This window comes from Sus scrofa, chromosome 6 (genome assembly GCF_000003025.6).
Source record: "Sus scrofa isolate TJ Tabasco breed Duroc chromosome 6, Sscrofa11.1, whole genome shotgun sequence".
In the NCBI taxonomy this organism is placed as follows: domain Eukaryota; kingdom Metazoa; phylum Chordata; class Mammalia; order Artiodactyla; family Suidae; genus Sus; species Sus scrofa.
Genome location: NC_010448.4, coordinates 53,524,963 through 53,595,296, shown reverse-complemented (window position 1 = coordinate 53,595,296; position 70,334 = coordinate 53,524,963). Strand labels below are relative to the sequence as shown.

Here is a 70,334-nt window from a genome sequence, read left to right as displayed (position 1 = left end):
ATACACAGTAGTGTGTATCTGTTAATCCCCAGTTCCTAACTTACTCCCCTTTGGTAGCCATAAATTTGTTTTCTATGTCTGTGAATCTGTTTCTGTTTGTAAATAAGTTCATTTGTAAAATTTTGTTAGATTCCACATATAAGTGATATCATGTGATATTTGTCTTTGACTCCCTTCACTTAGTATGATAATCTCTAGTTGCCTCCATGTTGCTACAAATGCCATTATTTCATTCTTTTTCATGGCTGAGTAATATTCCATTGAATATGCAGGCCACATCTTCTTTATCGATTCGTCTATCAATGGATATATAGGTTGCCACCATGTCCTGGAGAGCGCCATTTTTACTACTGTTATCCTTCACACTAGTATCCATATTAACATGCCATGTTTGGCCTTCCAGAGCCTTGTCTGTGCACACACATATATACTATAACTTCTCTGCCAAAAATACACTCATGTTATCCACATTCATGTGTTCTCTTCTATAACCCATCATCTTAAGAAACCCACCAATGGGACAACATGGACCACTTGCCTTCTATCAAGCAGTACTTCCACTGTCCATCATAAACAGCTCTGGTCGCACACCAAGGGGAGAGGCTGTTGGTTCTGGTGCAAGAGAAATAAGTAAAACCCTTGTAGTTGAAGGGAAAGACACAGGAATCTTTAGTATCTGAGGGACAGAAGGAACAAAACAGGGGATTAGTCCGAAAGCATGAGCCAAGGATGAGACCCAGTCTAGTTTACACGGAGGTCTCAAGTCTACACGTGTAGTCTTTGCATCCAACTTTCTAATGACCTGCCAGGGTGTGTCCTGTTTGTGTTTGGACCAAGAGTATTGAGGATGAGTTTCATACAGTGAAGACAACTGAGATCCATTGTGTCTCCAGACCAGGACTTTGCCACTAATGTCACACAAGATGCACTTAGTGAATCACGAGATCCCACTAGGTCACGTAGAGATGCACATTAAAAAATGTAGAAACGTGGACTGCAAAACTCTGTCCTTTTCCAATGCTCTTTCAATTCTCCTGATTACACAAAAGAGAAAGCTCCAATTTAATGCTAGTGTTTCTCTACCATGCCTCTCATACCTAATAATTCCCCTTTTTAACAATGAAAAAAGAAAGGGCAGGACTTGGACTCAAAACCTTATGTGGACAACAGCATCTAGTAGAATGTAATAATAGGATTTTTTATAGTTTTTTTTTTTTTTTTGGCGGGGTGCTATGTGGAAATTCCAAGACCAGGGATGGAACCCACACCACAACAGCAACTTGAGCCACAGCAGCGATCCTTAACCCACTGAGCCACTAGGGAACTCCTATAGCATTTACTTTCTTTTGTACTTCTTCTTTTTTTTTTTTTTTTTTTTGGTCTTTTTGCCTTTTCTAGGGCCACACCCACAGCATGTGGAGCTTCCCAGGCTAGGGGTCTAATCGGAGCTCTAGCCACCGGCCTATGCCAGAGCCACAGCAACGCCAGATCCGAGCCGCATCTGTGACCTACACCACAGCTCACATCAATGCTGGATCCTTAACCCACTGAGTGAGGCCAGGGGTCAAATCTGCAACCTCATGGTTCCTAGTTGGATTCGTTAACCACTGAGCCATGGCAGGAACTCCTATTTGTATTTCTTTATGGCAAGTAGTAGTGCTTTTATAGATTACAGAGCTCTTCTTTGAAAAAAAAAAATGTATTAGGCGTTCCCATGGTGGCTCAGGGGAAATGAATATGACTATTATCCAGGAGGATGCAGATTCGATCCCTGGCCTAGCTCAGTGGGTTAGGGATCCAGCGTTGCCGTGAACTGTGGTGTAGGTTGCAGACATGGCTGGGGTTTGGCGTTGCTGTGGCTGTGGCGTAGGCCGGCGGCTACAGCTCTGATTCGACCGCTAGCCTGAGAACCTCCATATGCTGGGGGCATGGCCCTAAAAAGACCAAAAAATAAATGTCTTAAAGTGAAGAAAAGTGGACACATTTAACGAAAAATGCTGAGTGCATCATATTTCTGGTGGCATGCAGATGTGGCGAGTATGGAGGAGGGGACACTTAGATGATAAAAGTTTAGGAAACACTGCTCTTGACCTTTCTATTCTTCTGGACCAGGACATGGGCCTATGGGTTGATGCATTAGGGGCTCTTAAGTTACATTGCATTTTCCCCCTCTGGGGCTCAGAACTGTTTGGTCTTGGTTTGATAAAGTTGAAACCAGTTGATATTTGGAAAGTGCTTTGAAGGGTCCCTGGGCATGAGAGCTACCCCCCAAAAGTTAGCTATTACTACCATCACCATCATCACCATCACCACCGTCATTACCACCATCATCACCATCATCGTTATCATCACCACCATCACTGTCATCACCACCATCACCACCATCACCACCACCACCATCATCACCGCCATCACCATTATCACCACCACTATCATCATCATCATCATTACCATCACTGTCATTACCACCCTCATCACCACCACCATCATTATCATCATCCATGACTTTCTTCAACCAGGAGCACCACTGAGTATATGGGATGCTGGTGGTGAAGGGCAGGGCAGGCAGGTACCCCCTGAACATAGAATTAAGTTTATCCTTGGGAGTCGTTAGTAAAAATCAACACATAATAGATCCTGTTAGCCATCTGCAGAGTAAACCAGCAGATGGTCTAATCTTCTTAACTGGGTTAAAATCCTCCATAAGCCAGGCCCTGCTGACCTTCCTGTTCTCACCCCCGACTGACATTTCCTTGACCTTCCTCCATGGTCTCGCTTGTCTCTGGAGTTTTGCTCTTGCCCTTCCTCCTGCTCAGAATGACCTTCCTCTCTTGCCAGCCTTACTCCCCACTGTTCATGCATGAGGACTTGGTCCAGCCTGAAGTAATACTCTTCCTCACTCTTCTAATACTCTGAGCCAATCTCTAGAAATGCACGTAAATATCATGTAAATATCTGTTTATGTATCTATCACTCCTATTCACTGTGAACTCCCAGTGCAGGGCATGACTTTTATTTATTCCTGTGTTTCTGGCCCATAGCACAGAGCCTGGGATTGAGGAATCACTCAATAAATGTGTGTTGAATAAACTAGTCCCAAAATCCAAAATCTGTGCAGAGGGACTTGGGGAAACTGAGTTTCAGCACAGGCATATGGGCGGGGGTCTCAGGAAAGTGTTACAGAAATGAGATGATAGCTAGAAAAACTGACGCATGGAGTTCCCATTTGTGGCTCTGTGGGTTAAGAACCCAGCATAGTGAGGATGCGGATTCCATCCCTGGCCTCCATCAATGGGTTAAGAATCCAGTGTTTCGGTAGTTGTGGCACAGACTGCAGCTGCAGCTCCGATTCAACCCCTAGCCCTGGAATTTCCATATGCCGCAGCTGCGACCATAAAAAGAAATAGAGAAAGAAAAGCTGAGACTCAGTTAAGTACATTATCTGAACAAATCATGGGTTCTTAATCTCCTAGAGACTTAGTTCTTTTAGACCCCAGCCCTTCTCTCTAGGAAAATGTTTGTATTTTCCTGTGGTAGAGATGGCTGTGTTCACCAAAATCAGCTTTTTTTCCCTCCTGAATGCACAGCTAAACTATATTTCCCAGACTCCTTTGCATGTAAGCCCCCTGTGAGTTCTGGGGGGAAGTGAGCTATGTCGATTCCCGGCCTGGTCAAAAAGCTCTCCTCCAAGATCCTCCACTCTCTGGATCCCTGTCTATCAACTAAAATCAAAGAATCTACAGAGTCCTCTGACGCCCTAGGGGTGTGGAGCCCCAGCTAGAAGGAGCTTGGATCCCTGCTGCCCAGGCACACAGTTACAAAGCATTTTATTAACTATGAATAAAATAAAATTATTATTGTACACTTAAAAATGGTTAGGATGGAGTTCCCATCGTGGTGCAGTGGGAACGAATCCGACTAGGAACCATGAGGTTGTGGGTTCGATCCCTGGCCTCACTCAGTGGGTTGAGAATCCGGCGTTGCCATGAGCTGTGGTGTAGGTCACCTGCAGATGTGGCTGGGATCTGGCATTGCTGTGGCTGTGGTGTAGACCGGCAGCTGTAGCTCCGATTCGACCCCTGGCCTGGGAACCTCCATATGCCACACTTGCAGCCCTGAAAAGCAAAAAAAAAAAGGTTAGGATGGTACATTTTATGTTCTGTGTGTTTTACCACAACTTAAAAAAATATAGTGAGTATAGAGGAAGTGTCTGAGTTGTGGGGGGTGGGGTCCTGAGGTTTCGGTCCATAGCCCCCCCCTTTTTTTTGTCCTTTTGCCATTTCTTGGGCCGCTCCCGCAGCATATGGAGGTTCCCAGGCTAGGGGTCAAATCCGAGCTGTAGCTGCCAGCCTTTGCCAGAGCCACAGCAACGCGGGATCCAAGCCACGTCCTCGACCTACACCACAGCTCACGGCAACACTAGATCCTTAATCCACTGAGCAAGGCCAGGGATCGAACCCGCAACCTCATGGTTCCCAGTCGGATTCATTAACCACTGAGCCATGACAGGAACTCCGCCCCTCTTTTTTTTTTTAATTAAAAATTTTTTGGGGGGTGCACCTGCAGCAGGCAGAAGTTCCAGGGCCAGGGACTGAACCTGTACCACAGCAGCGACCCAAGCCACAGCAGTGACAATGCTGGATCCTTAACCCCCTGAGCCACCAGGGAACTCCTAAAGCCCCTTTTTTAAATGACCATATTTGCATTCCCCCTCTCATGTGCTGAGTACTGTGAAAGGGGCTCGTGGCTGTTATTTAACCTCCAAAATATCTCCATGAAGTAAATGTCATTATTTCTCTCTTAAGGTTGAGAACTGATTTCAGAGAGGTTACACGGCGTGACCAAGGTCACACAGAGAAAAAGTTGCAGATCCAGGGTTCAACCCTATGTCTGAGATTTCGACTAAGCCTTCTCCTCCCTACTTGGATCCAGGAATCTTTACTTGGGTCCGTTCATTCTTTCCAGTTTCCAAATCCTCCCCTTCATTTCCCACTATACTCACCTCCACTTGTTTCGTAGGAGTAGAGGATGAAGGCCGTGCATCCCAACAGGTAACTGGACCATCTGTTCATCTCGACTGGACTTTTCTTTCTGGATTGAGGCAAGACAAACATTTTGCTCCAAGGGTTTCCTCTTCCACTAACACCCAAGTTTGATGTCATGGACGCCCTTTTCTTTCTTTCTTTTTTTTAAAACTGAGAGTGGCCACGTTTATTTCAGGTTCTCGCTTTGTTTGTTTGTTTATTTCTTTTTTGCCATGCAGGCAGTATGTGGGAATTCCCGGGCCAGGGATCGAACCTACACCACACAGTAGCAACCAGAGCCACAGCAGTGAGAACGCGGGAGCCTCAACCCGTTGGCCATCAGAGAACTCCCTGCCGTTTTCTTTCTTATTCCTAGAGGATAATAAAGAATAACTTATTCCTACAGAAAAAAGTATATATATACTGTCATTACATAGATGGGGGAGAAGAGGTGTGGCATTTGTTTCTCTATTCCAGGTCAGATGCTCAACACACATTATGCTGCTTGGTTCTCACACATTGTGTGACAGATATTTTTAATCCCCATTTTACAGATGAGAAAATAGGCTCCAGAAGCCAAGTCATCTCCCTGAGTTGGTTACCCAGCAAGGCGATAGCAGGATTCCAACCAACATAAATGGATCCGAAGCCTCAAGCCATTCTGGGAGCCTTAACAAGAGTCTTTAACCTTCCTTATGCATCGCACCCATCTCCTAGGTTGGATATGAAAGTATGTTAACCTGGGAGTTCCTGTTGTGGCTCAGCAGTAACAAACCCGACTAGTCTCCATGAAGATGCAGCTTCAATCCCTGGCCTCACTCAGTTGATGAAAGGATCCAGCGTTGTGGTGAGATGTGTGGTATATGTAGGTTGCGGACGTGGCTCAGATCCAGCGTTGCTGGGGCTGTGGTGTAGGCCGGCAGCCGCAGCTCCAATTCGACCCCTAGCCTGGGACCTTCCATATGCTGCAGGTGCAGCCCTGCAAAGACAAGGAGGGAAGGAAGGGAGAACAGCAGTTGGGCAGGAGAATCAGTAACGATTCAAACCACAGATCAGCCCTAGAGCAGAGTCATGAGACCTTTCGTTCCTCCCTGAAGGACCAAGACAGATGACAATGCCTGACACTCATTCCTAAACTGTTTTTACAGAAACCAAACTCCCACCAGATGGAAACTGCTGACCACAAGCACTAAATCCCAGATGGATTGGAACCGGAAGGTCAGGGATGGAGATTCCCAAGATGTCACCCTGTTACCTCACCACCAACCAATCAGAGAACTGTGCACTAGGAACCAGCCAGGAACCATGAGGTTTCGGGTTCAATCCCTGGCCTCGCTCAGTGGGTTGAGGATCCAGCATTGCCGTGGGCTGTGGTGTAGTTCGCAGACGTGGCTTGGATCTGGCGTTGCTGTGGCTGTGGTGTAGGCCGGCGGCTGTAGCTCCAATTAGACCTCTAGCCTGGGAACATCCGTATGCTGCTAATGAAGCCCTAAAACAGCAAACATAAAAAAAAAAAAAACAAAACAAAAAACCAAAACAAAACATAAAAACACTTGCCTGAAAGCCATCAGGGAGTTCGGGTCTTTTGAGCCTAGGCTGCCCATGCTCCCTACCTGGCACCCTGCAATAATTGCTGTACTTTCTTTCACCACAGCCTCGTATCAGTAGATGGCTTTGCTGCACGTCGTCGGGTGAGTGAACACCAGTTTGATTCAGTATCAATAGGATCTCTCTCTCTCTCTCTCTCTTTTTTTTTTTTTTTTTTTTTTTTAGTGCCGCACCCATGGCATATGGAGGTTCCCAGGCTAGGGGTCCAATAGGAGCTGTAGCCAACTGACTACACCACAGCCACAGCCACACCAGATCCTTAACCCACCGAGCAAGGCCAGGGATCAAACCCACATCCTCATGGATGCTAGTTGGGTTCGTTAACCGCTGAGCCATGATGGGAACTCCCAGGATCTCTCTTGATGCATGCTTTTAGGCACAGACTCAAGACCAAATATTTATTGGGCCCTTACAATGGGTGGGGTGCAGGGCTAGTTGATGGGGTACAGCAGTGTGGGAAACAGGCGTGGTCCTTGCTTTCGTGGGACCGACAGTCTATGAAGGAGAAAGACAAGAAATGAATCAACCCGAGACAAACATATACAATTGATGCTTGAACATCATTGGTTTGAAAAGCAAGGGTCCGCTTATCTGGGATTTGATTTCAGTGGCAGGCGTGACAGTACTATACCATTCGGGGTTGATTGGCTCTGACGATGCAGAGTTAGGACCCTCAGACGTGGAGGAGCCATGGATACGGAGGGCTGACTGTACACTATTCCAGATGTTTCACTTGTGCAGTCAGTGCCCCTGCTCCCCACGTGGCTCAGTGGTCTCCTGCACCTCTTCCTTTGTGCTCCTTCCTTGTTGAGAAGGAGGAGAACAGAGGCTGCAATAAACATGAACCAGGACATCCAGGAAGTCTCCTCTGAGAAACGGACATGTAAACAGAGCAGGAGGAAGAGAAGGATGGGTAGGGATGAGGGCAGCCGGGGTGTGTGTCTAGGGGTCATTGAGGCAGAGACAAAGGATCGGTTCGAGGAGCCAGTCCAACCAGTGTCCAGGGCCCCGAGTAGTGCTTGGCGAGGTGGAGGGAGCCGAACCCTGCAGAGCCTGCCTGATGCTCTAAATGCAACTGGACGCCAGTGGAGGGATTAACGTCGGGGAGAAGTGGCTTACGCATTAATTCGGAAATCTCCACCACACGTGTAAGAACAGCCACAGTCCACACCGAGGGCCTCCTCCTCAAAGCTCATAGCTCATCACTCTTTCCCTCCTTGTCGTCTCAGCTACACTAGGTTTTTTTTTTTTTTTTTTTTTTTTCTTTTTTTGTCTTTTTAGGGCCATGCCCTCAGCATCTGGAGGTTCCCAGGCTAAGGGTGAAATTGGAGCTGCAGCTGCCAATCTACGCCACAGCCACAGCCACACCAGATCCGAGCCACGTCTTCAGCCTACCTCGCAGCTCATGGCAAGACTGGCTCCTTAATCTACTTCTCGGGGCTCAGTCCTCATGGATACGAGTTGGGTTCCTTATTGCTGAGCCACAGCGGGAACTCCTACGGTAGTCTTTTGACTGTTTCCTACAGAAGCCTGCCAAGCCTCCTGGTACCTCAGGGTGTAGCCCTTCTCTCCCCTGGAAGGCTTCCCGCCCACCACACCTCCAGACATTTGCCTGGCTTGCTTCTGTGTGCCATAAGGGATTTTGTGCAGACTTGGGAGTTGCTATGGACTGACATTCTGGAAGGTTAATGCTTCTGCTTGGATCAGATCATGGATATTAATAGAAATATGTTGGGGGTGGCTCCATGTCTGGAACATTCAGCTCAGGACCAAGTTATTCCTCAAGCACCAGCGTGTTCAAACCCTTTGGAAGACACGGTGTCCTGAGCCATAGGGTAGTTGGAGCTGGCATCTTGCCAGTGTCCCCATATTGTTGGCTGATAGAAAAGAGAGGTGCTATGGCTTTGGGGTCAACCCACGGTCAGACGCGGGTGCAGGCTTCCCAATCATCGGGTGAAGGGGAATAAAACCCATCACAAGAATTTATCACGAGTGCAATAGAGGCTGGAACATACTTTGCAAATGGTGCCCCTAGCCTGGGAACTTCCATACGCCCCGAGTGTGGCCCTGAAAAAAAAGACAAAAAAAAAAAAGAGAAGTGCCTCCCTCAACTGGCATGACTTTGTCTACTCAGTTCAAAGTTTGACTTCAAAGCTAATATCTCTGGAGTTACCATCATGGCTCAGGGGTTAAAGAACCCAGCTATTATCCATGAGGATGCAGGTTCGATCCCTGGTTGGCTCGGTGAGTTAAGGATCCGGCATTGCCGTGAGCTGTGGTGTGGGTCGCAGACACAGCTCAGATCCCGAGTGGCTGTGACTGTGGTGGAGGCCGGTCACTGCAGCTCCAATTGGACCCCTAGCCTGGGAACCTCCATGTGCCGCAGGTGCGGCCCTAAAAAGACAAAAGAGGAAAACAAAAAACACAAACAAACAAAGCTAATATCTCAATCATGGGCTCAACCATCTGCAATTAATCCTCGCCACAATTCCTCGAACCTCCTTGGATCACGGCCATGCCGCGGGTGCAGCCCTAAAAATAAATGAATCTGTGGGTTCGTCACTGGCCAAAGGGAGAGTAACAGTAAGCACGGTACTTAACAGCTTACCCATCTGTAAAATGGGCATGTTGAAAATTCTGCTTCACAGAGTTGTCAGGAAGATTGAATTAGAGAAAAGATATAAAATACTAAGCACAGCATCCGGTATACAGGAAGTTCCCAATAAATGCCAGCCGTTGAGGACAATGTGGTGCCGAGGCGGGTGGTGGTAATAACATCTCTTTGCCTGGCTAGGCCTGCGGTGGTTAATTAATTAAGAAAACTTATTTGGGGAATGTTCTATGATTTTCTTTTCTCTTTTCCTTTTTGTTTTTTACTAGGAAAAGCTTTCCCTGCTGAATGGCATTTCTTTTTTTTTTTTTTTTTTTTTTTTTTTGGCTTTTTAGGGCAACGCCCATCGTAGCATATGAAGTTTCCCAGGCCAGGGGTTGAATCAGAGCCACAGATGCCAGCTTATGCCACAGCCACAGCAACTCCAGATCCGAGCCGCGTCTGCGACCTACGCCAGAGCTCACGACAACACCAGATCCTTAACCCACTGAGCGAGGCCAGGGATCGAACCCGCAACCTCATGGTTCCTAGTTGATTCGTTTCTGCTGTGCCATGACGGGAACTCCTGAATGACATTCTTTATTGTTAATATCTATCTGTCCTCCCAAGTATCTCTCTATCCATTCATCTTTCAATCTATCCTTTGATCAATCCACCTATCCATCCATCCATCCATCTATCTTTCCTTCATTCCTTCAATTCTTCCGTCATCCATCCTTTTCTCTACCCATCCAGTAAGTATTCTAGAACCCTACCACCTCTATGAACTGTGGCAACTACCAAAAGAACTGAACACAATTTCTGACCTCAATAGTCAGATATGAGACATGGGCACCCATACCTATCCCTCAACGTGGACAATGAGAAGAGTCACAGCAGGTGGTAGTGAAGTGCTGAGTGGGCGACCAGCCTGCAGCCTCTGCTGTCTGGATTTTTTAAGCCAAAAGTGTCACAGTGGAGCAGGGAGCAAAGAATAAACTCAGGCAACTAGGGTTTAAAGTCCACCTCTTCCATTATCTCCTGGGTCATCTTGGAAAGGCTATCTTCACCTCTCTGACCTCCAGTTTTCACAGCTCTTAATCTGTTGAGTGGAAATAATAACCCAGCTGGGGAAACTGTTGTAAGGATTACGGGAGCTTGTGGGCATAAGGCCACTGGACAATAGAGTGTCCTCAAAATACTGAGTCCTTCTGCTCCTCAACTGCCAAGAACCCCATGTCTGAACCAAACCCTCTCTGTAAGACTCCCTGCAAACACACGCACATCCCTCTTCTCTTATGCACTTAGGCTGCCTTTGGAGGGAGAAGCAATAGAACCTCAAGATGTTCTTTTTCAATCTCCGGTTCCTCCTTCCTCCACCAGGAGAGTGAGCCTTATCTTAGCAGGATGGTGCAAAAATTCCTGGAACCATGAAGTTATTTGTTCACAACCAGAAACTCAACAGGCAATTTGTCCAGGCTGGTTTCCATCTTTTTTCCCCCCAAGCCAGGATAGAGACAGCCTTCCTTAGCCTACCATGGCTCACAGGATGGAGCTTCACCCACCCCTCTGAGTTTCTTTACAGAGAAAGCAACCTGCCCCCAAGGCTCCCTGCCCCCTTTCTCTGCCTTTCCGTCTCCCGAGCTGTGCTGGCCAGTGGAGTGGCCGCCGCCCCCTTGGCTCTTTAGCTCTTGAAATGTGGTGAGTTCTCATCCGCATAGGTTGGGGTGACATACTGGGCTCTGAAGAGGAAGCATGAAAAGATGCGAAATACCTCATTCACATCATCCTCCGTGGATGACATGTTAAGAGGAGATCATGGTTCTACAGAATATATTAGGAAAATAAATTGCACCTGCTTCTTGTTACTTTTTATCCACGTGGCCCCCGTGATATAGGCAGCTCACGTCCTATTTCCTCCGGCAGACGTCTCGGCTCTGCGCCCCACCTCCTTGCTGCGGGGGTGGGGGGGGCGCCCCCCAGGTCCCGCTTCTCACACCCTCCCAGGTTTCCAGGTTGCAGGGTACCTTCGCAAGGGTTCTTTCTTCTTGGCCCTAGGTGTCTCCTCGCTCCCTCTTTCAGGTTCTACTCCCAAGGTCTCTGGCTTCTCTGATGGTTTGGGCCCTAAGCTTGTCTGTAAAGTGAGACAGCAGCTCCCCAAAGAAGGGTTTTCCATGGATGGTTACAATCAGGGGACGCTGGGGTGGAAGAGCCCCACAGTTAATGATATCCCAGGGTGACCTCATGCGTATCTACGAGGTCCCTAAAACTCAATCATGGATATATTAATGGGGTCTTGCAGGGCCTGGGGTCATGGACGAGACTATTAACCAGCAGAGGAGACGGTGCTCCGGGCTGTTCAGCAGCGAGGAAGTGGGTGGGTTTCAGCTGAGTCATGAAAAGCCCAAGGGCCTGAGGATCGTCTCGCGTGAAGGGAAGCGTGGGAGAATCGAAAGTAGCTCTCTGGAACCCAGCGTCGGATGGTTCCTAAGTTGGAAATTATGGTCCCCCATTCTGGAATTTTCAGATGTCCAAAAAATCCCTCTCCTGGAGTTCCCGTCGTGGCCCAGTGGTTAACGAATCCGACTAGGAACCATGAGGTTGCGTGTTCGATCCCTGCCCTTGGTCAGTGGGTTAAAGATCCGGGGTTGCCATGAGCTGTGATGTAGGTCGCAGACGAGGCTCGGACGTCCTACGTCGCTGTGGCTGTGGCATAGGCCAGCGTTTACAGCTCTGATTCGACCCCTAGCCTGGGCACCTCCATATGCCACAGGAGCGGCCCAAGAAATGGCAAAAAAACAAAACAAAACCCCCAAAACCCTCTCCTGATGCCCTTTAGCACAGACACCATAGACACTTTTCAAGTGATTCAGTTGATGCCCAAACAGGACGCCTGGGTGTTTCAAATGTGAAACTGAGGCACAGATGATGTGTTTCAGGACTTACCAAGTTGGTGGGGAGGGTGGCACCAGAACCTGTGCAAATGGGGGGCTCATTGTATGATCTCTTTGGGGCCATGTCCTCATGTCACAGGCGTGGGTGTTTTCAGAATAACCTTCAGGGGCTTTCAAAACGAAAACTTGCCGTTTTCTCACTCGGCAGCCACCCCCCCACCCCCACCCCGCCCCGTCTTCTCCAAATCCGTCTCTGTCCCCGCCTTTACTTCTTGCTCTGCTGCATCTCGGGGTCTCACTCTCTCTCTGTCCGTCTCTCTTGCACCATCTTCCTCCCCCTTCCTTTCCCTCCCCCGCCCAGATCTCCTTTTCCGGCCCCTTTCCTCTGTCTCTGGGTTTTTCAGCCTCTTCTCTGTCTCATTCTGACTTGAATATGTATATACACTCACTCCTTATTTTAAAATAGGAATGTACTTTAAAATACGTTTGGAATGGCCACAGAGCTTTAAAAAAATGCAGATGCTCAGATTCCAACCGAGACCTACTGACACTGTACTTCTCTCTCTTTTTTTTTTTTTTTTTTTTTTTTTTTTCCTGCTTTTTAGGCTATACCCTAAAAAAGGCATACGGAGGTTCCCAGGCTAGGGGTCGAATCAGAGCGACAGCTGCTAGCCTACACCACAGCCACAGCAATGCATGATCCAAGCTCGGGATCCACAGCTCTCGGCAACACCGAATCCTTCACCCACTGAGCGAGGCCAAGGATCGAACCTGCGTCCTCATGGATGCTAGTTGGATTCATTTCTGCTGCTCCATGATGGGACCTCCTAGTTAACTGTCATAAGAACATTATATCCTTTTAGGGTAAAAAATAAGTATGATTTAAATGATAAACAAGGCAGACTAGCAGAGTTCAAGTGTTTCTGTATAGCTGCATCTGCATAAGTGTTTGGTAACCAAATTCATGACATTAAACAAAATCTTCAGGAATCATATTTATTCCACTTAGGTCATGGATCTTCAAAGAGTCCTAGTTTAGAATTCTTCCAATAGGATGAGCACAAATTGAAAGCATAATGACAGTTTTGCAGCTCTTCAAGATAACTATGGGAAGGTATCTTTTTTTTTTTTTTTTTTTGGTGTCCATGGCCTGCAGAAGTTCCCAGGTCAGGGATCAAACCCAAGCCTCAGCTGCAGCTAGAGCCACAGTAGTGACAATACTAAATCCTTAACCCACTGAGCCACCAGGGAACTCCCTGACCTATTTTTTTCCCCTAGATATCATAAAGAATATGAAGAGCCTAAGAAAAAGGAGAACGTGGCAGAGGAAAATCAGATACCCTACTACATTTCACTCTCACCAGTCAAACCTCAGAACCCCAGACTTTACACAATTATTTTGAGAAAAACATTCCTCCCAGTCTATAGAGGCTAAAAATTTAAATAATTTTTAAAAAATTATTGCTATACATGGCCAATACATTTTTATTTTATTTTATTTTATTTGTCTTTTTAGAGCCGCACCCATGGCATACGGAGGTTCCCAGGCTAGGGGTCGAATCAGAGCTGTAGCTGCCAGCCTACACCACAGCCACAGCCACAGCCACGCCAGATCTGAGCCACATCTGCGACCTACACCGCAGCTCACGGCAATGCTGGATCCTTAACCCACTGAGGGAGGCCAGGGATCGAACCTGCAACCTCATGGTTCCTAGTCAGATTCGTTAACCATTGAGCCATGACAGGAACTCCCATGTTTTACTGGTTGAAGATATTTGAGATTTGCTCAAGCAGATCCTAGACACAATTTAGAAAATATGTGACTCAAAACGTTTCCCTGAATTAAATTCTGCTGTTCCTTAGGTTTCTTGTGGCGCAGTTGCAGCTGCTGGTCTACACCACAGCTCATGGCAATGCCAGATCCTTAACCCACTGATCGAGGCCAGGGATCAAACCCCCATCTTCATGGATACTAGTTGGGCTCATTACCACCAAGCCACTACGGGAACTCCTTATTTAATTATCCTGCTCTAGCCCTGTCAAAATTATCAATTATAACAGCAAAAAGATAGTGAGCTGAAGACCAACTATTATGTTGTAGAATAAATTCTAGAACTGCCTTATCATAGGTTGCTGGAAAATGTTCAAACAGGATGGGAGAGCAGCTATTCCTGTTACCTAGCCCAAGTTAGTACTGCTGACAGGCCAATAAATCGAGAGACGAGTTTTGGGGACAAGGATTAGCAACTTTATTTGGAAAGCCCAGAGCCTAAGAAGATGGTGAGCTACTGTCCCAGAGAAAACCGTCTTTTTCTCCCGAGTCAGCATTCAGGCTTCTTTTATACTAAAGACGGAGGAGGCATGGGTGGTTGTTGCACATTTCTTGGTATCAGAATCCTGTGTTCTTGGAGTTCCATGGTGGTGCCGCAGGTTAAGGATCTGGTGTTGTCACTGCTGTGGCAGGGGTTCGATCCCTAGCCCAGGAACTCCCACAAGCCCTGGACATAGCCAAAAAACCAAAACCAACCAAACAAAAAAAACCCTTTGTTCTTGCTGCTGTCAGCAGAGGTCAGGTCACCATGTTCCTGTGACCCTCCAACAAGACAAATGTTAATCTCTGTTTTGCAACTTTTTATCTCCATATGAATGGAAGAGTGCTACACCCTCCAAGGTCAGAGCCTTGAGCATGGGCTCTCCTGTATATTTCAGGCTATAGGCAACATTCTTAACTTGTAAGGAAAGCAATAGAATACAAAAGCTCAAGTAAAAGAAGCAAATCCAGCCTGGAGTCCCATTGGTTCTTCCCTCTGACCTTCTATGTGCAAAGGCTGCTTCAACAGCAAAGATGCTGAATTCAGCATCTCCTGGCTCAGTGGATCAGGAAGGAAAGGACTTCCTTCAGCTGTTGATCTCTGACAGAGAGTGGTTTGTGCACAGAAAATGTGAGGAAGCAGTGGACTCTGTGCTCTCGGAATGGAGGTGTTTCTTACTGGAATCTTGCTGTAAGTGCCTGGGGAGAAGTTGAAGTGGCTCCATTGAAATGAACGCTGAGATGCTGATAAGAATTCTCAAATGCCAATTGCGTCCTTTTCTTGGTACCTCTGGAGATCTAAGATTTAGGGACAAACTTTCCTGCAATTATAGGAAGCACGAAAAATTGTTTGAAATAAGTGAAGGCAGCAACTCTTTCCCGTTCCACCAGAGGGAGGCTAGCTTTTTAAAATTCTTTTTTTTTTTAATGTCTTTTTAGGGCCACACCTGCAGCATATGGAAGTTCCCAGGCTAGGCGTGTAATCGGAGCTGTTGCTGCCAGCCTACACCACAGCCACAGCAATGCCAGATCCGAGCCATGTCTGTGGATCTACACCACAGCTCACGGCAACGCCGGATCCTTAACCCACCGACCAAGGCCAGGGATCCAACCTGCAACCTCATGGTTCCTAGTCGGATTTGGTTCTGCTGCGCCATGACGGGAACTCCAAAATTCTTGAGTAGGCTTTTAAGTCATTTAAAAAAACTATTGTGGAGTTCCAGTCGTGGCGCAGCAGGAATGAATCCGACTGGGAACCATGAGGTTTCGGGTTCGATCTCTGGCCTTGCTCAGTGGGTTGGGGATCCTGCGTTGCCGTGAGCTGTGGTGTTAGTCGAATACATGGCTCGGATCTGGCATTGCTGTGGCTGTGGTGTAGGCCGGCAGCAACAGCTCCGATTAGACCCCTAGCCTGGGAACCTCCATGTGCTATGGGTGCAGCCCTAAATAGGACAAAAGACAGAAGACAAAAAAAAGAATCTATCGTGCAAGAGCAGCAAATTCTATGCAGTTGAGAGGTCAGGGAGGGGGCTATTTTCCCCTCTATTCCTCTCGAATTTGGGGGCTAGACTAATAATAACATTGACAGAAGACAGATTAACAGGCGAAAGAAAAAAAAGATTTTAATTGGTGTGCATGGAGCTCTCATAGAAACGGGACCTAAGAAGTGGCCAAAGCAGGAGTTCCCATCATGGTTCAGTGGAAACAAATCCGACTAGGAACCATGAGGATGCAGGTTCCATCCCTGGCGCTCGCTCAGTGGGTCAAGGATCCAGAGTTGCTGTGACTGTTGGTGTAGGCTGGCAGCTGTAGCTCCGAATCGACCCCTAGCCTGGGAACTTCCATATGCTGCAGGTGCCAAAAAAAAAAAAAGTGACTACAGTAGGGTGTATTTCAGAACTCACGATTAATCTGACTTGTCAGATTTGTGAAATCTAAAGCCACCACAAATGGTGCTTACTCCCGGGACGGCACAGCCACCGGCAGCTCATTTGGTAAATCGCCAAGGGCCACCAGGAACAGCAGCCCACACTGAAGGTGCCCAGAGCTTTTACAGAGATGCTTGAATCGGCAAAGCAACCCTGCTTCCCCAGGCAGCCTCCCTGGCACCCTCCAGGGGGTTCTTCAGCCCTGGCTTTCAAACGCAGATAAGCTTCGAGACTTGGACGACTCTCCGACTGCTGGAATCTCTGACAACTGGAAATTCCTCCTGATGGCCCCTCCAATCCTTGTCTTATTGATGCCAGGTAATTAGGGATTTCTCTTTGTGTCTGTCTTCCTGCGCAAGGGAGGTTGTCTAGCTTTGGGGCGGGGGGCGGGGTGGGGGATGAAGGAAGAGGAGGAGGAGGGGGAGGGACAAAGGGAGATGAGAAAGGGAAGGGGGGGCTTTAGACGTAGGACAGAGAAGGGAGAAGGAGGAGACTTCTGGCAAATGGAAAAACAAGAGGAGGCGGGGAGTTCCCATTGTGGCTCAGTAGTAATGAACCTGACTATATCCCTGAGGACGAGGGTTCCATCCCTGGCCTCGCTCAGTGGGTTAGGGATCTGGTGTTGCTGTGAGCTGGGGTGTAGGTCGAAGATGCTGGCTCTGTAGCTCTGATTCGACCCCTAGCCTGGGAACTTCCATATGCCTCGGGTGCGGCCCTAAAAAGACAAAAAAAAAAAAAAAAGGAGAGAGGAGGAGGAAGAGGAGGAACGAGGGGTGGGGGGCAGGGAGGGGACAGTGGTTGTAGCTATAAAATCCTGAGCATGAGCGGGTGCACCAGCGGTCCCTGGAGGAAGGAGTATGGCGCTGCCTGTGCAGCTTCTGTTGGTTTGGCTCTGCCGGCTCCTCTCTGTGCCTGGTCTCCAACTGGGAGGTGAGGAGCTAGGGGACAGTGTCTGGGATGGGACATTGAAGAGCACCTCCTGCCACATGTGATCAAATCAGAGATGCCATGGAGGGCAAGGGCTGTCCTTATCCCGGGTACCCGCAGAAAGAAAAAGATGCTCTTTGGTATTTCCACTGAATAGACACGATCCACTGAGTGATTCTAAAAAATAAAAATAAAAAGATTTGACAAATAAAAATACAAGGACAGAGAAGTAAGTTAGAAAAGTTTATGGGCGTTTCCGTGGTGGCCCCGTGGGTTAAGGATCTGGCATTGCTGCAGCTGTGATGCAGGTCGGGGCTGTGGCTGGGATTCAGTCCCCGGCCCGGGAACTTCCATATGCCACAGATGTGGCCATAAAAAAAAAATTCTATCCTGTTGCTTCATTACCACACATCCTCTTTCACTCTGATGTATTTTAAATGCCTTGTGGGGAGGTTTGGAAAATGGAATTTGTTGCAAGCGTACTTTATTCTTTTACCAAAATCATGTGGCCTCCAACGATGATCAAGCAATAATCGCAGAAAGGATTTCATGGTGGGAGCATTTTTTCACTTTATTTATTTTATTTTATTGGAGGATAGTTGACTTAGAATGTGGTATTAGTTTCAGGTGTACAGCAGAGTGAATCAGTTATAAACATACCCATTCTTTTTTCCCATGTAGGTTATTACAAACCATTGAGTAGGCTTTCCTGTGCTACACAGTAGGTTCTTGTTGATCATTTATTTTATACATAGTGCGTATGTGTTAATCCTATCCTCCCACTTTCTCTCCCCTCTCTCCACCCAGTGTCACCTATGGTGACCACAAGATTGGTTTTGAAATCTTAGTAGCTGCTGGGTGTCCTCGGGGCTCACATGGCAGTGGCGCCCCCTGCAGGAAGGACTGTGCCGGCAGGCAGTAAATTTGTTTCTGCTTTATAAATATGGTCTTCTTATCATTTTTATTAGATTCCACATATAAGTGATATATCATCTGAGGTTTCTCTTTCTGTGTCTGATGAGGATTACACATAGTTGTGAAAACATTTTTTTTTAATAAGATGGCAAGAAACAGTGACCTTGCATGAACTATTTTCAGGTATTTTTCAGGTCATGTTTACATTGAAAGGTATACATAATACTGATCATTTTTTTTTTAAAGGGAAAGATGTTCTCAGTGTAGCTATGACAACCACTTTCTAGCCAATTAGAATTGTTTGCACTTATTGAAAAATGACACTTTGACTTGTACCTAGGTGTTTTATGAGATGTCAACTCCTGTACATCCACGACAAAGAAAATATAGGCATTCCCCCTGTGGTGCAGTGAGTTCAAGGATCCGGGGATGGCACAGCTGCAATGTAGGTTGAAGCTGCAGCTGGGATTCGATCCCTGGCCTGGGAAATTTCCGTAGGCTGAAAGGACGGCCAAATTACATATATATATCTATTTAAGGAGTGGTTAAGGTGGCGCTAGAATTTCTCCGCTTCTGGTGTCTGGTCTCCTGCTCGTCCACATCGTATTTTTTTCCAATAACTTTATCTTGGTGTCATGCAGAACCTTCGTGATTGAAGCATTTCTCAAAAATGCCCGAAAGAATGAAAACTCACTGATCCTGGGCGTATGAGTTGATCTTTACGATTCAGGAGGGAATGGTCTACTTCTGAGTCTTTAGAAGCGATGGGGTGGTAGGTTTCAGACCCTTTCAGGTGCCCAAGAGATTAAGTGCCGCGAGTGTCTCCACTGAGTTCACAGGCGAGAGGAACGACACGGAGCTAAGTCCTAAAAGCCTATATGCCTGCCCCCAGCTCGGAGATGGGGTGGACCTGGCAGAGCTTCACAGAGGACTCGGCTGAGCGATCTTGTTCCAGGACTGGATATTCGCCATGCACAAGATGTAATCTCTCCACTCTTGCCAGCTGCTGGGCGTCCTCGGGGATCACATGGCAGTGGCGCCCCCTGCAGGAAGGACTGTGCAGGCGGACAGATCCTGCCGCGCAGCTGTGAGCAAAAGTTCTGGGCTTGTCATCCCTTGCCTGTTACCATTTCAGGCTCCTAGAGGACTGGAAGAATTGTCCTGGCTAATAGTTAAACCTAAGTAGAAGTTTGTGCTAAAATGTGAATCTTTTTTTTTTTTTTTTTTTTTTTGGCTGCACCTGCAGCATGTGGAAGTTCCCCGGCCAGGGATGTACCCCGAGCCACGGGTTGCCACCTGCGCCGCAGCTGCTGCAATGCCAGATCCTTAACCTGCTGCTCCACGGAACTGAAATGTGAGGCTTGAATTGCAAGAGCTTTATCAGTTTATGGGGGGCAAGGGCGGATGCCAGCCTGGAGCTCCCCAGCATCCCTCCTCTACTTACCAAATCTGTCCCATTCCGCTCCAAGCAGGGGCCTCTCCTGATCCCATCTGTGACCTCCCGCGAGCCTCCGAGCCTCAGAGGCTCTAAGTTCCCACGTGGGAAACAGGAGGAGAATGATTTTTGCGGCCCCCACGCCCCCTACCCCCAGGGCTGCTGGGAGGTTTCTGTGGGTCAGCACGTGTGATGTTGCCAACCGGGCTGCCATCATGACGTCATTACTCTTACTAGCACTGTTTTGCATTTACAGCTACAGATGCTATTACAGTTATTAGAGAGACGCGATACAGGTTTAGAGTTAGTAGTTAATATTCACAGAATGAATTTGATTGTTTTAGATCCTTCTTACAAAGTAGAACCCTGGGAGTTCCCGCCGTGGCTCAGTGGTAAGGAACCCAGCTAGTATCCTTGAGGATGTGGGTCCCATCCCTGGCCTCGATCAAAGGGTTAAGGATCTGGCATTGCTGTGAACTGCAGTGTTGGTGGAAGATGCAGCTTGGATCCTGCATTGCTGTGGCTGTGGTGTAGGCTGTAGGCTGGCAGCTACAGCTCTGATTTTAGCCCGAGCCTGGGAACTTCCATGTGCCACAGGTGTGGCCCTACAAAGGACAAAAAATTTTTTTAATTAAAAAAAAATAAAGTAGAACCTGCAGTGTATTTTATTCTTATGTCTGATTCCTTTCACTTAGCATATTGTCCTCCGGGTTCGTCCATGTGGTTGCCTGTGGCTGGATTTCCTCTGCTTTTAAGCAGAATAACGTTCCTTTGTATGCGTATACCACATCTCCATCGAGTCATCCATCCATGGACACTCGGGATGTTTCCGTGTCTTGGCTGTTAGGATTAATGCTTCAGTGAACCCTGAAGTCTAAATATCTCTTCAAGACCCTGGTTTCAATTCTTTCAGATAAATCCCCAGAAGTGGGGTTGCTGGAGCATAGGGTAGTTCTTTTTTTATTATTATTATAGTTGATTTCTAATGTTGTGTCAATTTCTGCTGTGCAGCATAGTGACCCAGTCATACACATAAATATACATTATTTTTCTCATACTCTCTTCCATCATGTTCCATCCCAAGAAATTGGGTATATTTCCCTGTGCTGTACAGCAGGATCGTATTGCTTCTGCATTCTAAATGTGATTGTTTGCATCTCCCAACCTCAAACTCCCTTTCCATCCCGCCGCCTCCCCCCTTCTCCTTGGCAACCACAAGCCTGTTCTCTATGTCTGTGTGTCTTTCTGTTTCGTAGATAGGTTCATTGGTGCCCTATTTTAGATTCCACATATCCAGACAAAACTATAATTCAAAAAGATACAGGCATCCCTTTGTTTATTGCAGCACTAGTCACAGTAGCCAAGACAGAGAAACAACCTAAATGTCCATCAACAGATGAATGGATTAAGAAGATGGGGGACATATACACAATGGAATACTATTCAGCCATAAAAAATGAAAGAATGGCATTTGCAGCAACATGGATGTAGCTAGAGATTCCCATACTGAGGGACGTGAAGGGAAAGACAAACAGCATATGATAGTTCTATTTTTAATGCTTTAAGCACCTTCCATACCATTCTCCACAGAGGCTGCCCCAGCGTTCCTACTAGGAGCGCTTCATAATTCTTAGGTTTTCTTTTAAAAATATTTAAAAGCTTCGTGTTATGGAAACGTCCCCACACACACCAAAGAATTGTCTCATGCCCTCCCCTCTGTGAACAGCAGAAAAATGTCTAGCATTAAGCAGAGAGGGATGTCTGAATGAGGCTCACATTATAGTTTTATAGCACAGGTGAGACTGTGATACAGGTGTCTTCTCTACTGGCCTGGATCTTACTATAGACAGACAATAGTGATAAAATGATGGTGATATTTCATAGTTATCATGTCGTTGGTAACTTATAGCAGCTATAAGCTATTAAGTGCTTTCATTGTTTTGGGCACTAGTCTAAGTACGCTATATGCCCCATACATCTGTTCTTTGTAACAGTCTGTTGGGGCCGGTAAAATTATTGCCCTCATTTTATAGAAGAGAATCTGAGGCACAGAGAGGCTGGGTCACATACCCAAAGTCACACAGCTAGCCAGTGACAACTGAGATTTGAGCTAAAGATTTTGAGAGACCATTTTTTAATTTAATTTAATTTTATTTTATGTTTTATTTTTTTTTTGTCTTTTTGCTATTTCTTGGGCCGCTCCCGCGGCATATGGAGTTTCCCAGGCTAGGGGTCTAATCGGAGCTGTAGCTGCCAGCCTATGCCAGAGCCACAGCAACGCAGGATCCGAGCCGCGTCTGCAACCTACACTAGACCATTTTTTTAAAGCCACATCTTTACACTGTCAATTTGTATTTATTTATAAATATATATTTATATTTATTCCTATTGGAATCCTTCAGACTTGTAAATGGCCCATTTTGTTGTGTTTCCTGCTCCCAGACAAAAAACAGTTGTTTTTCACAAGTCATCTGTTCAGACAAAGACACACCCATGAAGATCCCACCTGTGTTTTCTTCTTCTTTTTTTTTGGTCACATCCACAGCATGTAGACGTTCCCAGGCCAGGGATCAAACCCATGCCACAGCAGTAGCAACACCAGGTCCTTAACACATTGAGCCACCAGGGAACTCCTTGCCTGTTCTCACCTTAGAGAAGAACAGTTGAAGCTCTGTAAACAATAGACAATCCATTTAGCATGAAATGTCTTAGCACTTTCTTTGAAATTTCTTGTAACTTCAATAGATGCTGGACACCCGAATCTCCTAAACTTGAATTCTGGACCCGTTTTTAATGGGTCTAACTTGTCTATGGTTTGTGAAAATTTATTGCAGACTTGAATAAGTCTTCCATCAGATGGGGGAAAAATAGTCATGATTATTTTAGGAAGAGGAATTCTTATCATTGCAATAAAATTGTCCCCATGCTCAAAGTGCTTGCTACTAGGCAGAGCCCTGGCTAATGTTTTCATTTACTTTTCACAGCAACCATATGAAGCTGATGAAAAATCGCCTATGTAACAGATTCTAAAAGCAGTTTGATCTCTGCTAAGCCAACGTTTGCTTCAAATTGTGCTTGCCAAATGGTACTAAAAAGAAATAGAATAAAATGAAACAGAATAGGATGGGGAAATGATAAAATACGTTTTTCCTACTATTATGTGATTTATTTTGTAGCAGGGTGTGGAAAAAGTAAATCACTTACTTTTGCCTGCTGCATTTTTTTTCATTTTAAAAAATCACTTTAATTATTTCTTGTTCATTAACAGGAGTTGGAAAATTACAGTTAAAGCAAAAGGAAAAATTAGAAATCACCCACAATCACAATACTGAAAATAAGCACTGAAATTTTGATGCAGCACCTTCAAAATATTATTATTCTTATTAGAATTTGGTAAAAATATGTTATTTTTATTTTAAAAGCTAAATCTAGTGAAATGAATACTTGTTTAAAATTTTGTCTTTCAGATGAATATCCACCAACTATGGGTGAGTTGATCAAAACTTTTAAATTATGTAATAAAATGTGAAGCCATTGAATACTATACTTCTTTTTCCTGGTAAGAAATCATATTTTTTAAGAAATTACTATTTTGTGTCCTTATATATAAGATAAAATATGTTCCATATTAAAAAACTAGGGGAGTTCCCTTCGTGGCTCAGCAGTTAATGATCCTGACTAGGAACCATGAGGTTGCGGGTTCGATTCCTGGCCTTGCTCAGTGGGTTAAGGATCTGGTGTTGCCGTGGGCTGTGGTGTAGGTTGCAGATGCGGCTCGGATCCCCTGTTGCTGTGGCTCTGGCGTAGGCCAGTGGCTACAGCTCCTATTAGACCCCTAGCCTGGGAACCTCCATATGCCGCAGGTGTGGCCCTAAAAAGCAATATATAATTTCCTTTATATATGTATAAAGGAAAAAGAAGAGGAGGGAAATCATAATTTTACTGTCAGCTTTACTGTTAATATTGTCAGCTGTCTCATTGCATGCAACTTCATAGTGTGATTTTATTTTTGCACCGAGACTTATAGAACATAATGAACTAGAAAATTCCTTTTGTGTCCTAAAAATGAAATACAAATCTTTCCAGATTTATTTATGTGCTCATTCATACTTAATGTATCTGATATTATAAATCTATACTTAATTTATTGATTTAGTTTACTTTTATGACCCCACCCACGGCATATGGAAGTTTCTGAACCAGTGCTTGAATCCAAGCCCCAGCCGTGAGCTATGCCACAGCTGCCGCAATGCCAGATCCTTAACCCACTGCACTGGGTGGGGGATTGAACCTGCACCTCTGCAGCAACCCAAACCATGGCAGTTGGATTCTTAACCCACTGTGTCACAGTGGGAACTCCTGTATTTTATTTTAAAATTCCACTAGTGACGGATGTCTTTGGATTGTGTTCTAATTTTTTTTTTTTTTTGGCTTTTTAGGGCCACACCCATGGTATAGGGAAGTTCCGAGGCTAGGGGTCGAATTGGAGCTACAGCTGCCGGCCTGTGCCACAGTCACAGCAATGCAAGATCCAAGCCACGTCTGTGACCTACACTGAAGCTCAAGGCAACACCGGATCCTTAACCCACTGAGCGAGGCCAGGGATCAAACCTGCATCCTCATGGATCCTAGTCAGGTTTGTTACCACCAAGCCATCACGGGAACTCCTTTCTTCTAATTTTTTGACTGTTATTAACCACGCTGAAATGAATATCCTTAACCTAATGCCATGCCAACTAAAACCCAGAGAGAGCCCAGAGGTGTCTCTTTTGTAACCACTACTAATGACCATTATTTTGGGAGGGGGTGGTTCTAACATATGTGATATTTCCAGAAGGAAATAACCTGTAAGCCTACAAAATACAACAAGCAAAATTATTTTATGACTGTATACTTAAAGTCTCTAGGAAAACTAGTAAAGACCTCTAGTTTTAGACAGAGAGTCAGGCTATCTGGCTGGATTTAAGATTGACACACAGGAGTTCCCACTGTGGCTCAGGGGGTTAAGGACCCAATGTTGTCTCTTTGAGGATGTGGTTCGATCCCTGGCCTCGCTCAGTGGGTTAAGGATCTGCCGTTGCTGTGAGCTGTAGTGTAGGTCACAGAATTGGCTTGGATCCTGTGTTGCTGTGGCTGGTGTAGGCCAACAGCTGCAGTTCCAATTCAGGCCCTAGACTGGGAACTTCCATATGCTGTGGGTGTGGTCTTAAAATAAAAAAAAAAAAAAGAGATAGACATACAACAGACAATAGGTTTTCCCTATACTGGTAAGAACCAACTAGATATTGATAGGCATTGATTTCTGTCATTCTATTTTACATTGCACGTTCCTAGAAAAATAGATCATGCAATGTGCTTGGTGGGAGACATGAGTATAGTGAAATGAGTGTCAGCTTCAAATTTTATTTTTCAGAAAGTGTAACTCACCTTCCAGAAGTCAAAGGTAAGCTGATCAGAAAACATGCACTGTTAAAGCACACTTTCTTTTAATCGTGTAAAAACGGAGATCAGTGGGGTGTCTCTGGTGAAAAAAAAATCTTCTTTCTTTTTTCGTCTTTTGTCTTTTTAGGGCTGCGCCTGTGGCATATGGAGATTCCCAGGCTAGGGGTCTAATTGGAGCTGCAGCTGCCAACCTACACCACAGCCATAGCAACGCGGGATCTGAGCCACATCTGCGACCTACACCACAGCTCACCACAACACCAGATCCTTAACCCATTGAGCGAGGCCAGGGATCGAACCCACAACCTCATGGGTCCTAGTCAGATTCGTTTCTGCTACACCATGACGGGAACTCCTTTTTTCTTTTTTTCTTTTTTTTTTAAATGTATTATAAGTAGCTTGTAAACATATAAAGAAAAATGAGAAAGATAAAACTATCTGACATTTCACCGGCACTGCATGTTTCTACTCTCTCAATGTCTGCTCATCTAATATGGAATATCTGATTTTGAAATGCATAGAGAATGGAGTTCCCTGGTGGCTCAGTGGGTTAAGGATCCAGCAGTGTTACTGCTGTGGCTCCAGTCGCTATGGTGCAAGTTCCGTCTCTGGTTCAGGAACTTCTGCTTGCTGTGAGCATGGCCAAATAAAAAAAAAAATTGTATAGAAAAATGTCCAGTAGTAACTAGGAACATTATAAGCAAAAATAGTGCTGGGGTGGAGAAAAAAACCTTGTATTATCAGATATTTAAATAAACCACAAATATAGTAATATAAATAGCCAAGTGTCAGCCTAGAAAGAATCAAAAAAGAGGAAGAAGAAGAAGAGGGAGACGGAGACAGAGGGAGAGGGGAGAAGAGTTAGAAATATTTTCTGTTGCTTGCTGGCTCCAGACCTGGTTCATTTTACCCCTATTTCCCTCCCCAATAATTTCTTTTTCTTTTCTTTCTTTCTTTTCTTTTCTTTTTTCTTTTTTTCCTTTTTAGGGCTGCACCTGTGGCATGTGGAAGTTCCCAGGCTAGGGGTCTCATCGGAGCTGTAGCCGCCAGCCTACACCACAGCCACAGCAACACGGGGATCGGAGCTGCCTCTGGGACCTACACCACAGCTCACGACCACGTCAGGTCCTTAAACCTACTGAGCGAGGCTAGGGATCGAACCTGCCTCCTCACGTGTACTAGTCAGGTTCACTACCGCTGAGCCACAACGGGAACTCCCCCTCTCCAATAACTTCAAGACCTTGAGAGAATACAGAATGGATCCCAGGATATGTTAGAATCTAATATATGGTATCCGATGCATGGATGTTTAACTACAGGTGGTTTATTTTACCATCAATATGCTGTATTAAATATCTACTTGGAAGAAAATTCAGGTGTACCCCTGTCTTGTATCACATACAAAAATAAATGCCTGTTTAATCAAATTTTAAATGTAAAAGAAACAAACATCATTTCATGTCAGGAGAAAATGGAGGAGAATAGTTTTAGACAGAGAGTCAGGCTATCTGGCTGGATATCAGATATCAGGCTATCTTGGACCCCTAACACGTCCGCATGTTATGGGCGTGGCCAACCCCCCCCCCAAATTTAGCAGGAGAGGCCCCTTAGCTCTGCTATCGCGGGACTCAGTGAGTTCTGGCTCTGATTTCCAAGGGCACCCCCTCCAGGCAGGAACGTAGCTTTGTGCCCTTTCCTCTCGGACCCCTAGAACGGGGTGAAGAATTTTTTTCTTTCCTCTAGATGGCAAGTGCGTCTTTCCATTCTACTACAGAGATGGACTCTTCCATGACTGCGTCAAGTTCAAGGCAAAACACAAGTGGTGCTCTTTGAATGGAACGTATCGAGGATATTGGAAGTACTGTTCTGAAGAAGGTGAGCATCTGGCCTCTGAACACACATTGGTCGTTTTAGTCTCGGGGGGGCTGCGGAGGGTCAGTGGGGTCACAAGAGGGCTCTGAAAAGGGAATCCACAGGCAATGAAATTGTGAAAAGAAGGTATGCGGAGGCCTCCGACAGTAGGAAACTCACATTGCACCAAACATCTGAGTGCTTCAACCCTGCTGCCTTGAAAAGAAACCTTTCAGCAGAACCTCGGGTCCTCGCGAATAGTGTTCCCAGGCACTCTTGGTGCAGCAGGGCAGAGCAGAGGATGCTGAGTGGGAAGGGGGTGTGTGTGTGTGTGCATGTGTGTGTGGTGTGTGTGTGTGTGAGGGTGAAGAGAATCTATAAGATAGAGTTTTTTTAACTGAATGCATTTTCTTACATTTATAGTTACACAACCATCAGCACAACCCAAATTTATAGCATTTCCATCCCAAACCCCCAGCCTATTCCGGCCCCCAACCCAGCCTGTCTCCTTTGGAAACCATAAGTTTTTCAAAGGCTGTGAGTCCATATCTGTTGTGCTAAGAAGTTCGTCGTATCCTTTTTTTATTTTTTAATTTTTAAATTTTTTTATTTTTTTGCTTTTTGGGGCCTCACCTGTGGCATATGGAAGTTCCCACAGGCTAGGGGTTGAGTCAGAACTACAGCTGCCAGCCTACACCACAGCCACAGCAACTCAGGATCCAAGCCGCATCTTCGACCTACACCACAGCTCACGGTAACGTCAGATCCTTAACCCACTGAGCGAGGCCAGGGATCGAACCCGAATCCTCATGGTTACTAGTTGGATTCATTTCCACTGAGCCACAACCGGAATTCCCACTGTATCCTTTTTTTAGATTCCACATATAAGTGATTGCCTATGATGCTGATGTCTCACTGTCTGCTTAACTTCTCTTAGCATGATAATTTCTAGATCCATCCGTGTTGCTACTGATGCCATTATTTCATTCCTTTTTATGGCTGAGTCATATTCCATTGTGTATCTGTACCCCATCTTCTTGATCCACTCCTCTGTCGATGGGCATTTAGGTTGCTTCCGTGTCTTGGCTGTTATGTATAATGCTGCAATGAACAGTATCTCTTTGAGTCATGGGTACGAGTATCTCTTTGCGTCATGGTTTTCTCTGGATAGATGCCCAGGAGTGGCCAAAACAGAGGGCTTATTTTGATTGCTTCTCCTTTCTCTGTAGACTTCGCCAGATGTGTGTTTCCCTTCTGGTACAGACACCTGATATACTGGGAATGTACCAGCGACGGAGATGCATTTGGGAAAATGTGGTGTTCGCTGACCCAGAATTATAACAAGGACAAGGTTTGGAAATACTGTGATTAAGGGTGAGATCTGGCGGTGGGACGACGAAGAGGTTGACGCGTTCTCTCGGCAAAGGAGCTACCGTTTTGGTTGCCAGAAGAGGAGGTGAGACCCTCATGAAAAAGATTTTTCCTGAGATGCGAGTGGAAGGTGATCTGACTGTAAATCAGTTGGGGGTTGGATAAGGGACTAGGACAGTTCGCTATGGAAACCTGTATTTTAGCCTCGGCCCTTTTACTTGCTAACTGTGTCCCATTAGGTCCCTAAAGAAATGTATGGATTCTGGTGACAAAGATGTGTCAACGCAGGTTCAGCGAGCGTAATGAACTTTGGTCACGGGGGAGGCTGTGCGTGTGTTGGGGCACAGGCGGCCTGGGAAATCTCTGTATCTTCTGCTCGATGTTGCTGTGAAACGCCAACTGCTCTGGAAAATAAAGGCCATTAAAATGCATTCCCTGCATGAATGATGTTTTGAACAGAAAAGTGCGAAAACGCAGCTCCGCTATGAACCCTGTGACGCAGGGGGTGAGGCTGGACGGGCTGCGTCCATGGCACAAGACATGGCTGTTTACCCCACGGTGGCATCATCATTTTCTGGATCCATTCAGGAAAGAAGCAAGTTTTTTTGTTTGGGAGTCACGCCCCAGACACAGGGAAGTTCCTGGGCCAGAGATCGAACCCACGCTGCATCAGTAACCAGAGCCACGGCTGTGAAAACTCCAGATCCTTAACCGGCTGAGCCACCAGGGAACTCCAGGAGACAAGCACGTTGTGTGCATCCAGTTATAATTGAACACCTGTTCACTGAACACCTGTGACAGACACCATGCTATGAGCTTCACACATCACTGTTACCTTTCCAACAACCCCCGAAGGGAAATGTTGGTGTCACCATTTTCAGAAACTGTGGATCAAGTGAATTAACTAATTTGCAAAGAGTTACGTGGCTATAAGACTTTTATGATATAAAAAGGGAGTAAGATCAAACAGCTAAACTGAGGATGACCTCATGACCCAGAAGTTCCACTCCTGGACATAGACCCAAACAAATTGAAAGCAGGGACTTGAACAAACAATTTGATGCCTTTGATCTTTTCAGCATTACTCAAGTTGCCAGAAGAGGGAAACAGTGCAAGTGCCAGCAACAGACGAGTGGGTAAACAAAACTGTGGTGTACTCCAAGTCCGTGATTTTCTTTGCTGTGCAAAGGTTCCTTTGTGCCATATATTAGATTCCGGTTATAAGTGATATCATATGGTTTTTGTCTTTCTTTTTCTGACTGACTTCACTCAGTATGAGAGTCTCTAGTTCCATCCATGTTGCTGCGAATGGCATTGTGTTGTTCTTTTTTACAGCTGAGTAGTATTCCATTGCGTATATATACCACATCTTCCTAATCCAATCATCTATCAGCGGACATTTGGGTTGATTCCATGTCTTGGCTGTTGTGAAGAGTGCTGCAATGAACACGCAGGTGCATGTGTCTTTTTAAAGGAGAGTTTTGTCCGGCTGTATGCCCAAGAGTGGGACTGCTGGGTCATATGGTAGTTCTATGATATATGGTAGTTCTATGTATAGTTTTCGAAGATACCTCCATACTGTTCTCCATAGTGGCCATACCAGCTTACATTCTGGGAACTCTGTCTAGTCATTTATGATAGAACCTGTAATGTGAGAAAAAAGAATGTATACATATAAAAAAAAACTGGTATAGTGACACAGTGGAATATTATTTTGCCATAAAAGGCAGCAAAGTTGATGCCTGCAACAACATGGATGAACCTTGAAAGGATCATACTGGGGTTACCAGGGGCTGAGGGGGTGAGGGAAATATGTAATGCTGGCTGAAGCGTACCCATGTTTGGTTCTACACTAAAGAGCTTCTGGGAATCTGATATACAGCACGGCAACCCTGTACTGTGTACTTGAAAGTTGATGAGAAAGTAGGTCTTGGAATTTCCCATGGTGGCTTAGTGGTAACGAGCCCGATGCGTACCCATGAGGATGCAGGTTTGAGCCCTGGCCTCGCTCAGTGGGTGAAGGATCTGGTGTTGCCGTGAGCTGTGGTGTAGGTCGCAGATGCAGCTCGGATCCTGCGTGGCTGTGGCTGTGTTGTAGGCTGGCAGCTATTACTCCGAGTCGACCTTGACCCCTACCCTGGGAACGTCCATGGGCTGCAGATATGGCCCTAAAAAGCAAATTAATCAATCAATCAATCACTTACACAGTTTTATGTCAACTCTATCTCAGTAAAGCCAGGAAAAAATAAAATGAAATGAAGCGCATGTAAAAATAACAAACAAGCAAATCCATCAGTGGCATACATAAAAATAAATCCTGCCTCCCTCCCCCCAAATTCCCTTAATATCCAGAATAACGTTTGATCAAATATCTGGGCACATGGCCAGATAGTTTAAGCTGACACATAAAATGAATGATCACAATAGTCAACAGATAGGGCGATCGAAGTGCTGAAAAGGGGATGCAAATAGGAGATGCATTTCAGGGAGAAAGGTAGACTGCCTTCCCCTGTGGTTTTGTGGACGTTCAAGGCTCTGTCACTAGGACAAAGAATCAGGAGTCCCCTTGGGGTGCCGCAGGTTGATGATGGCGTGTTGTCAGTGCTGGCCTGGGTTTGATCCCTGGCCAGGGAACTGCTGGTCCGACCAATAACAATAATCAACAATAATAGTTCTACAAAGAATCATTTGTTGAGCAATTGCAGGGAATGCCATCCAGGGCCGAAAGGCTGACATACTTTTTTTTTTTTTTGAGTCACTGAAGTGCTTTCAGGGAACATTCAGGTTCGAGCCCCTCTGACCAACCCCATCCATATGTCATCGCCGAAATACACGCAGATGAGTCTTGTGCAGTGAACCCCCCAGCCCGGCACCCTCCCCCTGCCCCTTTTGAACATAGCAGAGGACATTTGTTTCCTAAACGTCTGTGATCTTCCTTTCATCTTCCGTGGAGGCGAAGAACGTGTTTGCAACAAGCCTGTCATCAAAAGGGTGGGTTTAGTCGTCTAGACGGTGGGTGTCGCTTAGGATGGGCAATTTCCTTGACCTCTCGACTCCTGGGTTTCCTCATCTGTAAAATAAAGACACTAGACATCTCCTGGGTCTCTGTGCCTGTAAAATTATACGTTCGATTCCCATTATTGGCCATCGTTAACATTCTCTAAAGTCTCCATGAACGAGGAATTAGTGACTCCTGACCCACCGCTCCTGAGAGGCATACAGGGAAAGCAGCATGTTCACAACCTCGGCGTCAGCTGACAGTGCGTAACCTGGTTTGATGTGTGTTTCTGTTTCAAGACACCGTGTGTAATGTATCTGATTGGTTCACTCACACCGAGCTCACGGCCAATAACGCTACAGCATGGGTCCGCAGGAAGCGCATCTCACGCACATGTTTTGCTCCGTGTGACACCGGGCAGCCTTCCCGGGCTTCGGGACACCAGCGTGTATTTCAGCAGCGCAGCCACATCACCAACCAAAAGACACTGAAAAAGCAAGTGGCACGAAATATTAGCCTGTGCAAAGGAAACTTGGGCACAGCAGGACGGCGGAAACAGAAAAGCCGAGCTTTGCTTCTTTGTTCCATGTGAGCTGGAAACTTGGGCATTGAGCACCTCAAAGGCATCGCTGCTCTGCGCGTGTCTGTGAAGGACCATGCAAACGCAGTGTGTCCTGACTTTGCGGTTCCGAATACATGTCAGGGAATAAGCACATCTGCCAATACAGGATCCGCGAATAAGGAGACACATGGTGTAAGCTGTAGTTTCGTGCACAATACCTAATGCTAGAAAGCAATCTATAAATACTAGCTATTACCTCTTCGTAGAATTGATACCAGCCTCCTTCAACGGTTCAGTTTCCTTTCTGAGGGCTGTCTCCCCAGAACGATTGACGTTAAGAGAAGCAGCTCCTTGTGGGGGATCCCCTGCCCATGTATATTGCTGAAGACTTTCCATGGGGAAAATCTGTTTTTTTTTGGGGGGGGGAGCATCCCTTCCTCTGCCCTTTACCCACTCACGTGTTTCTGGAGGGATTTCCAATATGGTACCACACCTCTATGAGTGCAGATAAGAATATGATCCGGTAGAGAAGATGTGGTTTATATTTGCGACGGAATACTACTCAGCCGTAAAAAAGAATGAAAAATGCCATTTGCCCTGGCCAGCTGTGTTCTCCTCTGTAGGTTTGGCTAAGGAAGAAACTGACTCCAGGCTTATTCAGGTTATGGGCTAAGTTCAGTTCCTTGTGATTGTAGGACTAAGGTTCCCTGGGGGTGGGGGGGTGGGGGGGAGGGCTGGCTATTAGTCTCAGCACCCACAGGCTGGTCTCAAGTCCTTGCCACATGGCCCCCTGAATCTTCAAAGCCACCAATGGAGACCATCCCTCGTATCAAATCCTTCTCACTTTTTGAATATCTCTTGCTAGGGACAGCTCAGTCCCTTTTAAGGACTCACCTGATAAGGTCAGGCCCTCCCAGAATATTTTCCCTTTCCTGAAGTCTCTGTTGTGCCACATAACATAACCTAATCATGAGACTGTCTCTCCCGTCAAATTCATAGGTCCTCCCTGCACTCAAGGGGAAGAGCTTGCACACAAAGAGGGATTTGGGGGGGCTATCTTAGAATTCTTCTCACCACCAGAGGCTAGAAAAATCTCAGGATTCTGCATCAAGAGGGAACTGTGGAGGGCTGGACCCAGACCAGTTTGTCTCGGAGAAACTCCCAAAAGGAAGATGGATTCGGCAGTTACAGGTCTCATCTCAGAAGGAAGCATTCAATGGCATCTTCCAAATGAAAGTGGACACCTTGCTTTCAACACCAAGACCTGTGGGGAATCCTGGGAAATACAAGGCTGGAGTGGAAGACTTCCTGGACCAGGCTGAGCCTTGAGAGCCCAAGATGGGACTACCCAGAGCTCGATGTGGGGTCTCAGTGCCCAGACCAGGGATTGAACCTGAAAGCATCAAGTCTTATTCACTTGACCACGGGGGAGCTCCCAAGGAGAGAGTCTTTGAGGCATTCGTCATGGTAAAATCCCCAGCCTCTGCTGCTCCAACTTTCAGCTATTATTCCATCACTTCGCATAGTTACCATTTCAAGTGTGTGATGAGAATATGTAAGATCTACTCTCTCAGCAAACTTCAAGTTCACAGCACTTTCTTACTAACTGTGGGCACCATGCTGTGCATTAGGACTCCAGAGCGTGTTCATCTTACAACTAAAATTTGTACATTTTGATCAATAGCGCCCCAGTTTGCCCACCCCAGACACCCCATAACTACCCTTCTTCTTTTTTTCTTTTTTTTTTTTTTTTTGTCTTTTTAGGGCCGCACCTGCAGCATATGGAGGTTCCCAGGCTAGGGGTCCAATTGAAGCTGCAGCTGCCGGCCTACACCACAGCCACAGCAATAGGGGATCCAAGCTGCATCTGCGACCTACACCCCTCACAGCAACCCCAGATCCTGAACCCACTGAGCGGGAGGCCAGGGATCGAATCCGAGTCCTCATGGATACTAGTCTGGTTTGCTACTGCTGAGCCACGATGGGAAGTCCGAATTCAACTGTTTCAGCTTCCACACATAAGTAATGTCATACACAATTTGTTTGTCATGTGACTTATTTCACTTAACATAATGCCCTCTGGGTTCATCCATGTTGTCACAAGTGGCAAGATTTCCCTCTGTTTTCAGGCCAAATATATATTCCATTAAATATATAACATATGTTATATATATGATATGATGGATACACGGCACACAATAGTCTTTAGCCATTCACTCATCAGTGGAGTCTTAGGTTGTTTGTGTATCCTGGTGTTTGTGACTAAGGGGGGTAGAGATGTCTCTTTATTTCTTTTGAATATATATCCAGAAGTAGGGTTGCTGGATCACGTGGTGGTGCTCTTTTTAGTTTTTGGAGGAATCGCCCTACTCTTTTCCACAGTGTCTGTACCCATGGGCCAAGGACCCGAGTAGCTCTTTTTCCTAAGAAGACTTACAAATGGCTAACAGGTATATGAACGAGTACTGAGCATCACGAATCTCAGGTAAACTCAGATCAACGCCCCAGTTAAGTATCCCCTCACACCTGTTAGGATGGCTATCATCAGAAACACAAAATGTGGGAGTTCCCGTTGTGTCGCAGTGGAAATGAATCTGATTAGTATCCATGAGGATGTGGGTTCCATCCCTGGCGTCGCTCAGTGGGTTGGGGATCCAGCGTGGCTGTGGCTGTGGTGTAAGCCTGCAGCTGGAACTCCGCTTCGACCCCTAGCCTGGGAACCTCCATACGCTGCTGTGGGTGCGGCCCTAAAAGGCAAAAAATTTAATAAAGTCAAAATGTAAGTGTTGGCTAAGATGCGGAGCCTCCCGTGTTTTCCTTGATGCATCCACCAGGGGTCAGGCTTGAGCTCATCGCGTCTCAAGCTCCTTTTAAAAAGGCATCTCCCTCGCCGTTGCAGTAAAGCATGATTTTGTGGATTTTGTGGGGCCTGTCCGACGAGGTCTTGTAGCATGTGGCTTAGAACACTTTGGAATCAGACCACCTGGAATGTGAACCCCCGCCCCACATTTTATCAGCTGTGACGCTTCAGCCTAGAGGTTTAACTTTTGGGGACCTTGGTTTCTCCGCCTACAAATTGAGTTCTTAGAGAGATTTCGCTTGGATTATATGATACAAGGATATGTTTGAAATAACGATGTGTTATTTGATGTGGCCGTAATAGTTGCTATGGCAGCAACAGTGACTGAAAAAAGTCAATCACTTGGTGCTCACTCTGTGCTAGAGGTCATCTTCACTGCAGTGTACATAACAACCCATGGCACACAGCAGTCTTACCAATTAGGTGCTATTGGGTTTGGGGTTTTTTGTTTCTGTTTGTTTTTTTGTTTTGTTTTGTCTTTTTAGGGCTGCACCCCGCAGCATATGGAGATTCCCAGGCTAGGGGTCCAGTCGGAGCTACAGCTGCCTGCCTACACCACAGCCACAGCAACACCAGAACTGAGCTTCATCTGCAACCTACACCACAGCTCAAGGCAACGCCGGATCCTTAACCCACTGATCGAGGCCAGGGATCGAACCTGCACCCTCATGGATCCTAGTCGGGTTCCTACCCCCCTGAGGCACAACAGAAACGCCAGGAACAGAGTTCTTAACGTTAATTAGGATGAACTTAGGGTGACAATTTTGCTCAGGAGCACAGTTTGGCTGGGTTGCTTTATCACGTTAGCGCAAAAGCCTTCTCCTCAACCTGTTCATTGCACAATGGCTGTTTGAGCGAGAACTGTCTTATCAGGTGCTGTTTTATTTTATTGGAGATAAAGCATTGATCAGGAGAAAGCTCTGCCTCCAGAGTCCACCATCTGGTGGGGGAGAAAGACGGCAAGCGATAAGCACTCAGAGTCATAGATAAGGATACCGGGTCTCTGTGTGGGTGTGAATGTGGACAATTAAGCCCGGCAGAGATAAGCACTGCACAAAATATTAAATCAGGGTAAGAGGGAAAGAGGGGGTTATGGTTGTCAACTGCAGACAGAAAGAGTAGGAAGCCTTTTAAAAAATTTTTAATTGAAATATAGTTGATTTCAAATGTCGTGTTAGTTTTAGGTATACACCAAAGTGTGAGTGTGTGTGTGTGTGTGTGTGTGTGTGTGTGTGTGTGTGTGTACGTACTAAGCTATGCACATATAGTTTGTCAAATTCTTTGCCTTTTAGGTTATTACAAAATATTGGGTATGGTTCCCTGTGCTATACAGTAGGTTCTAGTCGATGATCCGTTTGGGGGATTATTGGCCACACCCACAGCATGCAGAGGTTCCCGGGCCAGGAGTCGAACCCAAGCCACAGCTGCACCCAGAGCCACAGCAGTGGCAATGCTGGATCCTTAACCCACTGAGCCAGGAGGGAACTCCTGCTTGTCCATTTTCTATATAGCAGTGTGTAGCTGCTAATTCCGAATTCCTAACGTCTCCCTCCCCACTCTTTTCCCCTTTGGTAACCCTAAGTGTGTTTCCTATGCCTGTGGATCCATTTCTGTTTCGTAAACAAGAAGGCTTTTCTGGAAGCTCCTGTTGTGGCTCAGTGGAAACGAATCTGTCTAGTACCCATGAGGATGTGAGTTCGATCCCTGGCCTCGCTCAGTGGGCTGAGGATCCGGCATTGCCATGAGCTCTGGTGTAGGTCACAGACTCAGGCTCGGATCCTACATTGCTATGGCTGTGGTATAGGCCTGCAGCTGCAGCTCTGATTTGACCCCTGGCCTGGGAACCTCTACATGCCATAGGTAAGGCCCTAAAAAGCAAAAAAAGCAAAAAAACCAAAAAACAAAAAAAAACCCGACTAGTATCCATGAGGATGCAGGTTCGATCCCTGGCCTCACAGAGTGGGTTAAGGATCTGGCCTCGCCATGAGCTGCAGCTCAGATCTGGCTCTGGCATAGGCCCCCTAGACTGGGAACTTCCATAGGCCTGTGATTGCTGCCCTTAAAAAAAAAGAAAGAAAGAAAGAAAAAGAAAAGCAAGTTAGTCTCTGTGACATTAATTATGTATCTCCACTGGTTCTGAGTGGCATTGCAAGCCCCCAAATCCAGTCTTGTATCCTCTCACTTTTTGCAGATGATAGAACGGAGCCCCACATCACCCCCTGCCTGGCAGGATCACCAGTCATTTCTCCCCAGCTGCTGTGGTTATAGGAATTGCTGCGGAAGCCCTAGGATCCAAGCTCGGCTCTGCCCCTGGGTCGGTTTGGGACTTTGGCAAGGATTTCCTTGCTTCCTCAACCCGGCCCTCCCGGTACTGTGGGCAAGACGCCAGCTTGCTTGTTTATCGCAGTTGGCTGTGTGCCTTTGGGGCATAACAACTATGGGGTTGAGCAAGAAAGGAACAATGGGCTCTCTGACGTCTTCCTCAGCCCATCCAGAGGGTAGAATGTTCCAGGTCACGGTGTCCTGCCCATGATGTTAAGGTTCAGGGGCCATAAACCAAGGCAGCACGTTTTCATCACCGCCTCTGTAACCTCCTGACTGTTCAGGATGCTAACTTCCCATTAGTCTGGGGAGAAGCTATAATGAGAACTAAGAGTATTTTTTAAAATTCACCAAAAAAAAGAGATAAAGTCAAAGATGCCTAAATGATCTTCCCCCCAAAAAGGACAAGAGCAGAAATACCCGCCCGCGCTTTGGGGTTAGTAGATGCAAACCATGACACTTAGAATAGACGAGCGGAGTTCCCATCATGGCTCAGAGGTTAATGAACCTGACTAGCATCCATGAGGATGCAGGTTCGATCCCTGGCCTCGATCATTGGGTTAAGGATCCCACGTTGCTGTGGCTGTGGCGGAGGTTGGCAGCTACAGCTCCGATTCGACCCCTAGCCTGGGAACCTCCATATGCCATGGGGTGCGGCCCTAGAAAAGGCCAAGAGACAAAAAAAAAAAAAAAAATTCATTGTGGAAATCATTTCCTAATGCATAAAAATATCAAATCACGGAGTTCCCATGGTGGCGCAGTGGTTAACGAATCCTACTAGGAACCATGAGGTTGCGAGTTCGGTCCCTGCCCTTGCTTAGTGGGTTAAGGATCCGGCGTTGCCATGAGCTGTGGTGTAGGTTGCAGATGCGGCTTGGATCCTGTGTTGCTGTGGCTCTGGTGCGGGCCAGTGGCTACAGCTCTGATTAGACCCCTAATCTAAGGGAACCTCCATATGCCGCGGGAGCGGCCCAAGAAATAGCAAAAAGACCAAAAAAAAAAAATATATATATATATATATATCAAATCACGATGTTGCATACCTGAAACTTAATAATATTGTATGTTAAAAAATCAAAGTCAAAAACAAGAGAAAAGAATAATTATAATAGGTATAGAAAAATGGCTTCATATTCCCACTGATTGTGTGTGTGTGTGTGTGTTTCAATCCTGGATGGTAATAGTGATAGACTCTTAGTGGGACAGAAAAGAATTAATCGGAATTCCTCAAAGGAAAAATAGTATTCTCTCAAATCGGACGCGGGTAGCCCAAGCATTTCAGAGCCCTGGTGTGCAAGCTCAGAAAGCAAAGGTAATTTTGAGAGTCCCTCGGCTAGCGAGTGTCCCACATGAAGAAAGTCCATCTGCAAAGACTAAGAGTTGAACGTGGGACATGGAGGCGACGGGGCTTCCCATGTAGGCTCGTCACCTTAACAATGGTTTGCAGACAATGGCTGGTGCCGCACTGCTGGGGTTGCATCTGTTCCCTTCCCTTTCTGCACGAGCCCCGTACCTTAGACAGGCGACATTGCCTCTTGGAGCCCCAGGTTCCCCAGGCGTCAAAGCAGGGATACGGTTCCCACGCCTCAAGGCTGTGCAAGACGTCTCTCAGCTCACAGGGTGAAGCTCTCATGCTGTGCCTGTGGCTTTCTCCTGATGGACAAGTGACCTCGTTACCTGCAGAGAGGCCAGAGGCTGTGTTAAGATCTCTTAGTTCTGGAGTTCCTGTGGCATCTCTACACTGCCAGGACACAGGTTCCATCCCTGGCCTGTTGCAACTGCGGCTGGGATCTAACCCCTGGCCCAGGAGCTCCAGAGGCTTCGGGGCGGCCAAAAAAGGGGGGAAATCCCATCAGTTCAGCAAAATAGAAAAAGCAGCAGAGCCTTCTCGCCTGCCTGCTTGCATCTCTCCCAAACATGTTATCTTAATAAATCTATTTCTTGCCTGTCAAAAAAAGAAAAATAGAAAAAGCAAAAGCTTATGGGTCAGACAGGAGAGACTTAGCTTTTTCATGCCTTGGTCAAAATTTCTCTACTTTTTCTCTCTTTTTTTTTGGTCTTTTTAGGGCTGCACCCATAGCATACATGGAAATTCCCAGACTAGGGGTCTGCAGCTAGGGAGCTGCATCTGCGACCTACATCACAGCTCACAGCAACGCTGGATCTTTAACCCAGTGAGCGAGGCCAGGGATCGAACCAGAGTCCTTATGGATCCTAGTCGGATTCATTGACCACTGAGCCACAACGGGAACGGCCTCTCCACTTCTCTCATATTCTGTTTTTGCATCTCCATTTGGGAAAAAGGCGAGTGTATTTCTCAGTAGGATCCGATCCTATGTGTGCAGATGGGGCGGGAGTGAAGTCATATCTGAAAAGATCTCAGCACCGAGAGGCGCCCCAGGATGGACGTTAATCCCCTCCCTTCCTGACACCCGTCATGAGGCTTGGTCTCTAGGACCACCTGTTGCTCAGCTCAGATTGCCCGGCGTGGGTGCCTGTCTGCCAGGATACCCGCCTCCTGGTACCCCGGCAGGAGGGGCGTCGTTCTTCCAGTCCTTTGTCTCTCTTACAAAGTGCTCTTGCCTCTTCTGCTCTTCCCAGTTCCCTCCAGAGATGGCAGAAGGGGAAGGATGCCCAAGTGGTCCACACCCGGACTTAGGACCTGGATTGGGACCTGCCCTGTCCACATGCTGGCTGACCACGGGCACGATGCTTGATGTTTCTGAGCCTTACTCACCGAGGAAGCTAAAACTGGCTAATGCCTTTCTTGCTGGACTTTCAAAAAAATAATCAAGGATGTAAATGATATGACATGGATATGAAAGGGTTTTTTGTTTTTTTTTTTTTCCTTTTTTTGGTCTTTTTAGGGCCACCCCTGTGGCATATGGAGGTTTCCAGGCTAGGGGTTGAATTGGAGCTATAGCCGCCATCCTACACCACAGCCACAGCAACTCGGGATCCAAGCCACATCTGTGACCTAAACCACAGCTCACAGCACAGCCGGATCCTTACCCACTGAAAGAGGCCGGGGATCAAACCTGCGTCGTCATGGATGCTAGTCAGATTTGTTTCCGCTGAGCCTGGACGGGAACTCCAAAGCAAGCTCTGGGGCAGTGGTTCTCAAACTTTTTAAAACATCAGACTCACCTGGAGGGCTTATGATAACACAGGTGACTGGTTTCATCCCCAGAGTTTCTGCAGGTCCTGGGGGGTGGCGGGGAGGAGGCTAAGGATTTGCATCTCTAACAAGTTTGTGGGTGACGGTGATGGAGCTGGTCCCAGGGACCACGCTTTCAGAATGCTGCTGGAAATCAGATGTTCCCAATTTTTCTGGGCACCCCGAGGTTTAGGGCACGGCAGAAGATGCCCCGGAGGGAGTCTGTGTGCTGTTGTGGGAGAGTAGGAGGGGCAGACATTGGAGAGTATAAAATCCGAGGCCACGTTCCCCTGGTGCCGGCCATCTGCAGGTGATTGCAAGAGATGACAAACCTGGCAAGCTGGGTGTCCCTGCTTCTCTGTGTCTGTGGGCTGAGAGCAGGTGAGGTGGCGAGATGAGGGAGGGAGGGAGGCAGGGGAGGGCAGAGGAAGGGGGTAGCCAGGAGGCAGTGGTTTGGGCTGAGATGTCTCGAATGCTGTGTACACACAGCGTAACGGGTGGTGCAGCAGTTGAGGGGAGAGGATTTGGGGAGTTCTGGTTTCAAAGCCAGGCTCTTCCTCTCGCTGCTCAGGTGGTCATGAGCGAGTGGCTTCGCCTCTCTTTAAACCTCGGCCTTCCCACTGGCATCAGGGCTACAACGATCTTTAAGAAAGAGGAAGCTGGCATAGGCTTCCTGCCATATGCGACAATGCAGACAACCCTGGGGGTGGCAAGGCCAAGGGAACTAAGCCAGACACAGGAGGACACACACTGCGCGATTCTACTTCGATGAAATATCTAAAATAATCGAGTTCACAAAATCTGAGTGTAGAATTGGCGTTTGCCAGGTGCTGGGGAGAAGGGGTTGATGGGTGGATTCCGTGGGTCACAGGTTTCAGGAAACAAGATGAGTAAGTTCCAGAGATCTGCCTGACATCGCCATGCCTGCGGTCAGAGCTGCTGGATTGTGCACTGAAAAATGTGTAAAAAGGAGAGTTCCCGCTGTGGCTCAGAGGGTTGAGATCCCACTAGCATCCATGAGGATGTGGATTCGATCCCTGGCCTCGCTCAGTGGGTTAAGGATCCAGCGTTGCCCTGAGCTGTGGTGTAGATTGCAGACGAGGCTTGGATCTGGCGTTGCTGTGGCGGTGGTGTAGGCAGGTGGCTACAGCTCCGATTAGACCCCTAGCCTGGGAACCTCCAGATGCTGCAGGTGCAGCCCTAAAAAAAAATTGTAAAGAAGGTAGATCTTGGGCAAAGGGTTCTTACTACAATAAAGAAAAAAAAAGAGAGAGAGAGACAGAGAGTGAGAGGAAGGAAGGAGGGAAGGAAGGAAGAAAGAAAGAAAAAAAGAAAAAAGGAAGGGAGAAGGAAAGAAGAAAGAAAAGGAGAAAGAGAAAGAGTATGAAAGAGAGAAGGAAGGAAAGAAAGAAAAAGGAAGGAAAGAAGGAAGGAGGAAAGAAAGAAATGGGACTTACTATGACTCGCTTAGGGAAGTTTGCCAAGATTTTTTGTTAAGGGAGCAAGATTCAGAACGAACAGTGTGTAGGCTCAGCGCTCCTTAGCTCCTTAGTATAAAAAGGGAGTAAAATGTTGCCGCTGTGTAGCCCCTGGAACTGTATCCAGTCACTTATGATGGAGCAGGATAATGTGAGAAAACAGATTCTATCCACGTCTGCGTGACTGGGTCACCTTGCTGTGCAGCAGAAAATTGATAGAACACGGTCAACCAGCTGTCATGGAAAAAATAAAAATCATTTAAATTTAAAAAGGGAGTAGAATGTTATTAGTCCATGCACGTGAATGTGTATAAACTGTCTCTGCATGTTTCGAGAGCCTCACCACGTGGTTGTCTGTGGGGAGGCTGGGCTCCCCGATTGCGCTCTCAAAACTGGTCTGCAGTTTGAGTCACAGTTTGCTTCTCCGGAAAACGAATACATTCCATAGAGGGCAAGCGATATTTCTCTCTCATCGCTGTTAGGATTGAAACAGAAAATCCTTGGACCCATCAAGGCTCTGCATCCAACCCAAACCCGCCAGGAACCCCAGGATGTTGGTCAAATGGGTTGCTCGCTCCTCGGAGCCAAGAAGACCACACAGCCTGGGGTGATGCGAGGGCTGGCTCCGTAAGAGGCTGTTAGAACCTATTTTAGGGTTGGGGGGTCTGGGTGTGAGATTTGGGGGGGCTAAGGTTAGGGACGCTGGGGCTCACCCAAGATTGGGTGCTGTCGGAAAGCAGAGGCAATTCCATGCCTGCGTATCTCAAGACATGTCTGGAGTGAAGAGACCAGCCAGGGGAGAGATGTCGCCAGCAAAGCAGCAGCACTCACTCTTTTCAGCCAAGGGGAGGAGGCGTTTGGTAATTTGGGACGCGGTGAACTAGCTTTTGCCCATACTGACCATTCTCAAGCCCGTCTTGCTTTATCTCATTTATCTCAGAATAACGGGGTCTGAGATTGTGATTTTTTTTCTTTTTTTTTTTTTTTTTTGGCCACACCAAAGAAATCTGCAAGGATGGAGTCGTGTTCAGCCGTATGAAGAGATGACATTGGCAAAGGACCATGTTCGCGGGCGCCAGTGTCTGCAGGCTGCCCCCATGTTTGTGCGGAAAAGGTTGAAGCGAAAGTACCTCCCTGCTCTCTCATCTGTAAAATGAAGATACGGCATCAGAGAGTCAAACCCATGGTGATAACAGAGGTTATAAAGCTTAACCGCTGTGATGGACCAAGCAGAAAACTCACCCAGTCACTGCGAGTGGTTACAGGACATTGAAGTACCCACAGTTTTCTCCGAAAGGGACCCTCAGTGGCACACAGGGGAGCCTCAGCTTTGAGGCAGCACCTCCGAAAACAGTGCCTGGGTCAGAAACAGCGCCCCTCGAGGCAGAACTGTTTCAGAGGCTCAATTTGTGCAACCAGAGCACCTGAATTTCTCAGTTCTTTGGCTTCGAACGAGTGAGTTCCCTCTCTAAGCCTCCGTTTTGGTATCTTCAAAATGGACTTAGCATGAATAACATGTAACCTCTCTGAGTTCCCTCATGGCTCAGCTGGTTAAGGATCCAGCATTGTCACTGCAGGGGCACCGGTTCGATCCCTGGCCCTGGAACGTCATGCATGCTGAGGGTGCAGCCAAAATAATAATCATATAAGTAGCCTCTAAATATAACATGTAATAATACTAATCTTATGGGGCATTGCGAGCATCTGTTTTTTCTTTTTGACTTTAACTTAATTTTTTTATTTTTTATTGTTAAATGGCTAATTATTATTATTATTGTTTTTTAATAATTATTTCCCCAATACAATTTTTTTTTCTACTGTACAGCATGGTGACCCAGCTATCAAGCATCTGTTTCTGTGAGATAATTAGCCTCAGGCATTAAGTACAGGAAGCCACCTATAATCATTGTTTACTTAACCGTGACTTTGAAAAGGTTGACGTCCTGTTGGCTACTTTCGGAAGCACAGGGCTGCTGTCAGCTAACAAGGCTGATACGCTCATCATCCTGTGTAATCAAAGCTCCTGTGTTCTAGAGTCACACACAAACCTATGAAGCAGCATCACTATGTCAAGGCTCGAGGGAGTGACCTGCACAGGTCAGTGACATTTCCAAGGCAACATCAATGCTGTGTCCGGAAAACAAGTACATTCAATAGAGCAAAAAATCCGGAGTTCCCGTTGTGGTTCAGTGGTTAACAAATCCGACTAGGAACCATGAGGTTTCGGGTTTGATCCTTGGCCTTGCTCAGTGAGTTGTGGTGGAGGCTGCAGACTCAGCTCAGATCCCGAGTTGCTGTGGCTCTGGCGTAGGCCGGCCGCTGCAGCTCCAATTCGACCCCTAGCCTGGGAACTTCCATATGCTGCGGGAGCAGCCCAAGAAATGGCAAAAAAACACAAAAATAAAAATAAAAATAAATAAATAGAGTGAAAAATCCTTGCGTTGGAACCTTGTTCCCACCAGACAGTGGTTGTATGGTTTCCAGGTGTTCTCTGTTGCCTATGGTTTCTCCATTGTAAACCTTTGGGGGGCGGGGAGGGGGAGAGGGTTCTAGGTTATAACTCTCCTTCACAGGGCTGTTGGGAAAATCACCTGGAACATAGGAATGGCCAACAAAACATTAGTTAGTAGTAGTGATTAGCAGGCCTCTGTATTTCCATTCTAGTCTTCTAACAGGTCCAGCCTGGCTTTTATGGTGGCAGTGCCACTAAGACACTTCCTGAAACAGATTCAGGGATAATAAAAGAGCAAAATGATTTTTCTTTTTTTTTTTCAGCCACACCTGCAGCATATGGAAGCTCCTGGGCCAAGGATCAAATCTAAGCCATAGCTGCAACCTACGCCAAGGCTGCTGGAAAAGATCGCTCTCTGGCACTGAGCAAACAAGTTGTTTTCCTGAAATGCCGGCGTGTGGGCAGAAGCGGGAATGTTTCCTCCAACCTTTGGACTTGGGGGAATTTCAACCCCTGGGTAAAATTTGAGTGACCTCAGACAGGGCGGATTTCCTTCAAGTTACTCAAGGGGAGACTCTGGGACTTGTCAGAGCTCAGACCTGAATTAATGGGCTGTCTTGGGTGGTTCCAAACCCCCCTCCCAATTAGAGGGATTCCTAAATATTCCAAAAGGTGATCTTTTGATTGCAAGAGGAGACCAGTTGACTGCATGGACTTCAGGATGCTGATAACAGCCATTCGTCTAGGAATGGACTATTTTAAGGGGTGATCTCAATTTCACCTTTTTTTCCCCCCCTTTCAGACTTGATTGTCCATTTTCCTCCTCCACGTCCAGGTAAGACATCTTTTTATTTGTTAGCCTCTCAAACCTGAGCAACCCCACCCCCCATGAAACGACGTCAGGTTCCTGGAAGGTCCTTGCACTTACCTTCCGTTTTACTCCACACTCTTCTTCCGGCCTAAAACGCCCGGCCTGGAGCTCCCGTCGTGGCTCAGTGGTAACGAACCCGACCAGTATCCATGAGGTTGCAGGGTCGATCCCTGGTCCTGCTCAGTGGGTGAAGGATCCGGCGTTGCCATGGGCTGTGGTATAGGTCACAGACGTGCCTCGGATCTGGCGTGGCTGTGGCTGTGGTGTAGGCCGGCGGCTGCAGCTCTAAATTGACCCCCTAGCCTGGGAACCTCCATATGCCGCAGGTGTGGCCCTAAAAAGGAAAAAAAGAAAAGGGGGGGCATTCCTGCTGTGGTGCAGCAGGTTGCAGGTTGCATCCCCGGCCGGGCACACTGGGTTAAGGAGCAGGCATGGCCACAGCTGTGGCTTGGTCCGCAGGGGCACATGAGTGGTCACGTGGCAGAGTCAGCTGCGTGTTTAAGCGCCAGCCTCCCCCTTGCAGCCTGGAGAAGGCAGGCGACAAATGGCTCCGAAGCAGCCAGTGGTGAGGCATTGAGCAGTCAAGGTGGAGCCTGATGCTAGGTGATGACAAAAGGTATGGAGCGCTATTTAGGAACTAACTCTGACAGCTGAAGCAATTTATTTTTTCTAGGAGCGAGAGAGAGAAAAATAAAAAGAGAGAGAGACGCTAAGAAAGACTAGAATTGTCAGCTTAGGAGACCCACCGCTCGGTCGCTAGAGGACTTACCTGAAAAGGAAGCTGGTCACACCAGTCTGGCTCCAGCTCCAGGTTGAAAGAGGCTCCTTTCTTTTCTCTTTTTTGTCTTTTTGTCCTTTTTAGGGCCACACCCGCAGCATATGGAGGTTCCCAGGCTAGGAGTCCAATCAGAGCTACAGCTGCCAGCCTACACCACAGCCACAGCAACGGGGGATCCGAGCCGCGTCTGCGACCTACACCACAGCTCATGGCAACGCCGGATCCTTAACCCACTGAGCAAGGCCAGGGATCGAACCTGCAACCTCATGATACTTGGTTGGATTCATTAACCACTGAGCCACGACAGGAACTCCGGAAGAGGCTCCTTTGTTGGATATTTGCTTCTGTTTTGTGCCACACCCCTGAGAAGACAGTTCGAGACCAGCCACGTGGGGGTGTGGGGGCGGCTGGTGCCAATGACCGAGATAGACATTAGCAAGTTGGTTCCCTTGGTAAGCGTGCCTCCCGCGGCACCTGTTTGCTCTGTTCCAGTGTATTTTAACTCTTCCTGCGTCTTTCCGTTTGAGTACGGGGACCAACTGCACCACAACTGCATCTGGGTCCACAGCGATTATGCCTGGTGTTCTATTGACCAGAAGTTCCAAGGCAGGTGGCGGTACTGTACAGCCAGAGGTGAGAACCCCTCGGGGCACTGTCTTAGGCGCCAAGGATCCAAGAAGCAACTGACAGCATCTGGCCACATGCTTTGGGGCATCGGCGTTCTGGTCGTGGCTCAGCCTTAACGAACCCGACTCACATCCATGAGGACACGAGTTTGATCCCTGGCCTCCCTCAGGGGGTTAAGGATCCGGCTGGCTCTGGCTCTGGCTCTGGTGTAAACCAGCAGCTGCAGCTCCGACTCGACCCCTAGCCTGGGAACTTCCATATGCTGTGGGTGTGGCCCTAAAAAGACCTCCCCCCCCCCAAAAAAAAACCGTACAGACAGGCTTGGGGGTGTCAGATGAATCTGAGTCGCCATCCTGGCTTCTCTACATGGTTTACCCACAATGAAGACACTTCTGTGTGGTCGAAAAAGCAAGTGCTGGGGTTTCTCTTGGGGCGCAGCAGGTTAAGGAGCCCATGTTGTCACTGCCACACATGTTCATATTTCTCCTTCTTTTTTTGTCTTTTTTTTTTTTTTTTTTGGTCTTTTTAGGGCCACACCGCGGCATTTGAAGTTCCCAGGCTAAGGGTCAAATCAGAGCTGCAGCTGCCGGCCTACACCACAGCCACAACAATGCAGGATCGGAGCTTCATCTGCAACCTACACCACAGCTCATGGCAACACCAGATCTTTGACCCACTGAGCGAGGCCAGGGATTGAACCTCATGGAGTCTAGTCAGGTTGCTTAACTGCTGTGCCACCATAGGAATTCTGTATTTCTCCTTCTGCTCCTTTTCTCTGCAGACCCCCCAAGGTGTATCTTCCCTTTCTTGTACAGAAATAAATTATTTCATAGATGCACCAGGGAAGGCTTTGTCTTGAGTCGGAGTTGGTGTTCACTGACGGAGAATTACGACCAAGACGGAAAATGGAAACAGTGCTCTCCTCACCAGTAAGTTGGCAGCAGAAGGATGTGGGGGTGGGGGTGTCTTATCGATGTCTTAAAATGGGGAGCCCTCTGGACTAATGGAAAGAGAAGCTCGTGGGGGCTGGGGAGGTCCTAGATTATCTGGTGATGGCTTAGGTCAGAGGTCAGGAAACATCCCCTATAAAGGACCTACTAGTGAGTAATTTAGGCAAGCCATACCCAACTCGGCCTCCTAGGAGAAAAACAGCCACAGGTAATAAAAATAATAATAGTAATAATGAGTTCCCTGGTGGTGCAGTGGGTTAAGGAGCCAGCATTGTCATGGCTGTGGCTTGGGGTGCTGCTGTGGTGCAGGTTCCATCCCTGACCTGGGAACTTCCACATGCTATGGGGGTGGCCAGAAAGAATAAATAAATAGGGAGTTCCCGTTGTGGCGCAGCGGAAATGAATCTGACTAGGACCCATGAGGTTGTGGGTTCAATCCCTGACCTCGCTCAGTGGGTTGGGGATCTGGTGTTGCTGGGAGCTGTGGTGTAGGTTGCAGACACAGCTCAGATCTGGCGTGGCTGTGGCTGTGGTGTAGGCCGGCAGTTGTAGCTCTGATTTGACCCCTAGCCTGGGAACCTCCATATGCCACGGGTGCGGCCCTAGAAAGCAAAAAAAAGTAATAATGATAAAATACTATTACTAATAAACATGACAGTGTTTCAATAAAACTTTATTTATAGACCCTGAAATTTGAATCTCCTATAATTTTCAGGTGTTGCAAAATAATCGGTCATCTCTTGATTTAGGGGATTTGTCAACCATGTTTTTTAAAATTTGCTATGACGGCTGCTTCTCTATTATGTTAACTTTTCATTAATTGGACGTACAACTGTGGTTGTCAACCATCCAAAAATGACCAAACCAGGAGTTCCCATCATGGCGCAGTGGTTAACGAATCCGACTAGGAACCATAAGGTTGCGGGTTCAGTCCCTGCCCTTGCTCAGGGGGTTAAGGATCCGGCGTTGCCGTGAGCTGTGGTGTAGGTTGCAGACGAGGCTCGGATCCTGCGTTGCTGTGGCTGTGGTGTAGGCCAGTGGCTACAGCTCGGATTAGACCCCTAGCCTGGGAACCTCCATATGCCGTGGGAGTGGCCCTAGGGGAAAAAAAAAAAGGCAAAAAAGACAAAAAAAAAAAGAAAAAAATGACAAAACCGTTAGTTCCCAGGCCATCCAGAAACCGGTGGGTTGCATTTGACCTCCAGGCTCTGGTTTGCTGGCCCCTGACTCAGGTGATCTGCCCGTGACCTCAGTCAAGTGAAGAAATGAGGTGAGTGTCCATTGAAAAGACGATCCCGGAAGGAGAAAAGCATGGCCAGCAGATGCTGGAGCGTTTACCATTTTTATGCTCCAAGCAGAGTGAGGATTTTTTTGTTTGTTTGTTTTTTGTTGTTTGTTTTTTGTTGTTTTTTTTTTTGTCTCTTTAGGGCCACATCCGAGACACATGGAAGTTCCAGGCTAGGGGTTGAATCGGAGCTGTAGCCGCCAGCCTACACCACAGCCACAGCAACGCAGGATCCGAGCCGCATCTGCGATCCACACCACAGCGCATGGCAACACCAGATCCTTAACCCACTGAGCAAGGACAGGGATCGATCCCGCGTCCTCATGGATCCTAGTTGGATTTGTTAACCACTGAGCCACGAAGGGAACTCTGAGACGGCCCTTTTTTAACAACTTCCTTAACATTGAAAACTCTCAGTTTATTAAGTGTGTTCAAATAAGGGACTGTATAATTTATGGGAAATTAAAATGATCAAGAACAGTATATTGAATTTGAGACTGAGAGAGAAACACATCCTCCTTAGGCCCCTGATCTCTCTCTCGCTCTCTCTTTTTAAGCCTTTTTGTCTCTGTTGTTTGTTTTTTCGTGGGTCTGGGCTCCTGACTGCTAATGTGCCTCAATCCTCGCATTCCTGGGAGTTCCTGGCACTGAATTCTTAGAGGTAGACCAGATCTCCGGAGCATCAGAGCGGAGCAGGGATTGTCTTCTCTGGAAGGGGAACAGACTAATCTCTTTTCCCTTCCACAGTGTTTAGATAAATCTTGGTGTCCTTGAAGAGACAGAGGTTATAGGATGCATCAGCTGCCTCTCAAAAGACCTCCTCTTCCTGATGATTCTGACCAATAAAGATTTGCGCTCTCTTCCACGTCAGTGGCTCCTTTTCTTGAAAAAAGGCACAGCCCAAGTTCAAAGGTGATCATTGCAATGCTGGCTGTAGTGGGACCAGTGGGGTCATTTGTGGGGAAGAACTTGCATTCAAATAAGAATCCTGATGGGAGTTCCCTTTGTGGTGCAGTGGAAACGAATCCGACTAGTATCCATGAGGACTCGGGTTAAGGATCTGGCGTTGCCGTGAGCTGTGGTGTAGGTTGCAGATGCAGCTTGGATGCTGCATTGTTGTGGCTGTGGTGTAGGCTGGCAGCTACAGCTCCGGTTAGACCCCCTAGCCTGGGAACCTCCATATGCCATGGGGGTGGCCCTAAAAAACAAAGAAAAAAACCATCCTGATGAATTACTAACAGTATAATCTTCGGCAAGTTAACTAAACTCTCTGAGAAACTCAATTCCCCTTATACAATTAAAAAATTTGTAAGTGATAGTAGACACTTTAAAATTTTTGAAGTAAAATTTATGCTATAAAGTTCACCAATTTTTTTTTTTTTTTTGTATGCAGACCTGCACCACAGCAGAAACCCGAGCCACAGCAGAGACAATGCTGGATCTTTAACCAGGGCCACCAGGGAACTCCAATTCACCATTTTATTATTTTATTTTATTTTATTTTATTTATTGTCTTTTTAGGGCTGCACCAGAAGCCTATGGAGGTTCCCAGCCTAGGGGTTAGATCAGAGTTGTAGCTGCCAGCCTACACCACAGCCACAGCAACACCAGACCTAAGCCATGTTTGCGACCTACACCACAGCTCACGGCAATGCCGGATCCTTAACCCACTGATCGAGGCCAGGGATCGAACCTGTGCCCTCTTGGATACTAGTCGGGTTCGTTAACCCCTGAGCCACAGTGGGAACTCCAAGAAACAGATCATTTCTAGCCCTGCTCTCAGGCCCCCTTCCAGGCATGGGGTAACCACCGGCCAGATTTCTGACAGCAGAGATTAACTTTGTCTCTTTTTGTTTTTCATAAAAATCAAATCATGCCTTTGTGTCAGGCTTCTGTCTTTCCATATTACATGTGTGACATTCTTCCATGTTGCTGCATGTACTCCTTTTTCACTGGTACATAATTTTCCCTGAGTGTACAATTCATTCATCTGAGGATGGTCTTTCTCCAGGAATATCATGGGCAGCACTGCTACCAATATTACAGTACATGTCTTTGGAGAATGTCTATACTCATATCACAGAGAGAGCAACCTCCCAAATGGGACAACATTTTTGCAAACTGTATATCTGATAAGGAGAACTCACACGAGTCAATAGCAAAAAACCCTGAACAGAACCTATGTTAAAAGTTGGCAGAGAACCAAAATCGCCCATTTCTCTCACCATCCAGCTTCACAGCAGCTACCATTCTACCCTCTGTTTCTTTGAGTTTGGCTTTTTTTTTTCTTTTTTTTTTTTTTTTAGAGCCACACCTGTGGCATATGGAAGTTGCCAGGCTAGGGGTCGAATTGCAGCTACAGCTGCCAGCCTACACCACAGCCACAGCAACACCAGATCTTTAACCCACTGAGTGAGGCCAGGGATTGAACCTGAATCCTCCTGGATACTAGTCCAGTTCATAACCCACTGAGCCACAACAGAAACTCCAGAGTTTGACTTTCTTAGATTTCACATGTAATTGAGATCACATGGTATTTGTCCTTCTCTGCCTGACTTATTTCAGTTAGCATAACGCTCTCAAGCTCCATCCATGTTATCCCAAGTGGTAGCATTTCCTTTATTGTTCATTTCTGAATAATATTCCACTGCGTATGTGTGTATGCATATATATACATGCCATGGGCATAGCCAAAAAAAAAAAAAAGGAAAGAAAACTCTTGAACAAAACTGCATTATATGGTGCTTGCAGGAGGCACACTAAAAAGGTACAAAGATGGGACAGGGGCACAGGATGTGTTTGAGCAGGCAGCAGAGAATTGTGGGAAAATCCTTGTGAGAAAGCAGGGGTCTTTGTTCCCTAGACGATTTTTACAACTTTTTCCCATGCTACTGACGCTGACGGGATCTCTGTACATCTAGTAAAACCATAACCAAATATCCTTTTGGGTCTCAGGCATCCACATCACTCTGTGTATTGCAGAGAATTGGATGAACTTCATTAAGTTTCATGAGATGAAGAGAAGAGCCTGATTACTTTGTTCTGTCTCTCAGATGCCTGAACATTCTGTTCAAAGCAGAGACGGGGCTTTATCTGAAAGTACCACTAAGGGGCCCTTCCTGGGGCACTGGGGGCAAAGGATGGCCTGGGGCTTTTTCTCCATTCCACCCCCTCCCAGCTCCAAGGTTTGTGCCTGCCCCAAATTCTCAAGTAGGAAAGTAGGACTCTCTGTACGTCTGCAGTTTCTGAAGCAAAACTGTTGGCGTGCAATGCTGTCCTAAAATCTCCGGATTTTCTTTCAACTGCAACAGCATTGTGTGTGATTTTTTGCACGCCATCTACGTGGTTAAAGGGTCATACAGAATATTTTAAAAAGAGAGTCCTATAGAATAGAAGAGAGGGCGTTCCCATGTGGTGCAGTGGGTTCAGGGTCACTGCTGCAGCTTGGGTCCTGCTATGATATGGGTTCCATCCCTGGCCCCCGGAATTTCTGCATGCCACCAGCACAGCCAAAAAAAAAAAAAAGACTTTCTGATAATGAAAGCATTACGAGATTAAGATTAGAGCTCCTGATAATATTAAGAGAACTCGTTAATTGAGCACTTAATCTCAAAACTATGTTATCTCAGAAAGTGTCATTTGTGGTGCTTAGAGGGTTATACAGAACTGAAGGTTGAGAATTTGCTGGTTAGTGAGCTCCCTTCCTGGAATTTAAAAAAAAAAATTTTTTTGATAGCCTGGAATCCAAGCTCCCACCAGGGAGACCTGGACACTGTCCACTGTCTTGAGTTGCGTCTAAGCCTAAATGGTAGAGGAATCATTGGACCAAATAGGACCCAACACACAGTAAGTGTTCAGATCATTCACTGAATGGCAGATGAATGAAAGGACCAGAGGGGTAACCTGGGCATCGGGTGAGGGGCGATGTGTCAGGGTTCTCCAGAGAAGCAGAACCAACAAGAGACTGATAGACTGACTGGTTTCAAGGAATTGACTCATGCAATTTGGCTAGCAAGTCCAAAGGCAGGTCAGAAGGTTGGAAACTCAGGGAGGATTTGATGTTGCAATCTTTTTCTTTCTTTCTTTTTTTTTTTTTTTTTTTTTAGGGCCCCACTTGCAACACATGGAGGTTCCCAGGCCAGGGATGGAATCAGAGCTGTAGCCACCGGCCTAACACCCCAGCCACAGCAACTCGGGATCCAAGCCACACCTGTGACCTATGCCACAGCTTGTGGCAATGCTGGATCCTCAACCCACTGAGGGAGGCCAGGGATGGAAGGCACATCCTCATGGATATTAGTCAGGTTCTTGACCTGCTGAACCACAGCGGGAACTCCCATTTTGTGGCTTATGAGCATGAATACAGGAAGACGTGGGAGCATGTACTTGAGGTAGCAAAAATTGTTACAAAGGGCTCCTTGGAAAAAATAAAATTCATGAGGAGGCCACACACACAACCCCCTACACTGCTGATGCGAATGTAAATGAGCACGGTTGTGATGGGGAACAGTACAGAGGTTCCTCCGAAAACTAAGGAGAGAGGGACCACGTGATCCAGCAATCCCACTCCTGGCCATCTATCCAGAGAAAATTATAATTCAAAAAGATGCACACCCCCCTAAGTTCATAGCAGCACCATTCACAACAGCCAAGACATGGAAACAACCTAAATGTCCATCAACAGATACATGGATAAAGAAGATGTGGTGCATATGTACAATGGAATATTACTCAGTCATAAAAAATGAACGAATTTCATTTGCAGCAACATGGATGCAACTAGCGATTCTCATACTGAATGAAGTCAGTCAGAAAGAGAAAGACAAATACAATATGATACCACTTATATGTGGAATCTAAAATATGTCACAGGAGTTGCCCTGGTGGCTCAGCAGGTTAAGATCCCGTCTAATAGCCATGAAGGAGCAGGTTGAATCCCTGGCCTCTCTCAGTGGGTTAAAGATCCAGTGTTGCCACTGCAAGCTGTGGTGTAGGTCACAGATGTGGCTAGGTTCTGGCGTGGCTGTGGCTCCAGTGTAAGCTGGCAGCTGCAGCTCAGATTCAGCCCCTAGCCCAGGAATTTCCATATGTGGAAGGTATTGCCATAAAATAAATACATAAATAAATAAATAAATAAAATATGATGCAAATTGAAGTTCTCTTGCGGTGCAGTGGGTTAAGGATCTGGCATTGTTGCTGCAGCGGCTTAGGTCACTTCTGTGGCTGGGTTCAATCCCTGGCCCAGGAAATTCCATGTGCTGCAGGAATGGCCAAAATTTTTTTAAAAAAATTAAAAAATAAAAGGAGCTCTCATTGTGGTTCCACGCGATTGTTGGTGTCTCTGCAGCACCAGGACGCAGTTTCGATCCCTAGCCTGGCCCAGTTGACCCAGCATGGCTGTACTGGCAGCTACAGCGTAGGTCACAACTGTGGCTCAAATCTGATCCCTGGCCTGGGAACTCCACATGCCAGGGGAGGCCAAGAAATAGAATGAAATGAAATGAAATAAGACACACATGAACTTACCTACGAAACAGAAGCAGACTCATGGACAAGGAGAGCAATACCTTGCTATTGTTGCTGTTGTTGTTTGCATTCTTGCTGTTGCCATCCTGTGAGTGCTTTTAGGATTGGAAAGAACTAAAGAGAATTATGAAAATATGTGTCCCTTTGGAAGACAGCACAGGTGGAAAATATACTTTCAGGTCATAGTCTGTCCTTTCTCGCTGCCTCAGTCTCACAGGGGCTCCCCCCTTTGTCTGGATAACTTGTCCTCGTTCTTGAGACTATCAGCTCTCACATCCCTTCATCTGAGACCCTGGTTCTCAACCAGGGGACCATTTGAACATTTTCAGGGGGTCACAAATGGGGAAAGAGGTACTACTGCCATCTAGTGGCAAGAGTCGGGAAATGCTGCTAAACACGCTGCTGTGCCCAGGACGGACCCCACCGCAAATAATGATTCGGTCCCAAATATTCACGGGGCTCAGACTGAGGTTTAAGGGCTTGGTCAGGTCCTTGAACCTCTCTCGCAGGCTTGGGGGTCCTCCGAGGGCCTCCTCGTGCTCTTCAATGTTTCCATCCACTACTTTGAGAGAGCCTGCCTTCTCCCCTACTGCCCACAAGCTCAGGGACACCAGGGACAGAATCTGTTGCAGGTCTCTGTCTCAGAAGCACACGTGTGTCATTTACTTTATCCGGTAAAAGAATAAATTAGTGTCAGCTTGGAGTACCCTTTGTGGCTCAGCAGTAACAAATCCGACTCGTATCCGTGAGGACCCAAGTTCGATCCCTGGTCTCGCTCAGTGGGTTAAGGATCCCACGTTGCTGTGGCTGTGGCGTAAGCTGGCAGCTGCAGCTCTGATGGGACCCCTAGCCTGGGAACTTCCATGTGCTGCACCTGCAACCCTAAAAAAGCCAAAAAAATTTTTAATAAAAATAATAAATGTGTCGGCTTGAATATCACATACTCTCAGTGCTATCCTTTGGAACAGTCAAGAAAAATGCCCAACCTAAAGGTTGCAAGTGAAGTTTAATTCGAGGAACTTACTGACCGCTATAGCCTGGGAGACAGCCTGAGGAACTGCTCTGAAGAGGTGAGCAAGGAGCCAGGATATATACAAGGTTTTTGCTGGGGGGGAAAAAAAAAACACGTAGTTGAACATCAAAAGATTACTGCTGGAGTTCCCGTCTTGGTGCAGTGGTTAACGAATCCGACTAGGAACCCTGAGGTTGTGAGTTCAATCCCTGGCCTCGCTTAGTGGGTCAAGGATCCAGCGTTGCCATGAGCTGTGGTGTGGGTCGCATACATGGCTCGGATCTGGCAGTGCTGTGGCTGTGGCATAACAACAGCTACAGCTCCACTGGACCCTTAGCCTGGGAACCGCCATATGCCGGGGGTGTAGCCCTAGAAAAGACAAAATATATGTACCAGTTATGAATTTTCACCTCAATTCTATCAACACTTATACCTTTACCTTTAGTTTTCATTAGGACTCCATCAGCAAGTCTTGGTCTTACCAGGAATTCCAGAAAATTTCCTTTTTCTCCCTCAGGCATTTTATCCATCTCTGTGTAAAAGACTTGAGATCCCCAGCAAGGAATCAAGCACAGTGACTCAGGACCTTTAGTCAGCCTTTAACCTGATTTATTCATTTTCCTGTTGCCCCAAGTGATTGCTGAGCAGGTATTTCAGTGCAATTTTCTTTCCAGCTTTAAAATTTTTCTTTCTAACTTGGGTAAACAGAGCACACTTGTTTAGGGTCCTTTAACGCTGGAGGTGCCAACGGGGGTCCTTCTTTTTTTTTTTTTTTTTTTTTGGCTCTTTAGGGCCATACCCGTGTCATATGGAGGTTTCCAGGATAAGGATCTAATCCAAGCTGCACCTGCTGGCCTACACCATAGCCATAGCAACACCAGATCTAAGCCACGTCTGCGACCTACACCACAGCTCAGGGCAACGCTAGATGCTTCACCCACTGAGTAAGGCCAGAGCTCCAACCTGCAACCTCATGCTTCCTAGTCGGATGTGTTTCTGCTGCACCACGACGGGAACTCCAGGGGGTCCTTTATGAAGTCAGATCCCCCTAGGAGTTCCTCTGTGGCTCAGTGGGTTAAGGACCCAGCTTTATCACTGCAGCAGCTGGGTTGCTGCCACGGTGTGGGTTCCATCCCTGGTCCAGGAAGCTCCACATGCCACAGGTGCAGGCAAAAAAAAAAGTCCCCCTAAAACCAAGCTCCCCTGTTGAGTTTATGGTTAACTTCTCTAAAACTTTAGTCCCTTTCTTGTCCTGTTGATGTGTGCCTCGGGACTGAGAAATACACCACAGCTCATGGCCACGCCGGATCCTTAACCCATGGAGCGAGGCCAGGGATCGAACCTTCAACCTCATGGTTCCTAGTCGGAGTCGTCAACCACTGCGCCACGACGGGAACTCCAGGACTGAGAAATAGAAAGAAAATGAGGTACTGAAACTGAGTAGGGATAAAAGGATCAATTTCATTAATATCTATGTCCCTAAAAGAGGAGCAGTCAATACATACAACAAATACTAACAAACACAAAAGGAAGAAATGATGGGGCTACAATAACAGCAGATGATATTAACACCCCCCTCACATCAAAGGACCAATCCTCTAGGCAGAAAATAAACAAGGCCACAGAAATCCTAAATCACACAACAGAACAGTTAGACTTGATATTTTCAGAACACTACCCCCCCCAAAAAAAAACAACAGAATATACATTCTTTTCAAGGGCACATGGAACATTCTCTAAGATTGACACCTACTGGGGCACAAAACTAACTTCCTAAAAGGTTAGTGGCTCAGCAGTAAAGAGCCCCACTAGGATCCCATGAGGATGTGGGCTCCATCCCTGGCACATTCAGTGGGTTCAGGACCCGGCGTTGCCATGAGCTGTGGTGTAGGTCACAGTGACAGCTCAGATCTGGCGTGGCGGTGGCTGTGGTGTAGGCCAGCAGCTGCTGCTCCGATTGAACCCCTAGCCGGGGAATCTCCATAGGCCACACCAGTGGCCCTAAAAAGCAGGAAAGCAGGAAAAAAAATTGACCTCTGTAAATTTAAGAGCATGAAACCAAGAGGGACACTGCAGAGCCTCCTGTGTACAAAAGCCTTTTCACGTCCCCAGTTTCTTTTCTTTCTTTTTTTTTTTTTTTTTTTTTGGAATTCATTTTTAAGGAATCGTTTTCAGGTTTGTTTCCACCACAGTGGGAACTCAGACTTCCCACATTCCAAAAAGCAGACTCAAGCGATTACTAGTTAGGGAAGCGAAGGAAAGCAGGGACAAGGACAAGCAAATCGTTCAATGTGGACGCAGTCCCAGTTCCTCTGAAAGAACATGCAGGACCACCTAACACACATCTGTCAGGTGCTCGGCGGAAACGAAGCCCCTCACCCACGGGAAGCCTGCTGATCACATGCTGACCACGAGCCCAAAGAACCCAGACTGGCAGGAGCCAGCAGACCAAGGAGAGAGGGCACCTGTGTCCCAAGGAACCACCTTGCCTGAGTTAGAATTCAGGCTTCTTTGATGCTGAAAGGGCAGGGCCTAAAGTCGAAAAAATCTGGTTCTGGTTGCCCTCCAGATGGGGTGTGTTCATTTCTCCCTTCCTGCAGCTGTTCACCGATGGGCCTGCTCAGGGAGTTTCCTGTAAGCAAACAAAGATTTTCTTTTTCTTTTCTTTTCTTTTTTTTTTTTTTTTTTTTTTTTGGCTTTTTAGGGCCGCACCCCTGACATATGGAGGTTCCCAGGCCAGGGACGGAATCAGAACTGCAGCTGCCGGCCTTGGCCACAGCCACGCCAGATCCAAGCCTCATCTGCGACCTGCACCACAGCTCACGGCAACGCCAGATGCTTAACCCATGGAACGAGGCCAGGGATCAAACCTACATCCTCATGGATACTCATCAGGTTTGTTAGCACTGCGACACCACGGGAAGGCCTAAAAAAAATTTTTTTAAAGTCTGTACCGCCGCATATGGAGGTTCCCAGGCTAGAGGTCAAATGGGAGCTGTGGCCACTGGCCTAGGTCACAGCCACAGCCACCCAGATCCGAGCTGCGTCTGTGACCTACACCGCAGCTCCCAGCAACGCCAGATCCTTCACCCGCTGAGCGAGGCCAGGGATCAAACCTGTGTCCACATGGATGCTAGTCAGATTCGTTTCCAAAAATCTGAGCCATGACGTGAACGCCCTGAAATATGTTTTTAATTTGCCATATTTCTACATCCCTGGGCTTGTTAGAAAATTCCTGGTTCCCTTTCCCAAGTTCACACTGTTACTGCATGACTTGAGGCTTGCTCAATGCCATCGGTCTTGTGGCCATCCATTTGTCTCAGCCGGCACACCCTCAGCACACTGAGAGGGGTTAATGATTATTGTATCGTTACTAAAAACGGAGCTCCCAGTCCAGCAGTAACGACAGCTGAAACGCTCCCACGAGGCGCAAAGAACTCAGCATCATGACAGAAGAGGAGGTGCGGTTTGAAGGGATATTTTTTCCTAAACAGATTCTCTCGCCTGAAATGCTGCAAGAGGTGAGGGAGGAATTTACATTTAAAGAGGAAGATGTTTTAATACTGACTTTTCCCAAATCAGGTAAGGAAGCAGGATCAGACATTGAGACGGGCTGTGGCTATGACACGCCTTCGCTCCATAGACAAATGCAATGCTTTCCAGATGCCGGCAATGCATTGGGGGGCGGGGGGCTACTGCAGAGGGTGGCGTCGGGGGCAGGGGGAGCAGTGGGAGGTGGGGAGTGCCCACCGGGACACGATGAGACCTGCAGTGTCTCTGGAAGGCTGGGGTGCCGTCCATCCCCTGCCCCGCACGGTGGCTTAAGTATCTGGCCGTTTGTCACAGCTGCCGTGCAGGTCACAGCTGTGGCTTGGATCTGATCCCTGGCTAGGGGACGCTGTACACTGAGGGGTGGCCCCGAAAGAAAAGAAAACAAAACAAAACGCACTGGGAGGGGTTCCTGTCTTGGCTCAGTGGAAAGGTATCTGACTAGCATCCTTGAGGACACAGGTTTGAACCCTGGCCTCGCTCAGTGGGTTAAGGTCCCGGCGTTGCCGCGAGCTGTGGTGTAGGTTGAAGATGCAGCTTGGATTTGGCATTGCTGTGGCTGTGGTGTAGACAGGCTCCGATTGGACCCCTAGCCTGGGAACTTCCATCTGCTGCAGATTTGGCCCTAAAAAGCAAAAACAAAACCAAATCAAACAAACAAAGGACTCAGGGGCAATGGGAACACGTTCAAAGGGTTTTTGTTTTTTGTTTTTTCTCTTTTGGTTCAGAGCCACACTTGCAACACGCCTCACAGTTGCAGCAATACTGGATCCTTTAACCCACTGTGTGAAGCCAGGGATTGAACCTGCATCCTCACAGAGACAATGTTGGGTCCTTAGCCCACTGAGCTACAAGGGGAACTCAGCGCTTCCAGGATTTAAGCAAGAAGTTCCCTTGTGGCACTGTAGGTTAAGGATCTAGCATTGTTGCTGCATTGGCTCAGGTTGCTGCTGTGGCCCAGGTGCCACAGCAAGGCTAAAAAAAGAAGCATTTAAGCCAATAGCCAAAAGGTAGAAGCAACTCAAATGTCCATTGACAAATGAATGGATGAACAAAATGTGGCTTATGCATAAAATAGAATACTATTCAGCCGTAAAAAGGAATGAAGTTCTGACATACACTATAGCTTGTGTGGACTCTGAAGACATTATCCTAAGTGAAATAAGCCAGTCACTGTATGAGTCTGCTTAAGTGAGGTGTCGGAAATTAGAAATGAGAAGCAGAAAATAGAATGGTTTCCAGGACTGGCAGGGAAGGGGCTCATGGAGAGTTGTTGTTTAAAGGGGTGCAGAGTTGCAGTTTTGCCTTTTGTTTTTTCTTTGTTTGTTTTGCTCTTTAGGGCCAAACCTGCAGCATATGGAGGTTCCCAGCCTAGGGGCTGGATCAGAGCTACCACCGCCGGGCTACACCACAGCCACAGCAACGTGGGATCTGAGCAGCATCTGCGACCTCCACCACAGCTCACTGCAATGCCGGATCTTTAACCCACTGAGCAAAGCCAGAGATGGAACCCACATCCTGTTGGATGCTATCGGGTTCATTTCCACAGAGCCACAAGGGGAACTCCCAGAGTTTCAGTTTTGCAAGACGAAACTGTCCTGGAGATTGATCGCTTGACAAGGTAAATATACTTAATACTACTGAGCTGTACACTTGAAAATGGTTAAGAAGGCACATTTTTTGTGCTGTATATTTTATTCACAACTTTTTAAAAGTCAGATTACGATGCCTGACCATAACGTGTCTTTCCGGACCCAGGAACCAACTGGATGATTGAAATCATCTGCCTGATTCTCTCCAAGGGGGATACCAAGTGGATCCAGTCTGTACCCAACTGGGATCGCTCGCCCTGGCTAGAGAGTATCTCTGGGTATGAAAATCTCAAGAACAAGGAAGGCCCACGCCTCATCAGTTCCCACCTCCCCATCCAACTCTTCCCCAAGGCTTTCTTCAAGTCCAAGGCCAAGGTCAGCTCACAATAATTGAGTCAGGTTTGATGCTTCTCAAGCTTTCATTTTCCTAGGCATCCCCTGGCGATCTGGTTGCAGTGCAAGTGTATTCAGTAGGTATGGATTGGAGCCTGAGATTCTGTATTTGGTGATACCATGATCCATATTAGCAGAAGGTGTAGATCATTCCGCAGCTTATATTAGCCAAAAGTAACAAAGTGAAACAATGATGCCACGATCTTAGAAATCCACATTTCGAGCCAACAAGAATATTTTTTTTGTTTTTGTTTTGTCCTTTTGCTTTTTCTAGGGCCACTCCTGAGGCACATGGAGTTCCCAGGCTAGGGGTCTAATTGGAGCTGTAGCCTCTGGTCTATACCAGAGCCACAGCAACGCCAGATCTGAGCCGTGTCTTCGACCTACACCACAGCTCACAGCAATGCCGGATCCTTAACCCACTGAGCAAGGCCAGGGATCGAACCTGCAACCCCATGGTTCCTAGTCGGATTTGTTAACCACTGCGCCACGACGGGAACTCCCCCAACTAGAATTTTTAAGTGTGTATCTGCAATCCCCCCCCTTTGTTGTGCTAAAAATTAATTAGCCAACCTTAATTCAGTACATGTCTCCCGCCACTTCAGTAGAGGCACCAAACAGAGTTGCCCGTACAGGGAGCTCCCATCGTGGCTCAGCTGTTAACGAATCGGACTAGCATCCATGAGGACGCAGGTTCGATTCCTGGCCTCGCTCAGTGGGTTAAGGATCTGGTGTTGCTGTGAGCTGTGGTGCAGGTGGCAGACATGGCTTGGAGCCTGTGTTGCTGTGGCTGTGGTGTAGGCCCGCAGCTATAGTTCTGATTCGACCCCTAACCTGGGAACCAAATAATGCATCAATTTACAGGTGATTCATTGGTGTTTGTTAAATACCTGTGTGGGGAAGCTGAGACCTAGAGAGATGGGGTCTAGAATAATGTCACAAAGAAAAAAAGCTGGTGCAGAATCTAGAGTATGACTCAGATGTTCACATGCCAAGTGTTCTTGCATGTGTGTGCGTGAGTGCGCGCACATGTGCGCACGCGTGCATGCACACGCACACACTAATCTCAGGTATTAGCTTGGTGAATCTTTACATATGTGCACAACGAGCCAACTGCCTTCCAGATCCAAATGTAGAACATCTCTGCTTCCCCAGGAAGTTTCCTCATGCACCTCCCCCAGCAACGCCCCCTTGCAGAGAGGACCACTCCCCAGACTTTGAACTTCATCGATTAGTTTTGCTTGCTCTTGAACTTCATAGACACACACTCTCTGAACATTGGGCACTTGACATAACCGTTGGTTCCCAAGGTCCCCGGAAGTTTGCCGGGTGTGATCTGAAACTGGTCCCCCCGAGTGCAGAGGGCAGGAGGAGACCAAAAGAAGAGGTGGCTGTTTGAGATTGGTGGGTAGCAGGTTTAATAAGCAAGGGAACTTCCTTATGAGGCTTCTCTTAGGCGACCACAAGACGAATAGCTTTCTGCACCTGCCCACCCAATCGTCAAAGTTTATATAGAGGCTTTCATTGGCTTCGGTCACGTACACAATCCAGAGAGTCTCACACCACATTACTATCTCAAGACTGTGTCCTTGGGTACACGCCAGTGCAGGGAAGGCAGATGGTACATCCATTCAAGGACAGAAGGGGCAACATGGGTCAAGTCCATGGGTCAAAAATCACGACTTCTCCATGAAATCCCCCAACACTAATGTTCCTGAGAGTCGCTCATGATGTTGTATGGTGGATGGATATGTATTGCTCAGTGTCTATAAGGTTAGCCACTATAGATTATAGTTTGTTAATCTAGTTTCCTATTAGTAATCTTTAAACTATAGGACATAAATATAATATCACTCACATATAAAAAAATCTTTCATTGCTCTTCCCACTACGAATAAACTATAATATCCCCAAGGCAAAGACAATGCTTTCCTCTTCCTCTGGAATATGCTTAGTTTCATCTCAGTGACTGGTTGGTAGGAACTTTAAAATATATGCATTTGATTAATGAAGGAAATAACTAATTTATTGAAAGAATCCATTGATATTTAATGGGCATTTTCTAGCAATTGGCTTTTCTCCACTTTCATGAAAATCAAGAAGGTTGGGAAGGGACTGTATTGATTTTTCATTGTCTGATGTTTCTCTTTCAGATGATTTACATCATCAGAAATCCCAGAGATATTATTGTGTCTGGTTATTTTTTCTGGAAGTCTACAAATTTAGTTAAGAGACCAGAGTCACTGGAACAATATTTTGAATGGTTCATCCAAGGAAATGGTGAGTGACCATAAAATATGGAAGCAGGGAGTTGCCACAGTCTTTTATCAGATCTTTTTTTCTTTTTTTTTTTTTCCGCTGTACAGCATGGGGACCAAGTTACCCATACATGTATGTATATATTTTTTTCTTTACTGAACTCAACTTGATGTCTCTACATCTCACCAAGGCAAGGGTATTAGGGTCCATCACCATCAGAATCCAAATTTTCTAAATCTACATATCTGCCAGGAGTCCCATTAGAGCTAGAGCTGCCAGCCACAGCCATAGCCACAGCCACAGCAACACAGGGTCCAAGCAGCATCTGACACCTACACCACAGCGTATGGCAATGCTGGATCCTTAACCCAGTGAGCGAGGCCAGGGATCAAACCCACATCCTCATGGCTACTAGTCAGATTTGTTTCTGCTGAGCTACAGTGGGAACTCCCTGGGCCCTATTTTCAACTCCACAAGTAAGTGATATGCTGTGGTATTTGTCTTTTATCTTTCTGGCATACTTCACTGAGTATGAGAATCTCCAGTTCCATCAGTCTTGCTGCAAATGGCATTGGTTAGTCTTTTTTTTTTTTATGGCTGAGTATCATCTGCTCTTTATCGGAATCTGCACCTGCCTGTTCCTTGGCGCTTCCAGGCTATGTTGCAATCATCTGTTACGTATCTATTCCTAGTTTTCTTGCCCTCAGCTTTAGTGTTCAACCTTTGAAGCCTGGAGGTCATGTTTCTTTTTTTTTGGTTTGTTTTGCTTTTTAGGGCCATACCTGAGGCATATGGAGGTTCCAGGCTAGAAGTCGAATCAGAGCTGTAGCTCTCGGCCTACACCACAGCCACAGCAACCCGGGATCCGAAAAAAGGAAAGAAAAAGAAAGAAGAAAGAAAGGAGAGGGAGGGAGGGAGGAAGGAAGAAAGAGGGAAAGAAACCTTAAACCAGAAGAAAGACAGATAATTTCCAAAGGAATAATAATTACGACAGGAAAGAATAAGACAAGAAGACAGTGGAAAGAAAGCAAAGGCTGTGGAAATGTACTGACCACCAAACATTCTAAATGCTGAACAGATGAGGGGTGAGAAAAATTCCATTCCTCAGGATCTCCTTAGAGACCCTTGAAAACTGAGCACAGAATCTGCTCCAGGAGTTCCCGCTGTGGCTCAGTGGGTTAAGAACCCGGCTCATATCCATGAGGGTGCAGATGCCATCCCTGGCCTCGCTCAGTGGGTTAAGGATCCAGCGTTGCCGCAAGCTCCAGCGTAGGTTGCGGATGTGGCTTGGATCCAGCGTTGCCCCAGCTGCAGGGTAGACCTCAGCTGCAGCTCCTATTTGACCCCTAACCTGGGCACTCTCATATGCCACGGGTGCGACTGGGGGGCAGGGGTGCAACGCAAAAAAAAAAACCCTGCTAGGAATGAAGTAGACTTGTTAAAAGGCAAAGGGATGACATCGGAGAATACCAAGGTATTCAGCAAATAGTCATAACAGGCTTCGCGCTGGTGACTGTGCCCACGGGCATCAGCGCTGAATCTGGATCGCTGCCTTCATAGTCTCATGACTGATTCTCTCTGCCTCTCTCCACACAGTGCCCTATGGATCATGGTTTGACCACATTCGTGGCTGGTTGCCCATGCGAGACAAGGAGAACGTCCTGATACTCAGCTATGAAGAGCTGAAACGGGTACCTGCCGTTCTTCGAGTTCGCACTCTCCCCCCCCCCCCCCCGCCCAGCATCTCCACTCCCTCCAGCCTCCCTCCACTCCTCCGTCTCTGTTCCACCTTCTCCAAAGTGGAGCCTTGTGAATGGTCTTTAGGAAGGAGCCTAGCAACCTGGTCTTCGCTGCCCTGATTCCAGTGAATACTCCACAAGCTCTGTGCTCTTTTTGCACGTGTTTTTTTGTTTGTTTTCTTAGTAGCGCCACATCCAAGGCCCGTGGAAGTTCCCAGGCTAGGGGTCACACTGGAGCCACAGCTGCCACCTACACCACAGCCGCCCCCTATGCCACAGCCACAGCCACACCCGATCCAAGCTGCATTGGCGACCTGCACCACAGCTTGCGGCACTGCAGAATCCTGAATGCATGGAGTGAGGCCGGGGATCGAACCTGCATCCTCGTGGATACGAGTCGGATTCTTAACCCCCTGAGCCACAACAGGAACTCTATTCTTTGGTCCATCTCACAACACCTAGAGGGACTTTTTCATGCACTGAGTCAGAGGAGGATAGCTTGTGCTCATACTGGCATCTGGTCCTGTGATTTCTAGAGGTTGGTGATAACTTAGTGGTGGGAGGGGTCTGAGAAAGAAGAGGGGGACGAGTAGAAGCAAGTTGGGTTCCAGAGGTTGGTTCAGCTGTCTGACACTCCAGGTGGTCTGACTGGAGAAAAACAAACTCGTGAAATCAATCTGTGTGGTTATACTCAAGCCACGTGCTGAACTGACCAGGGATGGATAGGAAAGCAGTCAGATGATGCTCAAACCCAATGAAGGCGATTCAGCTGTAGGAAGAACTTCACCTACTAGTGGCATCTTGGACAAAAGAGAAAATAACAGGGAGTTCCCGCTGTGGCTCAGCAGGTTAGGAACCTGACATAGTGTCCGTGAGGATGTGAGTTCGATCCCTGGCCTCGATCACTGGGTTAAGGATCCCACATTGCCACAAGCTGCAGCATAGGTCACAGACACCGCTTGGATCCTGCATTGCTGTGGCCGTGGTGTAGGCCAGCAGCTGTCACTCTGATTGGACCCCCTAGCCTGGGAACTTCCATATGCCGAAGGGAAATGCAACTGCTATCATTTTCTTCTGGGTTCTTCTATTCAAACTTCCATGGCCTCCACAAGAATATTATTTTTACCAAGGAACCCTTTGTAACAAGTTTCACTACCTCAGGCATATGCTCCTTTTCTTCCTGTAATGATGCTTTCAAGCCACAAAAGGAGCTTTTATCGTAGTAATTTCTACAGTGGTGTGTTTGGAATAAAGACAAAAACTTAAGGCAAATATGGCTGTACGAGGAAAGGCTGTGATTCAAAACAAATCTTTTCTGGTTATAAAATCCGTTTTCTTTCTATCTTGTTTGTTTGTTTGTTTTTATGGCTGTACCCACAGCACATGGAAGTTCCCAGGCCAGGGACTGAATCCAAGATGCAGCTGCAGCTTACATAGCAGCTGTGGCAACACCAGATCCTTTAACCCACTGTGCCAGGCTGGGGACAAAACCCACACCTCCACAGCAACCCAAGCTGCTGCTGTTGGATTCTCTTTTTTTTTTTTTTTTTTTTTTGTCTTTTGTCTTTTTGTTGTTGTTGTTGCTATTTCTTGGGCCGCTCCGGTGGCATATGGAGGTTCCCAGGTTAGGGGTTGAATCGGAGCTGTAGCCACCGGCCTACGCCAGAGCCACAGCAACGCGGGATCCGAGCTGTGTCTGCAACCTACACCACAGCTCACGGCAACGCCGGATCGTTAACCCACTGAGCAAGGCCAGGGACCGAACCTGCAACCTCATGGTTCCTAGTCGGATTCGTCAACCACTACGCCACGACGGGAACTCCTGCTGTTGGATTCTTAACCCACTGTACCACAGTGGGAACTCCAAAATCCATTTTCTTGTAATAATCTCCCAGGATCCTGTGCTGAGTACTAATTATTGAGATAATATATAACATAATAAGGCTTTCCCACTGTGGCGCAGTGGGTTAAGTATCTGACATTGCTTCAGATTCAGCTAAGATTTGATCCCTGGCCCAGGAACTTCCATGTGCCACTGGTGCAGCCAAAAAAGGAAAAAACAAACAAAAATATATACGAATATATGGTAAAATTCTACTGTGTTATTCAAATGTTACTTATGAAAAACAATATTCCTTGAACGAATAGCCAAGGTTTGAAATCAATTCCTTGCATTTTTTTCCAGTTCTCCCTGAACCTCTCCTCCCCTAATCCTGTCATAATTGTCTAGAAGCCCTTCCAAGGTCTCTTTCGAAACTGCAGTGTTTGGAGTTGTCACTCCGTTGTAACGAACACGACTAGTATTCATGAGGTTGTGGGTTCGATCCCTGCCTAGATCGTGGGTTAAGGATCCAGCCTTGCCAGGAGCTGTGGTGTAGGTCACAGACTCGTCTTGGATCTGGTGTTGCTGTGACTGGGGTGTAGACCAGCAGCTGCAGCTCTGATTGGACCCCTAGCCTAGGAACCTCCATATGCTGCAGGTGGGGCCCTAAAAAGAGAAGGAAGGAAAGAAAGAGAGAGAGAAAGAAAGGAAGGAAGGGAGGGAGGAAGGAAGAAAGGAAAGAAAAGAAAAGAAAGGAAAAGAAAAGAAAAGAGAAAAGAAAATGCAGTGTTTTACTTTTGAGGGGTCCTGAGTGCGATTATCCGGGGGAATCCATGAGAAGCTTTCTCTCTTTCACTTTGTGGTCCTTCTTCTTGACCTTTTCTCCTTCCTTCCCCCTGGTCCCATCCAACTCCATCCTTTCCCCCTTCTGTCCATTGCTTGTCTCTTTCCTCTCCCCCTCCCTCCTGGGATCCCCCCTCCTCCTCTCCGTGGCCGCCTCCTTCCTCTGCCACATACTCTCTTATTTTCTCTCCCCCGAGGACACGAGAAGCGCCGTAGAGAAAATCTGCCAGTTCCTGGGGAAGAAGCTAGAACCCGAGGAACTGAGCTCGGTCGTCGAAAACAGCTCCTTCCAGGTCATGAAAGAAAACAACATGTCCAATTTTTCCCTCCTGAAGGGTTTGCATCTTGGGGACACTGGATGTCTTTTGAGAAAAGGTAAAGAAAATACTCGCCTTTCCAAATCTCTCAGAGGATAGGAGAATGGGTTAAGACTCCAGGGCAGCTGGAACGGAGCAAATGTATTTTGATCTTTTTTTTTTTTTTTTTTTTTTTAGGTCCCCCTCCCCTCCCCCACCCCCGCCGGGCATATGGAGGTTCCCAGGGTAGGGGTTGAATCGGAGCTACAGCCGCTGGCCGACACCACAGCCCCAGCAACGCCAGATCCGAGCCTTGTCTGCAACCTACACCACAGCTCTCGGCAGCGCCGGATCCTCAACTCACTGAGTGGGGCCAGGGATTGAACCTGCATCCTCCTGGATACTAGTTGGGTTCGCTTCCACTGAGCCATGATGGGAACTCGCCTTTTTGTTGTTTAAGCCTCCTAGTCTTTGGTACCTTGTTACAGCAGCTCTAGAAAACCAAGACACAAGAGTTTGGGGAGATTTTTAAAGGGAGAAGGACTCAGGAGACACAGAAACAGAAATTTACATCTGAAAGATACATCAGATTTGGAGAAGGGGTAGGATTTAGAGCTTGAAGCACCTTCACAGCCACATTGAATTCTTTCATCTCAACCAGTGTTTGAGAGGCAGTGGCCATAGTGAAGTTACAAAGATGCTGGTACCTCTGGCTTCTAAAAGTCAAGTGTGTTATGGATAATACACGAGCCCAAGACATCGATAATATTAAAAACTGTTCAAATAATGAAGATCATAATGAGCATGAAAGTAAAGTGGCGGTTTATAGGGCACCAATCATTGACTAAACCTTCTTCTTCTTCTTTATTTTTTTTTTTTTTGCCTTTTAGGGCCATGCTCACGGCATATGGGGTTCCCAGGCTCGGGGTCACATTGGAGCTACAGCTGCTGGCCTGCGCCACAGCCACAGCAACGCCAGATCCTTAACCCCTCTTCTTGAACAAGGCCAGGAATTGAACCTGCAACCTCATGGTTACCAGTTGGATTTGTTTTCACTGGGGCACAATGACAACTCCTGATTAAACATTCTGTTATAATGCCTCAATACAGACAAAAGAATGTAATTTATATATGCATATTGTTAATGTAGATATGATTATCATGTTATTAATTTAATATATTCTTTGAGTTGATAAAGTCATACGTATTGCTGTTGCATATAACATAAAATAATAATATCATTTAATTCAGAGTATAGCTTCTGGAGTCAAAATCTTTGGCTTCAAATCTACGTTCATTAATTTCTAACTCTAACTTCCCCAGGTCATTTTTTTTGTCTGTAAAACAGACATATTAATAGTGCATTCCTGGAGTTCCCACTGCAGCTCAGCAGTAACCAACCCGACTAGGATCCATGAGGATGCGGGTTCAATTCCTGTTCTCACTCAGTGGGTTAAGGACCCAGCATTTCCATGAGTTGTGCTGTACGTCACAGACACAGCTCGGATCTGGCATTGCTGTGGCTGTGGTGTCGGCCGGCAGCTACAGCTCTGATTCCACCCCTGGCCTGGGAACTCCCATATGCTGCGGTGTGGCCCTAAAAAGACACACACACATAAAAAAAGAAAAGAAAAAAGAAAAAGAAAATAGAATCCCATTATTGCTGATGAATTATGTACAAGGTGAGTCGGGATGGGGGAGAATGTGGGAGTTTGTTTCCAAGCAGGCAGAAGTGCAAACGGGTGCACCTGCCAGGCAGTATAAAAGCTCACCAACGAACCATTAGACAATCGGCTGTATGAGCTGTGATTTCCATGTCAAGACGATAGAAGGAATAGATCCAGGAGGCTAAGTATTGGGGGTTTGAGACGGACCCCTAGACCTGATCTGAGTCTCTATGTTATGTTTGTCAGGCACTCCTGGGGACTGGAAAAACTACTTCACGGTGGCCCAAGCCGAAGCCTTTGATAAACTATTCCAGGAGAAGATGGCAGATCTTCCTCAAGAGCTGTTCCCATGGCAATAATGTTCACAAACTTCCCAATCCTCTATGGATATTGATATTCGCTCACCTGTCCTTGCACATGTGAATGATGGGGGCTAATTACACAAAAACCTCTTGTTTCATCCTGGAGCTTTGAGTGATCGAGTCTCTGCATCTTTGACGACCGGATGGTTTTAAAATGTTCAGGGCACCCCTAATTCACTGTGCGGCATCCCAGGATTTTCTTTTTCTTTTAAGGGCCACTTTTGAAGTTCCCGGGCCAGGAGTCAAATCAGAGCTGCAGCTACCAGCCGACATCACAGCCATAGCAACACAGGATCCAAGCCCCATCTATGACCTATGCCTCGGCCCATAGCAACGCCAGATCCTTAACCCACTGAGCGAGGCCAAGGATCAAACCCACATCCTTATGGATATTTGTTGGGTTAGTTTCTGCTAAGCCACAATGGGAACTCCCTTAATATAAATTGTGGGTTTTTTTTAATATAACGATTTTTAATTTTTTTTCCATTGTAGCTGGTTTAGAGTGTTCTGTCAATTTTCTACTGTACAGCATGGTGACCCAGTTATATTCTGTGTTTTGCTTTTTAGGACCAAACCCGAGGCATACGGAAGTTCCCAGCCTAGGGGTGGAATCAAGAGTTTCCGCTGCTGGCCACCAC

General features: G+C 46.9%; 3 protein-coding genes and 2 long non-coding RNA genes across 13 annotated transcripts in view; 3 read left to right on the top strand and 2 right to left on the bottom strand.

Moving 5' to 3' along the window:
- ELSPBP1 (epididymal sperm binding protein 1) overlaps positions 1-11,332 on the bottom strand; it is a 19,782-nt gene extending 8,450 nt beyond the window's left edge. Inside the window, 3 exon segments of one of the 3 annotated variants that reach the window (NM_214404.1) lie at positions 539-676; positions 5,003-5,091; positions 11,250-11,332. In NM_214404.1, coding sequence (NP_999569.1) covers positions 539-676; positions 5,003-5,072 — 208 coding nt within the window. In that variant the 5' untranslated portion in view covers positions 5,073-5,091; positions 11,250-11,332. 3 annotated transcript variants of the gene reach the window in all.
- On the top strand, positions 25,015-28,963 carry BSPH1 (binder of sperm protein homolog 1). The gene is made up of 3 exons (XM_021097555.1): positions 25,015-25,075; positions 26,818-26,949; positions 28,155-28,963. The coding sequence occupies exons 1-3, from the start codon at positions 25,015-25,017 to the stop codon at positions 28,295-28,297; spliced, it is 336 nt and encodes a 111-aa protein (XP_020953214.1). The 3' UTR covers positions 28,298-28,963.
- LOC106510556 lies at positions 30,496-45,894 on the bottom strand. 3 transcript variants are annotated; one of them, XR_001309137.2, is made up of 4 exons: positions 45,766-45,894; positions 45,054-45,172; positions 38,552-38,715; positions 30,496-31,781 (listed from the first exon to the last, which is right to left on the bottom strand). It is a non-coding gene; the product is annotated as an uncharacterized LOC106510556 (long non-coding RNA). The 3 variants fall into 3 exon arrangements; XR_001309139.2 differs by lacking the exon at positions 45,054-45,172; XR_001309138.2 differs by lacking the exons at positions 45,054-45,172; positions 45,766-45,894 and adding an exon at positions 41,653-41,883.
- Positions 44,059-49,501, top strand: LOC102165433. Of its 4 annotated transcripts, none has more exons than XR_002344713.1 (5): positions 44,061-44,960; positions 46,267-46,407; positions 47,183-47,330; positions 48,557-48,621; positions 49,384-49,501. It is a non-coding gene; the product is annotated as an uncharacterized LOC102165433 (long non-coding RNA). The 4 variants fall into 4 exon arrangements; XR_002344715.1 differs by having other exon boundaries at positions 44,065-44,960; positions 47,235-47,330; XR_002344714.1 differs by having other exon boundaries at positions 44,065-44,960; positions 47,217-47,330.
- On the top strand, positions 58,574-69,801 carry SULT2A1 (sulfotransferase family 2A member 1). Of its 2 annotated transcripts, none has more exons than XM_005664644.3 (6): positions 58,574-58,695; positions 60,482-60,690; positions 62,862-62,988; positions 64,564-64,658; positions 67,569-67,746; positions 69,581-69,801. In XM_005664644.3, the coding sequence occupies exons 2-6, from the start codon at positions 60,493-60,495 to the stop codon at positions 69,691-69,693; spliced, it is 711 nt and encodes a 236-aa protein (XP_005664701.1). In that variant the 5' UTR covers positions 58,574-58,695; positions 60,482-60,492; the 3' UTR covers positions 69,694-69,801.

What these genes read in the sequence shown, in the direction of transcription:
- BSPH1 (XM_021097555.1), top strand. Translation starts at nt 25,015, where the DNA reads ATGAGTGTCAGCTTCAAATTTTATTTTTCAGAAAGTGTAACTCACCTT. An exon ending in TCACCTTCCAGAAGTCAAAG is followed by an intron (nt 25,076 to 26,817) that starts GTAAGCTGATCA and finishes TCTTTCCTCTAG; the next exon opens with ATGGCAAGTGCGTCTTTCCA. An exon ending in GAAGTACTGTTCTGAAGAAG is followed by an intron (nt 26,950 to 28,154) that starts GTGAGCATCTGG and finishes CTTTCTCTGTAG; the next exon opens with ACTTCGCCAGATGTGTGTTT.
- SULT2A1 (XM_005664644.3), top strand. Translation starts at nt 60,493, where the DNA reads ATGATTGAAATCATCTGCCTGATTCTCTCCAAGGGGGATACCAAGTGG. An exon ending in ATGGTTCATCCAAGGAAATG is followed by an intron (nt 62,989 to 64,563) that starts GTGAGTGACCAT and finishes CTCTCCACACAG; the next exon opens with TGCCCTATGGATCATGGTTT. An exon ending in GCTATGAAGAGCTGAAACGG is followed by an intron (nt 64,659 to 67,568) that starts GTACCTGCCGTT and finishes CTCTCCCCCGAG; the next exon opens with GACACGAGAAGCGCCGTAGA.